The 72089-nt window shown below is 40.5% G+C and overlaps 2 protein-coding genes across 11 annotated transcripts in view; both read left to right on the top strand.

The window, feature by feature from the left end:
- The window catches only part of LOC310938598 (calcium/calmodulin-dependent protein kinase type II subunit beta), a gene marked incomplete at both ends in the record, with an annotated part of 75001 nt that extends 67329 nt beyond the window's left edge, over positions 1–7672 (top strand). For all 10 annotated transcript variants that reach the window (XM_083903130.1, XM_083903123.1, XM_083903125.1 and 7 more), the window contains 3 exons: positions 4940–5015; positions 7236–7330; positions 7437–7672. In XM_083903130.1, the coding sequence (XP_083759256.1) occupies positions 4940–5015; positions 7236–7330; positions 7437–7672 (407 nt within the window). The remainder of the gene's footprint in view (positions 1–4939; positions 5016–7235; positions 7331–7436) is intronic.
- Positions 7673–21640: 13968 nt separating this feature from the next.
- On the top strand, positions 21641–56634 carry LOC310938094 (2-oxoglutarate dehydrogenase complex component E1-like; the record flags this gene model as incomplete). Its single annotated transcript, XM_083902521.1, has 22 exons — positions 21641–21874; positions 27377–27565; positions 28612–28705; positions 40830–40945; positions 41200–41354; positions 43457–43603; positions 43694–43784; positions 46668–46847; positions 46933–47061; positions 47734–47913; positions 48924–49076; positions 50238–50340; positions 50439–50567; positions 51201–51351; positions 51447–51574; positions 53428–53606; positions 53736–53807; positions 54634–54759; positions 54870–54942; positions 55018–55181; positions 56256–56410; positions 56514–56634. The coding sequence occupies 22 exons, from the start codon at positions 21641–21643 to the stop codon at positions 56632–56634; spliced, it is 3069 nt and encodes a 1022-aa protein (XP_083758647.1).
- Between the last annotated feature and the right edge of the window lie 15455 nt (positions 56635–72089).

Below are 72089 nucleotides of genomic sequence, written 5' to 3' on the forward strand. Positions count from 1 at the left end.
TTAGCAGAAATCACGGTGCCCAGAAAGGTGAAGGTGTGTGTCCTCTCTATGCAGTCTCCGAGTATATAGATGGGAGATGGGTCTGGCCTGTGTTTTCTCAAGTCCAGGATGATTTCTTTTGTCTTCGTGGTGTTCAGAGACCTGTTGTTAGCTGAGCACCACTCAGACAGTTTCAGAACCTCGTTCCTCTCGGCAGACTCATCTTCCCCCGTGATTACTCCCACTACGGTTGTGTTGTCCACAAATGTGATGATGGTGTTACTGGAGTGGGAGGGTCTGCAGTCAGTGATGTAGAGGGTGTCATTCACATAGAAGTGGAAAGAGTTGAATTTTATGAAAATATGGCAGCGGGGGAGGAGATAGATTAGGAATAGGAGGGGCCCGAGGACACAGCCCTGGGGAACACCACATGTAACCGGGGAGGACTGGGATATGTAGTGCTTGATATGAACACAGTGGAGGTGGTTGGAAAGATAGGAGGTGAACCAGGTGAGACAGGTGCCAGAGAAACCAAGTGAGGAGGATGGGATGGTAGATGGTGTCAAATGCTACAGTGAGATCTAGGAGGATGAGGATGGTGAGGAGTCCAGAGTCAGCTGCCAGAAGTAGTTTGTTTGTGATTTTGACGGGGGCAGTTTCTGTGCTCTGGGAGGGTCTGAAGCCGGATTGGAATTGATCATAGACAATATTGTTGGTGAGATGAAGGTGGACCGGCGCTGCAACTGTTTTTTTCTAAGATTTTGGAGATGAAAGGGAGGTTGGAGATGGGGTAGATGTTATTCAGGTTGGTGGGGTCTGAACCAGGTTTCTTCAATACTTGAGTTATTGCAGCAGCAGAGGGAGGATGGGACAAGACCAGAGGGGAGGGAGGAGTGAATGATGTTGATGATAAGAGGAACCAGGGAATGCAGACAATTTTTAACAAGAGGGGTCGGAAGGGGATCAAGGTGGCAGGTGGATGGTTTTGATATGCAGATTAGGTTTGAGATGTCGGTAGCAGTGGAAGAGGTGAAGCAGGACAGGAGGAGGAGTGGGGGGAACCCAGGAGTAGGGTAGGATGGAGTGGTGTTGGTTGGTTGGAGGAGACAGTTGTTGGTGAATGTCTTGGATTTTGGAATTGAAAAATGACATGAGAGTGTCACAGTGGGCAGTGGAGAGCAGATGAGGGGCGAGAGTATCAGGGGGTCGTAGGATGTTGTTGAGGGTGGAGAAGAGGGCTCTGGTGTTTCTTTTGTTGGAGGTGATTATGTTGGCGTAGTAAGTTGATTTGGCTGTAGAGAGAGCATCTTTGTAGCGTAGGATGTGGTGATACATGTCCTTGTGAATCGTGAGTCCAGTTCTGGTGTCCAGGCGGCGACCGGGTTTTGATTGTTTGTAATTCGGGAGTGAACCTGTGGCAGAGTGGGTGAATGAGACAGTTTGTTTGTTTATTTATTTATTTGGATCTCTTTTAGCCCAATTGTGCTATTCTTCCAAGAGTCCATAGCATAAAACATTACATAATACAATACAAACACAATACAGTATAAATGAAACACAATACAATATAAAACAGACACAAACCTAAAAAAACATACATAATATTACATAAAAACTATACACTCAATCACAATCATGCAATTACAATAAAATAGTTCAAATACTTCTTAGAAAATACTCCTAATGTTTTGTTTAAAATGTTTTTCTGGTAAACTCCTAGTGAGATCAGGAAAACAATTCCATAGCTTTACAGTCTGAAAACAAAACATCCTTTTACGAGCTACAAGCCTAGTCCTGGGTGAAACATAATCACTTGTGCTAGCTGCTCTTGTGCTTACTAAATGTCTGTCTTTTACCTACTGGAATCTGCTCATCAACAGTTTTGGCTTCTTTTTAACATGCAAGTTATAAAATAATTTAAGAACATTTCTAGCTATTATATCCCTGATATATGATCACTCTAGTTTTTTGTACCGCTCTTCAATAGGAGTATCATTTGGACATCTAAGAATAATTCTTGCAGCCTTATTTTGTGCAGCCTGGAGTCTACTTATTTCTCCCACTCCAGCATTACACCAAACGGCAGCACAACAATTCACCTGACTGACAATTAAAGCGTGGGTCACTAATATTTTTTGTGGGTACATATTTGGCTATTCTACCAACCACCAGGTTGCCAGTTACGCCAGAAAACGAAACCTAAAAGACCTCGATATTTTGAATTTGAATGTAGTAACCGTTTTTGGCCACATTCTTACATATGGCAACTTTAATGCTTTAAAAATTGCTTTCCAAATGGCGCAGTGGAAAAGGCCCACACAAGCCCACATCTGACAGGGAAGATAGCCAATACTGCAGGGTGGCACCTGGGGTGGTGAAACAGTATTGCGCAACAAATTGGAGATGGGGACCCCCCCCGATTATTAATGGATATTTCGCACACTGGCTGTGACCGTGTGATGCACTGAGACCTGCGGTCACTTCACCACTGATTCCCGGGGAGGCTGTTTGTCTTATCGTCACTATCGGTTCATAAAGTTACTGTTAAATGTGATGAACACGCAAATTAGAGCTTAAGATAAAATGAGTGAAAAGAATCGGGAATTATAAAACTACACGTTGTTATTGTTCCTAATAATAATTAGATAATTATATAAGGTAAATCAGACAAAAAACAACATGATTCCTGTAACACATATAAAGTAATAGCCACGGTCAATTAAATAAACCATTTTTATTGATCATTTTAATCTTTAATTACATCATACTTTTCAGGTTACTGTATTCACTTTTGCCATTGATTTACAAATCCATGGTTTAAACCCGAAGCTAACATTGGCGTTGGTCAAATACGTTGGCCGCCAGCGCACGTCATTAGGGTTGTGATCCAACCTGTAATTGGTCAGAAAATATTAATACAAATGATTAATTATTTTTAATAAGTAATTTTGTTATTAATTTTCTTTAAAACCCTTGCACGGGGCACCATTATGTTGTGGTTCAACAATAGTGGCAATAATTTGATTGATAAAAATAGAAAGTAATAAACATTAATTAATTCGTTTAATAATTAATTAACTTTAGATCGGGGCACCACCCTGAAATCAGGGAAAAGACAATCAATCTATGCCTTTCAAAATCTGTCTAAATAATCACTGTTATTGACTATATCAAAGATATCCCAATTATACAGTAATGAAAATGATGGCGCCAAAACACATTAACATCAGGCTGCTGATCTTAGACCCAACACGCGACAGCATGGCTGTAGGAGCGCGAGACCTTTCATTTGTGAATGAAAGAGAGAGAGTTAGTGAATGAGCGAGAGAGAAAGCGGGAGTACACGATTGATCTTGCGTGCAGACACAGAGGGTGGTTTCGAGTCCAGCGTGTTCTGTGACCGAAAAACAGGATAGCGTGTAAGTTGATGGCAGTCTAAACCACACAGACTTGACAAAGGCGGAGCCAGGCCAAGTCTGTGAGTCGTGACGTTTAAACAGCCATTGTCTCACCACGTGATCTGCCTGCTCGTTCACAGCAGGGGAGGATACCTGCAGAGCGCGACGCTGCAGAGCGGGCGTCAGGTATGGAGAGATGCGGGCGGCTTCTTCAAAAGGCGCATAGTTCGTGCTGCATGGGAGTGTCGCATGTCGGAGGGCACGGCCGGAGCCGCGTGGCCCGAGGGCCAGGGGCCCAGAGCAGGAACCAGTGCAGTAAGGAGAAGAGCAACCAGGAGAAGAGGAAAAAAGGGAAAGAGCGAAGAAAGAGTGTCTCTTGGTTTTATATGGCTGACCAGTCGGGGGTCATAAAACAGAGACGGCCAATGAGACTTAAAGGAGCCTGCTACCCCCTGGGGGGCTCTCCGGTCATAAACACCAAGGAGTTTGGGGGTTACCGATTGTGAAACTCAAATTCAGGCTTCAAATCATGAATATAGGCCTTAGTCAGAGAACAATAGATTACAGCCACATGCTTTTAGGGCCCAACATTAGCGTACTCCCATCATGCCTTAGCGTACTCCCATCAAAATGTAAAAATGTACCAAGACATCATCTCCAAATACAAAGTATGCAACTTCCCTTTTATATCCTGGTTCTGGTGAATCCAGTGACTAAGGGGCAAACTATTTTGAAGATGTCTGGCGATTATAGATGTAAATATTCTACATTCAGTACACTCATTGGCCTCAAATTATCACATTCCTGTCTATTTTTGCCATCCTTTGAGATGAGTTACAGAGACTATTTAAAAAAAAAAAAGTAAACATCAGCAATAGACATGAATGCACACAATAATGATCTTGCCACACAATGAACAAGGAATGACCTTTGATTGAACATAAAAAAAGGTGTATACTGAAAAAGGCTGAGATCAACAGGTGATGATTGAAATAATTTTCCCTCTTTTTCTTTCTTTTTGTATTCTGTTATTCTTTATTTGACCAAAAGCTTATGAGGTCAATTAAAAGGAGAATTCAAATGGAGTGAGATGAGGTAGAGAGGGAGGGAGAGTGAGAGAGAGAGAGAATCAGAGCAAGCTAAGCCTTCCTTCTCTCAGTGTCAGGAGGAAACGAGGGAAAGAGGGCACGCTAAATCTGATAGAGAGCTGGGACAAGAATAGCGTGATGAGCTTGGGCAGACTTGCTAACAGAAGCCATGGTGGACAGAGGTGGAGAGAGTGACTGCACAAAGTGGCATTTTTTGTACATGAGGGATCTGTAGGTGAGGATCGGTTGTGCTACTGTGAGTAAAAGGGGAAACAAGACAACCTGTGTCATGGACATGTGAGGGAGATTTCACTCAGAGAGACTGGAATGACGGAGAGGTGACCAACGATGAGCAACAAGCTGTCCGGTGCGTTTGAATGTTGACCCTTGACCTTTGAGCAGGGAGAGCGTCCGTGCTTTGTTATTTCACATTCTACTAATGCTGAGTCCTTTTTTTTTTTTTTATCTCCACAGCTCGCAAACAGGAGATCATCAAGATCACAGAGCAGCTAATCGAAGCAGTCAACAGCGGGGACTTCGAGGCCTATGCGTGAGTTTTGATTCCAACCACTTCCATAATGTCACTATTTCATGTTTTGTAAACCGGAAAGTATTGAGCTGCAGGGGCTGTGTGATCCCAAAGCTTTCTGTCAGCCATACAGCAGCCTTCATCTGATCGACGGGCTGATGTGCTTTGTCTTTGTATTAAAAGATTAAAGAGTAATTACAGTCATTGTTTTATCTCTTGCTCTCTATCTATCTATACTCTGCACACAATTAAGATTAATGCTTGGCAGATGGAGGAGAGGGGGCTAGAAATGTTAATGGACATGTTAAATTTTAGTTATAATAATATATTATAATATAATAATTTTAGTTACAAAGTCAAAATGATTAATTTAAAGGTCCCCTATTGTGCAAAATCAACTGTTTTAATCTTTTAGTAGCACCGTAGCTCCTCCTTGTCCCGGTGAAATACGAGAGTGCAGGCGAGGGAGGAAGAGTGGCTGCACAGCGGAGCACAGTGTTTTACACAAACTTCCAGCCTCAGAGGATTTTTGTGTCCAGTGCATATATTTTATTTATGAAAAAAATGTTCACAAGCTTCACAAGCCCTTTGTTGTTGATCGTGTATGTAAATTCCTATGCTAGAAAAACACCTTGAACGCACCAGTTACGTGCCTGCAGTTAGCGAGTGACATGTGTGGATCAATAATATGAAGAGCACGCGTTTGAAAGCACTGCAGAAAGATGTAGATGTTGTCCTACATTTCTTCTCAACCAAAGGCTTCCTTTCTGTCGTGTTTCCACGTTCTCTCCTCATTATTGATCCACACACGTCACTTGCAGCCGCATTAACACTGGTGCATTTTTCTAGCATAGGAATTTACATACACGCCGTGCGGCGCAGTAATCGTTTTTCTTCGATTTTAATGTTTTTATGATCGCGAGAAGCCAAAATCGTGGTCACTCTATGCATTCAATGAAACACAGTAACAACGGGTAAACGGACATTACTATGGGGTATATGGAGCGGGGGTTGGGACGACGCTGCATGACAATAGGTGATAAGTAGTGACAGTATGGCTGTGGATAGTAAGTTAGATCGACACTCCCCTGGAAGCAGTGGGTGTGTGTTTACCTGGGTCTCATTCACATGACCAGATACAAAACCGAGCGTTCTGAAAAAGGCTGTTTTGGCAGGGTTATTGAACTGCTATTGTGCTTCATCCTTATGATATTTTGACTAAAGCAGGACACAGACCTGTTCATTAGGGCACCAGGACCTAGTTTAACTTGGGTTAATAGGGTATAATATGGGACCTTTAAAGTCCATCCATCTTCTACCGCATTATCATCCACAGGAGGGTCACAGGGTGTGCTGCTAACATAGGGCGATAGGCGGGGTACTGGACAGTAAAACCCATACACACACGGGGAGAACATGCAAACTCCATGTACCAACCACGGCTTGAACCCAGGTCTTCTTGCTACAAAGTCAAGAGTGCTAACCACGATACCAACCGTGTGGCCCAGTTAAAGGGACACTGTGTAGTATATATGGGTTTATATGACCCAAAATCCACTTTGTTATACATATTATGTGCTCCTGCATTGTCTAGTCGCTGCATAATAGTTTTTGTTTCACTTTTGTAGTGTTTCAAAAAGTCATGTAAAATAACATGGTCACGGGCCGCTGTTGATTGCCACTGTTAGCAGCGAGAAGCCATGTTTCTACTGGAGCCTGTAAGGACAAACCCAAGAGAACAAATCAAGCGTCACTTTACTTGTAGCAAAGTCCCTCCTCCACTCTCTCCACTTCGTCTGCTACGGCCGCGGTAGCTCGCCCTCTCCCTCGCCGGCTTCTGACAGCTCTACCGCGGCCACGAAGAGCTCTCCCTCGTCCTCGCCCTCTCCACCTCCCTTACGTTGTCTGAATAAATACGAGAACCTCATCTGCTGACACGGAGAAAGACGACGAGGACGACATTTGAGCGGCTGAGGATACCGTAGCTCTCAGGAAAGGGAGGGGGTGAGCAGAGGAGCAGTTCGCTAGTGTTTGTTCATTGTCTGAATTGTTTGGTTTCTCTTCTCTCTATAATATTATAACGTTTTTTTTCAGTGCCTTGAGATAATGTATGTTGTGATTTGGTGTGATTCAAATGAATTGAAGTGATTTATATAAAGTCAGACCATTTACCATGTAACTAAAAACATTCACGTCATTTGAGGAAAGTCTAGTCTGAGCTCACCCTCCTTGTTTCCACAGGAAGATCTGTGACCCTGGTCTGACCTCGTTTGAACCGGAGGGGCTGGGAAACCTGGTTGAGGGAATGGACTTCCACAGATTTTACTTTGACAATCGTAAGACGACCACATTACAATCTGTCTTCAACCCACTTGAGTTGGTGGTGAATTTCAAAGCTGAATCAAGTTCTGAATCTGAAACTCTCCTGTTTTCCTCCGTCAGTCCTCTCCAAGAACAGCAAACCCATCCATACCACCATCCTCAACCCTCACGTGCACATGATCGGAGACGACGCGGCCTGCATTGCGTACATTCGCCTGACGCAATTTGTGGACGGGCAGGGCCGGCCTCGCTCCAGCCAATCAGAAGAGACCAGGGTGTGGCACCGCAGGGAGAGCCGGTGGCAAAATGTCCATTTTCACTGCTCAGGTGCTCCTGCTGCCCCGCTGCAGGGATGAGGTACAAAAACATAACAGTAACATAGTTACACAATATATAATAATCCTACAGCCACAGGAGGTTGTGAGGGCTGGGTTGTATTCACCGTGTTCCGCTTCCTATTCCCCTATGTACATTCACATCCACAGTTGTGTTTATGTTAAAACCACCTCTGTGACCTCTGTGGAAAGTATGACCTGGAACTAAAAATGGAAGATAAATAGGACAAATCCCAGTAATCAAAGAAAATGCATGATTGGTCAAGACTGATGAAAATTGAAATAATTTCTAAGTAAAATTAAATTATTACATTTTACAGTACATGCAGAGGATTTAGCTTTAAAGTCCACGTTCTCCCAATTTATGAAATTTATAATTTATGTTGCTTATAGTGTTACACGGTCAGGCGGGGTCACACCCTGGACAGGTCGACAGGATGAGATGAGATATTATTTCTGATTTTACACTTTTGCTCATTATAAACGTTTGGGATTTCTTGAGGATTTGAGAGCATTGTGTGATGTCAAGCCCAGTTGTGCCTCTGCGTCGTCTCCGACTGCACGAAATATTGTCAAAAAGTGACGAAAGTGTCCGTCACTCCGTCAAGGGACAACGGAGACAGCAAGAGCTGCGATGGTTCCTCAGGACAGGCTGAGATAGGCTGCTCTGTGCCGGCTCACAGTGCGCACCGAGCGTCCACAGAGGCGGAGCTGATCACTGCCAACAACGTTGCTGCCAAACTATAAATACGTCATATCTTAGTACACACAGCACATTAAATGGCAAATTTTTCGCCTCAAATGATCTTAAAACTGCGTTCCGTGACACAGAAAAGTGAGAAACGGCCACTGTTTCAACAACAACAGTCTTTCTCTCTCAGACGCCATTGCTCACTGTAGCCAAGAGCACAACAACCTTGCGCAGCGAGCCCTACTGATCGGGCGAAAAAATTGCAGTGTGTATCCGTCACCACGAAGCAGAAGTATGAAGGCTCGAGGGGTCTCCGTGGTTACGCAGTCGGATAACGCATTACGCAGTCGGAGAAGTATAATGTGGCCTCTAAGTTACCAACATTCAAACCCATTATGAAATATTCTGATCTGTCAAAAACTGTAGGGCAGAGAAGGACCAACCTGCAGTAAGCATAACTTCCTTGGTGGAAGTTATAATGGTGACAAAATGTTGCAAACTTGAGTCACAGATAATAAAGTGTATCATAGCATTTATGGACAAATCCACAGCTCCAGCTTAAAAGGTTGCGCTAAAGACATCAGGGTGGATAACATAGGGCCAATTCCAATTCCTATCTTAACCCTCAAGCTCAACCCAAGTGTTGAGGGTTATTTTGTCACTTAGAAATGGGACTCCCCTTAAATGCAGATACGTCTTCAGACTGTAGGGGGCAGAATAACGCTAAAGCTGTGTCCAGTCTGTCAACTCCAAAAAAGAAGAAGAAGAACACATTTACGTCACGATTATTTATTACGATCCGTTTGTCAGTCAAGTTATTAGGTTGTCAGTTAGTTATAAGATGATACAAATACCACAACCACAGACATATTCAGCTGACAGTTACCACGAACTGCGGTATGATCGAAGGGCCCCATTAAAATATGGTGTTAATTTTTTCATTTAGCCTTTATTTATCTAGATAAAAGACCCATTGCGATCAAGACCTCTTTCACAAGGGTGACCCGGCCAAGAAAGGCAGCAGCACATGTCATAGATAATAAAAACAGGGAGATAACAGTTACAAAACAAACGTTGAAATATACAAGTGCAAGGAAATAAAGTGCAGGAGTTATGGCTGCAGTAACCATTAAGAACACAGGCACTATTCAATGTTATCAGTCTTTCAAGATGGATCATTTTAGTTCAGTTTGGAGGGTATTCCATGCAGAGGGGGCAGAGAAACTGAAAGCTTGAAGAACATGGGCAGCAGACAAGTACAAAATGTCACTGGAACATATGGCATAATGGCTTCATAATAATCCATCCTTCCCCATGTTTGTCACACAAAAAAAGGAATCTTTGTGAATTATATTAAAAGTTAAAAACATTAAAACATTTCTTCCCAGGTATGTGAGACTGAAGAGGAGGACGTTGAGAGAAGCGGATAAAGAACAAGTGGATAATCAAAGACAGTGAGACTCAGTGATGAGAGAGAGGCGGAGGTGGATGCGGAGGGTGAGTCGAAAGGACCGAGGAGTCCCATTTCCAGAATTGTTCCTCCTGCACTCCGCACATCCACCTCACTCTTCTCTCTCTCTGTCTCCCCCACGACCTCAACCATAGGGGGCACATCAGTCTGCTAACAACAAAGGGAAACTCTTTAGCCTGTGTCTTGTCTTGTGTCAGGCTGCAGTCTGACACTGCAATACAGGGGGGGGACACCTCCTCACCTTACACCCTCCGCTGAAGTTGTCGTCTCCAACATGAAGTTAATTACGCCCTCACTCTAGTATTATCATGGCTGCAGTCTGTCGTTGTGCTCTTTCAACTGTACAGTATATTCTATATTCTAAACCTTTTCCTCCTGCTGTGCATTTTTTTTAACGACGAGCATGATTCCTGTACTTGTTCCTTCTTCTTACCAGTGGCTGTTTTTCCCTGCACGACTAAGGCTGTCTGTGTGAATTGAACAATCAGTGCCACGTGTCTCACAGAGCGAGAGAGCAGTGGGTGTATTTAATTATCCCCTTCTTGTTCAACAGGCTTGTTTTTTTTTGTTTCTCTTTCCTCTGGAGTGTATTTGACCCCTGAAGCTCCACCACCCCCTCTTCCTCTGTGTGTTCACCACTGAGCCACTCTGTGAGACCGTGAAAACCATGCAAACCATGCAGCATGCTAACACATTACTGTGGTTCTTAACCCATCCTCTATGTACCGAACATCGCAAGTTAACTACTGAAATTATGACAATGGTCGATCTCCTAGTATCGACACTGTTTATGTACGTTTCCAGTTTCTTTGTGGTGACTTAGATTTATGCTATAGGTGGTATTTAATTGCATGATATTCCAAGTGAACACGCTGGTATAAGTTGTATAAGGTGTTTTTTTTTCTCCTCATGGACTGAACTGCTGGTGAGTTATACTCTGTTGCCTCTGTTTTCCAGGCTTTTTAATTGAATCAACTATTTTTTGTGTTCATATCATAGTGTAGTACATAAGGATGTAGGTGGAGATGGTGAATGACATCAGTGTGTCCAGTTTCTTTTGAACAAACCCAGTCTTAAAAAGAATACATTTCTGCAAACAAGTGAGTGCATGTTTTTGAAAATGACATTAATTTGTTTACCGTCTAATGTTGTTTATAATATAATAATGTTAATAATAATATTAATATTATTGCATATCAGACAAAATGTAACATGATGCCGTTTTAACTACCAGTAAGGGTGATGATAGCCATTTACTAGTTATGAATGTGGTTAATACTGCGTCCCATTCACTTCAGAAACCGGAAGTGATGTCACAACCAACTCACCGCGTTCCGTTTAAACAGTTGGAAAAAAAAAAGCTCTAATATTTTGTGTACACAAACAGCATAGTGACATGTCTACAGATGTACTACTGATTTATCTGTGAAACAAATATGACAAAAGTGCTATTAAATGTAAAAAAAAAAAAAAAAAGTAGCCATGTTTATATGGTGGCAGTCATTCTGAATTCCCATGTTGGTGCTGAGGTCGCTATAAGTTTCCAAGTTGGAAATCCAGGTTTAGGGAGCGTTCCTGACATAGGTACGCCGCCTGACCTTGGACATTTTGAGTTACCAACTACAAATAGAACGCGCTGTGAGAGTGAGAGAGTGGTTCTCAAAAGGCACTGAGTAGGAGATAATCAGAGTTTACATCACGCAGGATGATATCTACATAATATCATACATTACGTGCTGTGATAAAAAATCACTTGAAGCACAGCTTTCTTGCCGCTTCTACCAACTCCTGGGAAAATTGCCAGGCATGTACCACATTAAGGGGATTCACAATTCTTAAAAAAAAACAAAAAAAACAAAACAATGCATGGTGCGTACTTGGTTGGTTCTTACTGTTACAGTTGATAAATTGATTTTTTTCTTTTCTGGTAAATAAAACCAGGTAGAAAAAAAATTACAACACAGAAACAGATGACCTGGGTCGGGCATTCCAGTTGTAAATGGAAGTCAGAATTTCTCAGTTTTCCTCACATTGGCCTTCCAACTTGGAAAATTGGAGCAACCTCATCAACCCTGACGTCCGACCTCCGATGTACTCGGAACATAGCTTATTTTTTTCCAGTTGTAGTCGTATGTCACAGCTGACTTTGAAAGAATGGCTTCTCAACTCGGAAATTCAGTGCGTGAAAGAGATCAGGGTGTGTCAGGCAATCAACAATGGAGAGAAAACGGAAAAAAACACAGGAAGAGAAATGACTGAAAAAAAACATACAGGGAAGCAGCATCAACTAAACACAAAGGGAAACTACAGAATAAGACTCTGATGACTAAATAAATCAAAGCACTACAAATTAGTTGGGAATGAAGCTCCAGGGTCATATCTGACATTTCTTCCTGTTTTTCTTTTTGTATTGTTAACTGTCCTATGGTTCTTTGAAAGGCACATTATAAAGTCAAGTAATTATTATTGTTTTTATTATTATTATTATTATTATTATTATTATTATTATTATTATTATTATTATTATTATTATTATTATGTCACTGTTCACTTTGTCACACACCACCACCAATGATTTTGCCTCATGTTATGTCACATATATTATACATATATGTATGTGTAGAAACATATATTTAAAAAAAATAAAAATCTAAGGTTGAGATGAGCTGATACTTGGTATTGGTATCGGTCCAATACTGACCAAAATTCTAATTGATATCGGAACATTTTTATTTTTTAAAAAGTAAGATCTGATACAGTCCGTGAGTAAAGTTGTGAATGTCACGCAGATGGAGAATTATATTTTTGAAATGGTTGGTAAATGCCTTAACAGCTAAAAGACTAACACTGACCAATTCACATATCGGGAGGAATTCAAGTTTGACAGTTAATGTCACACTGATACATTTTTGATTTTCTGTACATGGTTTGCATTAAAAAGCAACGTTTTTCTGATACGCCTTCACATCAGGGAGTTTGATCCTCCGTTTAATTTGTTTTCATTTCTGCTTCACACTCTAAAGATGATATTACAGCAGGTGTTATACAAGTATGTTGGATGGAAAAATGCAAAATAAGGCTTTGGATTGATTTTCGTCAGAAATACTTCACCCAAACTTCAAAAACAATCCAATAACATGACTTATCTTTAATTTCTTCATACTTTTTCTTCACACTATAATGTGACTATAGTGAGGATTTTATTGTGACGGGGTATAGTTTTTGCTTGAAATTCATACCTGTGAGAGATAAAAGTGTAGGTGTTGGAAGAAAGTGTTTTTTGTCTGTAAAGTACTGGAAATAAAATGATATCCTTGCACGTTAAATGGAATGAAATATCTCCATCATTGTCCTCAGTGGTTTGACCAAGACTCCAAGACTGCAGTTCATCAATCATGCCACAAGAGGGCGCCAACATCCAACAACAAGGTTTAAAACATGTTTTTCTTCTGCTTTTGCCAATTTTCCTCTGAGTTTGTCCTCAAACTTCACAAAATTATATATTTAAAGAAAACTTTACATCACTCAGCAAGGCAATAATAATTCATAATATCATTTATTTGTATCTCATTAACTTTTCCTCTTCAGTAAATGTAATAAGTATCTGTTTTTAAAAGTATTAAAAGTATTGCCGAGTGCATCTATGTGCTTACTCAACATGTTATTAATATTATTTAACACAATTATTCAAAACTAGTTCTTACCTTTCACTGCCTGAAAATCATGTTCCCTCTCAGATTGTGACCTCCTCTCTGTTTAGGAATAGTATTTGTAGGTCGTGAGAGAGGGTAGTTTATGAAATCATATAATTTGAGTATTCTTGATTTGATAAATAATTGATTTGTCTGTTCCCTGTAATTGGCATAATGTAGAATTCTCAGAGCTCTTTTTTGGAGTATTAGCAGTGAGTGTGTGTTGCCTTTATAAGTGTGTCCCTGCGCAGTATTGTAGGTGTGGAGAGACTATGGACTAAAATATTAGTGTCCTCGGCAAATAATATTAATTTCAGAATATTGGATACTTTGCATATGTCATTTATATATAGTGTAAACAGTTGTGGACCCAGAACTGACCCCTGTGGGACCACACAACCTCTGTCCAAGCACATTGATGTGTTATCACCTATTTTAACGTATTGGGGTCTGTTGTGTAACCTCTAATACCATATCTCTAAGATATCATGGTTGATGGTGTCACATGCTTTTTTTTTCAAATCTATGAAAATTCCTATTGAATGTAGTTTTTGGTCAATAGCATCAGTGATGATTTCCACTGCCTCAGTTAAAGCTAGAGCAGTCGAGTGGTTTCTTCTGAATCCATATTGGCTATCGTATAGCAGATTGTGTTTATTGATGAAGTTGTCTAGCCCAGGGTTTATCAACCTTTTTTGAGCCAAGGTACATTTTTTTCATTGAAAAAAATCACAAGGATTTTATTGTGATGGGGTATAGTTTTTGCTTGAATTCATACCTGTGAGAGATAAAAGTGTAGGTGTTGGAAGAAAGTGTTTTTTGTCTGTAAAGTACTGGAAATAAAATGATATCCTTGCACGTTAAATGGAATGAAATATCTCCATCATTGTCCTCAGTGGTTTGACCAAGACTCCAAGACTGCAGTTCATCAATCATGCCACAAGAGGGCGCCAACATCCAACAACAAGGTTTAAAACATATTTTTCTTCTGCTTTTGCCAATTTTCCTCTGAGTTTGTCCTCAAACTTCACAAAATTATATATTTAAAAAAAACTTTACACCACCAAACAAAAATGTTTAAAAAATGATACTCTGTAGCCTATATTAACAATTTAGTCATTCTTATCAAAGTGTCTTGAATATTTATATCCATATTATTTGCAGATAATGAATTATTTCTTTTAAAAAAATGTTTTTAGACCAATTAGGTGAAATTGGATCATTTCCCACGGCACACCTGACGATCTCTCACGGCACACTAGTGTGCCACGGCACACTGGTTGGAGAAACACTGGTCTAGCCTATTGTTAAATAGTGTCTCTAGAATTTTTGACAATTGTGGTAGTATTCAGATTGGTCTGTAATTAGTAAATTTGTGCATGTCACATTTCTTGAACAATGGCACAACTTTTGCAACTTTCATTTTGGTGGGAAATATCCCCATTTGAAATGACAGGTTGCAGATATATTATGTTGAAGGTGAAATAATTCCATCTAGTACTTTTTAATTAGCTTCATGTCGAGGCCATTGACATCTGTGGATATGTTTGCAATGCATTTGTTAACCAGGTGTCTAATCTATATGTCCTTCACTGGTGTGAGAAACATTGTGCTGGGGTTTTTAATTGCTTGCAGTCATGGGAAAACATAGCAAAGAAGAATGATTATTATTATCAGTCAGTTACACAATGAAATACATTCTGGAACCATCAGTTCACACTTGTATTGTTTTCGTATTTGTTTATTAATTTCGAACATAAATTAAAAAAAACATATATAAATATACAGTATAAATGAAGTCAAAGCAGTTATCCTTCCTGTCCAGTCTAAAAATAAACTCACACTACCATTGGTCAGGTTAGTCTTAGTCCACTTTGGCAAAGGAGCCATGTCCAGTTCCAGGCTTAAAAAGAGTTGTAAATGCCGACTCTTCAACTCTTGTTTTCCCGTTTTCTTGACTTGTTGGGAATGCTGAGTCGACATTTGCCACTGTTTTCTTGATTATTAGTCCATAACGCTGAGCCAGCATTTCCAACGCTTGTTTTTTCCTGTTTTCCAAAATTTTCATTTCCAAATGTGGTGTCCACATCACGACCTGTGAAAATTGTGATCCCAGTGAGATTTGGGGCGATCTGATTCATTCTGCAGGAATAATAGTTAAAAACACATTTTCACATTGTGTGTTCCCACAAGCCATGCAGCCGGCTTCCATCCAGACAGACTCTGCCCTCACCTGTCTTTGATGATGATATCGCCAGGTCAACATGGCACCCACCAGTTAGTAGCCAAAAGTACGGTTTGCCAGCCGAAGTTTTAAAGGTTAATTCCATGCAAATTTGTTTTTGTCTAAATACTCCTCTACGTCACACTGATCACTTTCAACACAGTAAAGTAACAATTTAAAAAAAATTTTTTTTTTCCATGATCTCCAGGGCTCCTGTTTTATAAGTCAATTGATTAAAATGGTAAGCTTGTAAAAGAGTCTTACCACCCTTTTTAACTTCTTTTTAGAACCTTTTTCTGGAACTTTTCAAGAGAACAGAAGGCAGCTCAAAGACAGCTAAGGCTGGTCACAGACAGTTCAAAGGCGAAAGTATGAATGAATGTAACAATTTGGCAAGTGATCAGTAAATGACTGAGACTTCTTTTTTATTTGTCTATTTATTTATTTACTTATTTACTATACTGACTCTAATCACGATAATAATTCCTCTGATGTTCATTCCAAGCCTTGCAAATATGAACGTGTGTTCAGATGTAATCAGCATGTGAACCAAATAAACCCACGATGCAATCTGATCCAGAAACCCTGTTGTGTGGTTGAGTTTAAATTTTTGCTGTGATTTCATCGGCCTTTTGCTGTGATCTGCTCAGGCCTGCACCCTTTAACCCAGGAGAGCAGAGACAGTGGAGACGGCTTGGGGACCTTAGAGGGTCTGAGATACTGACTCATCAAAGAATGTGAGTTTTTTTTTTTTTACTGTCTTGAACAAAATACAGTTGTGAGGTACTTGTATGGATCCATATTATCCAAGAATCAAACTGAATAAAAAAAGCCAGGCAAAAAAACAAACAAACATCCGACACAAGAGAGAAAAGGGCCAGGCATAAAGAGTTTTCAAACTTGTGTTTCATATAATATGACGTCACTGCGATTTTGTGTAGCTGTGCTATGACAACCACACCGAGGTTGAGCTGATACTGAAAAATGACATGTCGATACCAAACCGAGTAGAGTAGTGATATGTAATGGAAGTGCAGAGTGCAATGTCGGGCACTTTACTTAAAAAAAGTAATTGGTTATTGTTACTGCATTGTAGTAACTATTGCGTTACTGTTCAAATATGTTAAAGGTCACATAGAGTGGTCCTGTTGCACATATAGTTATGGAGGTCTACTTACATACATTAACTTGTTTTCATGGTCAAAAACCTCCTAGTTGCTGGAAACGAGCCGATAGAAATACTCTTTTCTGACGGTGTTTCCCAGCCGCGAGACTTGAGACTCAAATCTCTCAACCTGGAAGTGACATAATCAGCACACCAGCTCTCAGAAGCGCAGCTCCCCCCTCTGGAACGGTGGATGCACTGCTCCTCATTATCAAAACGTTGTTTTAACAATGTTTAAAAATAGCTTCTTCATGACTCCCCGCTGCAGTCCCTTTTATGACTTTGACCCAGAGTCAGACCCAGAGTCAGAAGACACTGTCGCTCGTGAAACACCTCCACAACGGACGTTATTCTTCTTCTGCGGTTCAATGTATGCAACCGGATGTGCCCGGACTAGAGCCCGGAGCAGGACGATCTGCTGTTCAGGAGAACTGCTGTTTACGTAACTATAACGGGATTTTCAGAGATCTCGCTGAGCCCGAGATTACAATAAAACACAGCGTTCTCAGCAGTGGCTGAACTGTTTGTTTTTCGAAACTTCAGGGCTTCTTAAACAAGGTAATGACGCAGATACACACTAAAAAACAGCGTTAATTGGAACTTTCGGTCTAGTTCCGCTTTAAAGAATTTGGATTCCCTCACAATCAAACTTTAAATTCAATTGTATGTTCAATTATTTACAATAAAACTGAACATTAACTATGTTGAATGAATAAAATTGACACACAGAACACATTGTACACTTATCTACACTATTGTAGATGTGTGTTGTACTATACGCTATGTTGCTGTGAGTCAATGTAAGACAAGACACCTTGTCGGGACTATGTATGGCAAAAGCACCAATAGAATTTTTTTGGCTGATCTCTTTAAACACCAAAACCTGCTCATGATAAGGCAGAACCTTAAATTGTGGTTTAGGTTAAGGGTTAGACATTAACTGGTTAAGGTTAAGGTTACTGGTTAATGACACTCTGTTTATGCTGTCCAAATAAGTGTCAAAATCAGTAATATGAAACTGACATATTCATTGTTGAATTTGCTGGGGAAACGTAGGTGGAGATAGATAATGATATGATAACAAACACATTCATGGATTATCAAAAACTGCTGGCAGAGCACATAACAAATAAATACCAATTTGATCTAAATTAATATATTAATATTTTAATCCTAATTGTTGATATATTGTGGAATTGTCATGAATGTCATTACAGTCAGTACTCCTGCCCTCTCCATTTATTTCCGATGGGAGAACAACATTTGCAGACAGCGTTCATTTCAAAAAGTATAGACATCAGCAAAGATGTAAAACTTGAGCAAAGATGTCCCCAATGAGCCAAACGTGTTGCTGAATGAATGAATGAATTGTTGGAATAGGCTAAACATGTGTGTAAAAAAGTAGGTGGTCATAACAGAAGAGCAGAAAGCAGAAGACAATGTAATGCCTAAGAAAACAGGGAAAACTATGGAAGCAAATGTGTCCCATTATCCAAATTAAAATGCATGAACAGAAATGCTTTTTCATTTTCAAAATGTAGCTGCATTTTTGAGTGATAAATAAAATTAATAATCAATATTTCAAACTGCATTTTCATTGTCTTATTCAAGACCACTCATTGTGTGACTTAATTGAAATGATAAAGAAAATGACATTTAATAAAAATAAATAAAAATCATAATAAATAAATGTTTGGGTCAAAAATGCATTTTAATTTTAAAACTTGACATTTCAAATTGGATTTTGTTACCTTTTTGCTTGAGGATGTTCTGAAAATGAAATCTTTAAATGTCATTTTCTTTATCATTTTAATTAAAGGCGCCATATGTAAGAATGTGGACAAAAAAACGGTTACTGCATTCAAATTCAAAATATCGAGGTCTTTTAGGTTTTGTTTTCTGACGTAACTGGCAACCCGTGGTTGCTCGGCAGCTGAGACTCTACTGACTGCAATGATTGGTAGATGGCGGTAGGTGGCGCCACATGCCAAAACATGATTTCAAAACATAAACATGATTTGCAGTCTGCAAAATGTTTTTTTAATGCAAATATTTTGTCTGTACTGTTGTTGTTGGTGAGTTCAGTTTGTTATATGAACATTATTCCTGAGTCTCTGTGACATATTAGGAGGATTTTATGGCCAGTTGCTTTAGATTTATTACATAATGCACCTTTAAGTCACAGAATGAGTGGTCTTGAAGTTGAAATTGAAAATGCATTTTTTGGAATATTGATTATTAATTTTATTTATGAGTCAAAAATGCAGCTCCATTTTGGAAATGAAAAATCATTTCTGTTAATGCAATTTGGATGATTTGTTTCCATTGAAAACAATTGCTGACTCAGCACTAATACATAACTCTGTTAATGAATAGATTACTCAGCACTTTAAAAAATTAATTAAAACTTTAACTTTCTCTGGTTGTCTGTAGACGTCACTGCCGCATCAGCACAAAGAGTGATAAGTTGCCCGGTGAGCGCGCGACACAGCGACACCTCAGCTCCAGAGTGGAGGGCGCGCGCGTCGTGCCCGAGCGCGGGACGCAGCTGACGGGACGGGAGGTGAGGGTGTTGGGGAGGAAGGAAGGAGCCGCTCTTTCACACAGAAGCCGGTGACTGTGTGTGGAGGAGGGAGAAGCGCTGCTCTGACAAGTCTGTGGAGAAGGTAAGAGGACTGTGAAATGTTTGTAGCTGCTAATTGTCCCGCACGTGACGCTTTAATTTTTGTGTTTGTGTGTGTGTGTGTATGAGTGAGTGTGTGAGTCATTACTGAGGACAAACTGTAGATATGGTCATGGTTCTGGAGCCCCGGGGCCAAATTTCAGGTTTGGACCCTCACAACACAGCAGTGTTATCACCCATTTACCATTGATTTTACACTGAATGCCCTTCCTGAAGCAACCATCTCAATTTAAAGATGTAATATGTAACGTTTCTTCATTAAAGCTGTAGTATGTGACTTTTAAATGTAAACACTTTAGGGCTGTAACGATATGCGTATCGAAATCGAAATCGCGATAGTCAGAGCCACGAATCTGTGTCGCGAACAGAACAGAATCGCGAAACGCCCTTTCTAACTCCCGGTTATTTTTCCAGTCAGCCACATGATATGAGTTGTTAGTGCTACCAAACGTATTTTTATTAGGGGTGTCAAATTATCGCGTTCATTTTGGGTTAGGGTTAGGGTTCCAGCCCCAAAATAAGAGCAAAACAACAACTGACTTTCAAGAAATACAAGCGGAAATGTCTGTTTATCAAAACAAGTTATTTCCACTGGAACAAAACTGCTTCTAATGAAGAACTACACTTCCCAGCATGCTTTGGGGACAAATCCCAGTCTGATTGATCATTTACTTTGTATTTTTCAACAGGACCTCAGTGAGGTATTGTTTTTGGTGGCTCTGTGTGTCTGTCTCTGTCTGTTTGTTTGTGTTTCCACACTTGTCAATTTGACCAGCAGAGGCCAGAGGTGAAATGTGCAATCCCTGATTGCCTGGTTTTAAAAGATTCACTTAAATGAAAATATCTTGCGGAGATAAGCATCGGTGGACTGGCCTGATGCCAGTCCTTACCTTTTGCACTGCAAGGGCGTGTCTGTGTGCGTGTCTCACTACGAGCAAAAGTTTAAGAGAAAGAAGTGGGCACCCTAAAACTGGAAATACATCACTTGACCAGCACTCGCTGTAAACGAGTGTGAGAACTTTTTTAAACTACATTTGAATGCAGATTACACACAGTAGTCATGGACTGTACAATGTGTTGTGCATTTATTTCAGTTGTCCATGTTTTTATAAATTATTTTAGATGATTCCTATCTTCCGGTGGAGGATAAAGTGGTAGATAATGGATGGATGGGTGGATGATTCCTATCTTCTTCACGTGAAACCACTGCTGTTCACACATTTTTTAATTGTATTGGTGTTTGATTGACACAGAAACAGCATTTTGGGAGCCCAGGAAGAGAGGTTATTTTTTAAAACAGATCCCAGAGTGGGAAAATCTAAAAACTGAGTTTTTGGGGAGACAACCAATACACTACTTTGGGAAACAATGAGGCGGAAATGGCAACTTTGGCAAGTGACACCTTTTTTCTTTGTCGTTTTCAAAAAGTTCCCCCGTAATCACACCATTGTCCAATGTATCTCTGTCCAAAACTGTAATGTTTACTTATTCGAGGAAAGCTTTATTTACAAAAGTTTAGCAAATCTCCGTTTTTGGTGCAGCAACGCTACAGCACCACACTTTCCAGAAAGCCGATGTAAATGGAACACAGTAACAATGGCTCCATTGTCCATTCTATACCATTGTCCAAAATCTACAATACACCACTGAGCAATGCTGTTGCACTGGATAACACACACAGTGAACTTTATTTTCAGTCAATTCCACCTACACTGTCCTGCTGCCCCACAAACTAGAGGACCAAAGGTTGATTAATCCTGTATGGAAAATAATCTGATTAGTATGTGAACAGATAGACAATGTCTCAGGAAATTAGACATACGCATCATTATGTAAACATTTGTTGTTATACAATAAAATTAATATAGCCTTGAATATATTGAATAGTTCTGGTTTTATGTGTATTTAACAGGATTCAGTGAAGTGTTAGGAGAAGAAGAGGTTCAGGACATTTGGAGAAACCAACCAGCTTCACCATTTGAGTTGACTGGCTGTTTGAGAGACTCCTGAGGGATTTCTTCTGGGAAGAAGGTGAGGAGAGGCGCTGTGGCTAAACGGTAGCCATGTACCGCTTAAGGACTACAGTGGCAAGGCTTCGGCCTTTAACAGCTACACAGACAGCCCAGAATGTATCGCAACCCAGATCATCTGCGCTCCTTGGGAGTTTAAGGACGTTTCAACTTGTGCGGCATCAAAACACATCTGTGACTGCTGAGCCCTTTCTCAATGGCACCAGCTCAAACTATGTGGAGGAGATGTACTACGCGTGGCTGGAGAATCCCAAGAATGTGCATAAGGTAGTTGTCTATGTTTGTTGTTTGTCACCTGCTATAAGATGGGTTATCAGTGGTAACAGATACCTGTGCAAAACGTGGACGTGTAAAGGTTACACAAATAGACGTGTCCGGCCTGGCTTAAAGTTAGGACAGCATGATTCTTGAAAGAATGGGAATCAATTTTTGTTTGGAATTGAGATCACGATTCTCTGGATCTTTTCACAAATTGAAAACAAAAGATTAGAAACATTCAGGTAAAGTGCCAAATGGTGTGATTTCATTAGGACGTGAGCATGGCCCTGCGTAATGGGCTTATTGTTAATTTTTTAATTTGTTGTTATTACCTCCGCCAAGGAGGTTATGCTTTCGCTAGAGTTTTTTTGTTTGTCTGTTCATTACATAACTCCTGGTTGGATTTGGATGACATTCTCAGGAAATGTCCACAATGGGACTAGGAACAAGTGATTACATTTGGGCCGTGATTCCCAGACGTTATCACTGGTTACAACACTCGCTGTCGGACCCAGGCGCACCAGCACGCTGTATTTTGTAGGCACTGAGCTGCCTTGGCGGAGGTCTGCGCTCTCAGAGTGCTTTTCTAGTTGTTGTTATCATTATTGTAGTGGCTTAAGTGTAGTGGCTTAAGTTCTGTTTCCACTAGCTCAACTCATGATGCAATAACCAGCCGTGCACTGATTGGTCAGAGTGCCGTCACAGGAAGAGGCACAAGCATCAAAGTGAACAATGCCAAACTGTAGATCAGTTAAAAAGACAATCCTGAAAATGTAGGTTAACCTCCAACATTTATCAAGGAAATGTCTGAAATCGTAAACTGGTGTATTTAGTGGCAGCACTGCTGAAAGCCTGTGATCGCAAGCGGCGAGACGAATGCAAACCTTTTGCAAAGCTCAGGTTGGGTGGTTGTGTGATCCACTATCACCTGGGTTTTCATCAACATCCATTTTGTATTTATTTCTCCTTAGCACACCCTTCTTATGTAACATGGGGAATTGTTATAAAAGATGTTGATTTGCGCCTTAAAGGTTCTGTATTTTGACTTCAATTGTCTTTGCATTCCGATTCCTCACTCATTAGACTCATGAGTAGCTCTTCTTTGTAAACAGCATCTGGGGCCATGCAAACCTGTACTAGTGTGGAGTTATTCTAAAGCAGGGGTCACCAACGTGGTGCCCGCGGGCACCTGGTAGCCCCCAGGCAGCCAATACGGTGCCCGCGGGCTCACTTCACTTCACCTCACTTGCATGTATCCGTATGATCGCTCAGTAAAATATCTTTGATATTGTTTATAAAAACTGGTAATCGTTAGGAGTAAGCACTGGAATGAATGTGTATGCAGTTTAATGCATAATATTAATCATTTAAATGGTATTTTTAGTGTGTATCTGCGTCATTACCTTGTTTATGAAAACCTGAAGTTTTGAAACAAACAGTTCAGCCACTGCTGAGAACGCTGTGTTTTATTGTAATCTCGGGCTCAGCGAGATCTCGGAAAAAACCCCGGTCCGGTTACGTAAACAGCATTTCTCCTGAACAGCAGATCGTACTGGTCGCGTCCGGTTGCGTACATTGAACCGCAGAAGAAGAATAACGTCCGCTGTGGAGGTGTTTCACGAGCGACAGTGTCTTCTGACTCCGGGTCAAAGTCATAAAAGGGACTGCGGCGGGGAGTCGTGAAGAAGCTATTTTTAAACATTGTTAAAGCAATGTTTTGATAATGAGTAGCAGTGCATCCACTGTTCCAGAGGGGGGAGCTGTGCTTCTGAGAGCGGGTGTGCTGAATATGTCACTTCCAGTTGGGAAGGTTCTACACTGACTGGCCAATCACAACATACTGTCTTCTGGGTGTGAGATTTATGTCTAAAATATCACGGCTCAGCACAGCATCAGAAAAGAAGGATTTCTATTGGCTCGTTTACAGCAACTAGGAGGTTTTTGACCATAAAAACAAGTTAAAGTATGTAAGTAGATCTCCATAACTCACATATATGTGCAACAGGACCACTCTATGTGAGCTTTAATTTACTGCAGTAATTCTGTTCTCAACCAGTAGAAAATGCTGTGAACACCTGATTATGCATGAAAAAAAATACCGTGAATATACCGTGAAACCGTTAGAATTTAGAAAAATACTGTGATATATATTTTTGGTTATACCGCCCAGCACTACTTCCACCCATCTATCCATCTTCAACCGCTTTATCTCCAGATGAGTGTGGCGGGGGTGCTGTGACTCTCAGCTGACAAAGGGTGATAGGCGCAGTCACACCCTGGACAGTTCGCCACTCCATTCACTCACACACTCACCATAACCTTCTAGGACACTGATTCTGTTACAGAAGAGGATGAGAAGAAGCCGTACTGGTATTTACACCGTGACAAGCTTTGTCTTAAAAGCCTCTGACAGTAATAAGCCAATTTACTCTAAATCTAATCTAAGGGCTGTACATTCATGGGCCCCAGAGCATGAATCCTAGTGTTACTATTACAGTAAAACAAATATGAGGTTTACTTCATCTCGACAGACTGTTACTCTGCTCAAAGGTGGCAACTATTATTTTGATTGTTAATTTATTTACTGATTGGTTTTCAATTAAAACAAAGCTGTACAGCTTGACATAAGAGAATCACTTTTCAAATCAATTGTCAAATATAGAACATGGGAGAAAGTGTGTGCTAAGGAGAAATCAATGCAAAATGAATAGTGATGAAAATCCAGGTGGTAGTGACAAGAATCAAACTACCACCTGACCTGAGCTTGAGCTGAAAAAGGTTCACATTTGTCTCGCTGCTCGCAATCGCAGGCTTTCAGCAGTGCTGTCGCTAAATGCACCAGACTCCTCTGTTAAAGCGGACCTAGAGTGGTCCTGTTGCGCATATATGTTCATTATGGAGGTCTACTTACATACATTAACTTGTTTTTATGGTCATAAACCTCCTAGTTGCTGTAAACGAGCCGATTGAAATCCTCTTTTTGGACGCTGTTCCTGAGTCGTGAGATTTCAGAGTGAACTCTCACCCCCAGAAGACAGAGGCCGTTTCTCAATACCCAAGTATGCCAGTATGTACTTGCTTACTTGGAAAGTAAATACTTGAGAAGTACGACTGAAGTACATACTTGCCAGGTACGGGAGTACACGAGCGCGATTCTTCAATTGGAACAGCAGCGTACTTCCTTGTTCTACTGTTTGAATGGCGGGTGGCGCGAAGCACTTAAGCCTCATTACCGCCACCTACAGTGTTGAATAAATGCGTATATATATATGTTGTTATTTTCACATTTTAAATATTTAACTTAATGTATTAATTCATTTTTATTAAAATATGCAGTACCACGGGTATGAGAACCGTACTGCCTGCTCGCGTTCTTGAGAAATGTAACAGAACTTGGACTGAGGCTGATGACGTTTTCACAAGTACGGGAGTACGCAAGTACGCACAAGTATGGATATTGAGAAACGGCCACTGTCTTGTGATTGGCCAGTACTATTCAGCACATCCGCTCTCAGAAGCAGAGCTCCCCCCTCTGAAACGGTGGATGCACTGCTACTCATTATCAAAACATTGTTTTAACAATGTTTAAAAATAGCTTCATCACGACTCCCCGCCGCAGTCCCTTTTATGACTTTGACCCGGAGTCAGACCCAGAGTCAGAAGACACTGTCGCTCGTGAAACACCTCCACAACGGACATTATTCTTCTTCTGCGGTTCAATGTACGCAACCGGATGTGCCCGGACTAGTGCCCGTACCAGGACGATCCGCTGCTCCGGAGAACCGCTGTTTACGTAACCGGACCGGGTTTTTTCCGAGATCTCGATGAGCCCGAGATTACAATAAAACACAGCGTTCTCCGCAGTGGCTGAAATGTTTGTTTAGAACCCACCAGGACTTATTAAACAAGGTAATGACGCAGATACACACTAAAAACAGCGTTAATCGGAATTTCCGGTCTAGGTCCACTTTAAATGATGAGATTTTAGACTTTTCCTTTCTAAAGGTCAGGATTTTTCAAATTTCAGGACTGATCTACAGTTTGGCCTTGTCGGCAGCAGTACAGACACTTTGATCCAAGGGACATGTACACTGACTTCAGGCTGCACTGACTAATGTAGAATGTAGAAAAAATTTAACTCTTATAGCCAGTAAATGTTTATAATTAATTGTATTTTATATTGCTGTGCCAGCCTTTGTTACCTTTTGTTTTGTGTATATATTTATTTATACTTCGCAAGCGCAGTAAGCTAATACAGTGAATACAGTAAGCTTTTTTGTACATGTTCTTACCACAATTCCGTTTACCAATAGCATTGAAAAATAAAACTTCCCATTGTTATGGATATTCACTTTTTTTTACCTTTATTACTATGACTACAGTCGAGCATTGAAGTGGCAAAGAAAAATAAAAGTATACAAAATGAATGTAATGTAATATAAATGTACACAAAGTCAGCAGCTAACGTACAGTAACGTTGCCATGAAATTAATAATAAAAAACAACAACCTGTATAACAGCCAAACTCAAGGGAGTAAAACAACTGAAGACATAACAAGAACATCAGAATATCCACCACCTAAACCTAAAGGCTCTAATTCTTTACCAAAAGCACACCAACTGCAGTGAAATTCGTTTCATGTTGGATATTCTACAGATATTCATGCTCCACCTCATCGCTCAGTTTTACCAGGCGTTTGCTGCACAATCGGCGGCAGGGTCATATTTTACAGTACTCACGAGACTAAAAACAATACTGTGCTTTCACTCAGAGCCGTGAGGCAGCTACTTTCTGCCAGTGTTTACCAAGTAAAATGTTCTTACCTAAACCAAAACAAAGCACCATATCAACCAGGCGGAATTCTGATGGTCAGCTCTGATGCAACACCGGCTAGTAAAGTTAGCATGTACTTTAGTGTTAGCTCGTTGTGTTTCTCGACACTATTCCACTATTCCGCAAGTCTTTCTCAGCTGTCAGTCATAATATTTTATCCAGTATCTATATACGTCTTAAAATTGGTGTATAATATAGTCCCTAATTCCTAAATGTTACAAAGTAAAACCGATGCATGCTAAACATAAGAATGTTTTCATGCATGTTGGCATCAGAAATGAGACCCGAATCAATGAATTGATTAATTAGCGACAGCAATTTTCATGACTGATTTATTTTCTTGTGTTTTTTACTACATTTCCAGCTTCTCTGATGTGATGATTTGCTTTGTATTTACAAAGAAAACTGGTGAATATCTCTGGTTCACGACTACAAGACTAAGATATTTGATGATGACATCTTGACTTTCTTTTTAACTCATTTAAATCAATGATGAAAGTAATAATTAGTTGCAGCTGCAGCCTTTTTTCCGACTGTTTGCTTGTGTTGACCCAGGATTACTTTGCCAGGAGCTTCTAAGCAAATGCTGAAACACTCATTGTATGATACTGTATTCTATGATACAGTACCGTTTGTTAAAACATGATGAGTGATTTGTCCTCTCTTTCTCCATGTAGTCCTGGGATGTATTTTTCCACAACGCTAACGCTGGCGTTCCTCCCGGTGGAGCCTACCAGAGCCCTCCCCCCCTCAGTGGACCTTCTCAGGGACTGACCAATGTCCAGCATCAGGTGGGGGCTGGAGAAAATCTGGAGAAACTGGTGAAGGATCATCTAGCAGTACAGTCACTAATACGAGCATATCAGGTAAATCACAAACACTCATGTTATTCATGTTGGCGTCTTATTATAGGACTGGGTATCTGCGCCATTACCTCATTTATGAAGCCCTAAAGCTTAGAAACAAACAGTTCAGCCACTGCCGAGAACGCTGGGTTTTATTGTATTCTTCGGTTCTGCAAGCGCTCTGAAAAAGCCTTTGTTACGTAAGGATCACTTCTCCTGAACAGCAGATCCTCCTGCTCCGGGTACTAGAAAAGAAAGTCCATTGTGGAGGTGTTTCGCAAGTGAAACACCTCCACAATGGACTTTCTTCTTCTTCTGCGGAGTCAGAAGACACTGACTCCGGGTCACTCCGTAAAAGGGACTGCGGCTGGGAGTCATGACAAAGCTATTTTTTAAACATTGTTAAAACAATGTTTTGATAACGATTAGCAGCACAACGGTGGATGTGCTGCTAATCGTTATCAAAACAGAGAGGGAGCTACGCTTCTGAGAGCTGGTGTGCTGATTACGTCACTTCCAGGTATTGGCCAATCACAAGACAGTTGGGAAGGCTCTACACTGGCTGGCCAATCACAACGCAGTCTGTCTTCTGGGTGTGCGATTTCAGTCTGAAACAGCAAAGCTGACGAGAGCTTCAGCAAGGAGAGATTTCTATCGGCTCATTTACAGCAACTAGGAGGTTTTTGACCATAAAAACAAGTTATTGTATGTTAGTAGACCTCCATAGCTAACATATATGTGCGATAGGACCACTCTATGGGAGCTTTAACATCAAAACTTGGAAGTTGGAACTGGGAGTGACATCACCCCCAAGTTCACCTTGTTAAGTTCATGTCCCTGCAGTAAAATATAATTACAAATCCCTTGAATGACCTGCTGAATGGACTTTGGATGGTTCCTCTGCTTATACCTCTGACCCACATCGGTGTCATTGTGAACATTGTGCTTACATTATGTGGACACATGTTAGGAAGCCTTACAGGAAGCTGTCAGGGGTTTGGACGAACACAATAATCTGCTGACCGGAGTCTGAACTGTGTCTTTTCCCTGGCTTTATGTTTGTATAGGTCCGAGGGCATCACATAGCCAAGTTGGACCCACTGGAAATCAGCTGTGTGGACTTTGACGATGCCCCGTGTACCATTGGTCTGCAGAACGTTGGTGAGACATATACACCTGCGCACATGTTCACAAATGTTGTCCTCTCTTTTACAATCCTCTCCCCAGTTCCTTTGTATCAAACACACTCACAACAATACCTAGATTTCTATTAAAAGGTATCGCAAATTTGAAGCAAATATTTGATTAAAAATAAAGTACATATACTCTATAGCCCCTTTTCCACCTATGGTCCCAGCTTGACTCACCTCGGCATGGCACGGTTTAGGTTGCTTTTCCATTACAAATAGTACCTCCTCAACGTTGGCGGAGTCTTCACTCCACGGCTGCACGAAACTGCCGTGACGTCGTTTTACACGCGACCAGCGGCAGTTCGAGCTTGAATGACACCCTGGGCGAGACTCCCCTCGAGCGTCCCCCCCCAAAAAAAAACAGGGGTTACGCAACCCTGTTGTGTGATGTTTAATGTTATGTCCACAAGGACATCTAAATAGGCCTGGCCGATATATCGATTTTATCGATTAATTCAAGTTTTTTGTTCCGGACGATTTAAAAAATAAAAACATTGATTATTTTCTCCTATTATTACGGCGCACCTTTTGCCCTCGAGAGCTTCCGTGCGGAACCCCCCCCCCTACTTGTTTCCCCTCCAAACATGCACACGGATGCACACATAACATGGCTACCGCAAAAACAAGTACGAGAATTTTGTTCCCAAGAAAGGACAAGTATCTTTAGTGATTTGGAACTGGTTTGGGTTTGCGGCGACAGACGTGGAAAAAGTGACTGCACGCTGCAAAGTTTGTTTGAAGCCCATTTCAACAAAAGGCAGTAGCACAAGTAGGGACAGCACTGCTGATTGCGAGCGGCAAGTTTCAGATTTAAATCGAATATCGTTTTTTTTTTGTAAATGAATCAGGGATTTTTAATTTCCAGGCCATATCACCCAGCCCTACATCTAAAATATATATATTTAATACAAAAAATGTAACAAGATCTGTGGGGGGAAAAACATAAAGAAATAAAATATTTTTCAATTGCACAAATCAGTCATCAGAACGATAGAAAAACACACTTAACAGGAACCAGTTATACTATACATATGCCAGAAATACACACAATGAAAAAAGCATCAATAACAATATAATACAAATACAATAGAGAATAAAGATTATTTACAGAACACAAAAGAAAGAACACAAATCCTTTTTACTCAAATAAAAATTTAAGCAAATAACTAAGCGTAGGAAAAGAAACTAACCAGGATTCCCTCAGTAGTGGCGAGGGAAGAGCCAAATCCCCGTCATGTGTATTTTTTTTTTTCAAAAATTGTGCAAATTGAAAATGCTCATAAAAAACAGGCTTGCCTTGTTTTCTCCTTCCTTGCTATTGTTACACCCCTCTTTATTTTCTTAGTCCATGTGACACATCAATTCACATCTCCTTATCGAGAGTGATCTTCCTGCCATCCGCACCTTTTTCGTTTAGCCTTTGGACTGTAATTGGATGCTCATAAAAGCAATTTAAAAACATTCCATTGCTTAGCTTGGATAGTTGTAATCAACATTCATCACTATCTCTTGACATTTGACACCATCAACATTTTCAGACATTTTACGGACCAAACAAGCACTCCATTAATCAAGAAAATAAACCACAGATTACTCGATTAAATTATTACTCGATAAAATAATTGTTAGTTGCAGTCCAACCTTTAGTGTATTGGACTATAGCAGTCAGATAAAGTCATTATTTTAAAGTAGGGGTGCACCGATGCATCGGCCGACCATCGGCATTGGCCAATGTTCCACTCGTTAACTGCCATCGGCAAAAAAAGATGACATTCACCGATGTTTATGTTGATTTAAATGTCGCATGAACGCTCTGCTCGGCGGTGTTTACGTAACTATAACGGGATTTTCAGAGATCTCGCTGAGCCCGAGATTACAATAAAACACAGCGTTCTCAGCAGTGGCTGAACTGTTTGTTTTGAAACTTTCAGGGCTTCATAAACAAGGTAATGAAGCAGACACACACTAAAAAACAGCGTTAATTGGAACTTCCGGTCTAGTTCCGCTTTAAGCACATCAGCTGTTTTTTAACGCCAACCGACTTCTCTAACTCTCTAATGCCACTTCAATTAATGACTCGCTCATGCACTTGTGTGCTTGTGCCGTATGTTGAAATGCTTTTTTTAATATTATGTTTTTTAGGGCTGTGCGGTATGACCAAAAATATATATCAAGGTATTTTTTTTTCATGCATAATCAGGTGTTCACAGCATTTTCTACTCATTCTAACAGAATTACTGCAGTAGATTAACTTAGGATGGTCTATTTTACTGTCATGAATACTGTAGAATAACTCCACACTAGTAAAGTTTCATATGGCCCCAGAAAATGATGTTGTTTACAAAGAAGAGCTCATGATTCTAATAAAGTGAGGAATCAGAATGCAAAGACAATTACAGTCAAAATACAGAACTTTGACGGTGCAAATCAACATTGTTTATAAAAATTCCCAGTGTTACCTGCTGTGGAGGGTGCTGACCATAACTTCATACATTCTTGATATTCTAAGACAGGGGTCACCAACCTTTTTGAGACAGAGAGCTACCTTAAGGGTAAAAAATAATATGGAGGGCTACCATATAATATTTATTTGTTTGTTTATCATTTAAATGATTAATATTATTCATTCAACTGCATACACATTCATTCCAGTGCTTACTCCTACCAGATTACCAGTTTTTATAAACAATATCAAAGATATTTTACTGAGCGATCATACGGATACATGCAAGTGAGGTGAAGTGAAGTGAGCCCACGGGCACCGTATTGGCTGCCCGCGGGCACCACGTTGGTGACCCCTGTTCTAAGACATGCTTACTAGGGCTGTCAAAATTGCTCAAAAATGATATTCGAATATTCCCTCTAAAAAAACACAGATATTCAAATATATTCTCATAGTATTTGCATCGCGCATCTGGGGTGCGTTTCATCCGCTGCATCTGGGGGCTTTCAATCAGCCAGACTGTCAGGTGATGACAGCATGACGTCAATAACAGGACAAACTAATACAACGAGACATAACTACCTGTAGATGTAGTTTATTTAAGTTTAAACATATTTCACAACATATTACCTACACAAAAACTAGCCTACGCTGTCGGGGGCCGACAGCAAGGGGTATATCCGCGAACTTGTCCAATCCTCAACTTTCCAATATACCCAAAGTATACGCACACTCGCACCTGCCACTAACTGTTTTAATTAATTATTAATAAATTCAACAAAATAACTGTTAAATATTATGATATAATGCTGACTACACTTTATACAAATTCAAAGTATCCATATAAACTCGATATTGAACACAGAATACCTGAACTCATACATTTCTCTCTAGTTTTTAATAAAACTAGTTAACCTATTATACCTTGTTAAATATTATGAATATTAAAATGCTAACCACACCTGCCATATCTTCAAAGTGTCCAAATTTCATGAAAAAGCATACACTATGTTTATTAAATTTCATGAAAAAGCATACAATATGTTCAAACTTTCCATTCAATGCATTGATAAAGAAATGGAGGCTTAACTATTTTTTATATGATAATTAATAAATGTATATTATAATGTAATAAATATTATGAATAAGTGCTAAATAAACCCATGATATCCTCAATGTGTCCAAATGAGCTCAATAATAAAGAAAACATGCATTAACTATTTTTTCTGTGTTCACTAATAAGTTAACCAGTTAACTTATTATGTAACTATTACCAATCATAGCCAAAGTAATAATGATTGTACTTGTAGATAGTTGTTACATGAATCATTGTACAAAATTTGAAGGCAATATCTCCATCAGTCTGGAAGATAAAGCCGAAAATGTGTTTTTAGCATAATAAATTAATTAATTTGCTAATTAATAATAAAGCTACAAAGATAGGGATAATTCTCAGGTGGTATGTGATGCCCATGCAAAATTTGAAGCCAATACCTGCAATACTTTGGAAGATACAGGCGAAAATATGGTTTTTATATCATTCATTAATTAATTAATTAATTAATTAACGAATAAATAATAATGGTAGACAGCTCAAAATCAATAGGGATCATCTACAGGGGGTATGTGACCCATAAAAAAAATAAGAAAATTTAATCTCAAACGCCTTTGGAAAAAAACGAAAGTAAGTTTGGGCGCCAGACAGGACTATTAAAAAGTCGAACCTGTCAATTTTTATAATTTTTAAATATTCATTTTTTAGGAGAGGTTACCCGGTTAGCTTGTCTCTAAGCTACAAAAGATGCCAACATCAAATAAATATACAACCAATCATCATACTTTCATGGAAATTATATTAGAAATAATAACTGAATGAGACCTTAAAAGTCAATACAAAATTAGAAGATAGAATTCAACATTCAATCAATAATTGAATTGGACCATCCACAAACTCAAACATAATTCAAAATCAACAATCCGAGAAAACAGAAAAATTGTAAAAAAAATGCTTCTCATTAATAAAGTATTTTCAGTTCAGTTCAGTCGGAGGAGGACAAGGGGAAAACAGGGACATGACATGAACCGGTATACCGCCCAGCCCTAATGTTTTTATTCTGTAATAATCAGCACATCAGTGCTCAGAAACATCTGAGCACTGATGTGCTGATTGCTGATGTGTGGACTGCTGTTCTTATCAGTGTCTTTATAGCGAGTTACGGTTTCTGAGAAGATAAGAATGTGCTTTATAATTCACACAGCACTTTCTGTAAACTTCAGGTGGAACATTTGGAAATAATTGATGTTTTAATTTTACAGGTTAATTTGTCAATTAGTTGTATAGGTTCTTCTTAAGTGACTTAGATGGACTGGTGTGGGGGCTCAGCTTTTTATTTTCATTATTGTGTTAACCAACGCACAGACTCATCACCATAGCACAAGGAGTCAAAACAAATGGTAAAATATGTGCAAGTTTGCTGGTTTGTCTGTGCTGCACGCTTGCAGCAAAGCAAGGTTTCATTGTGCTTAAAGAAAAGGCTGGGCCTCAGAGTTTAAAAGCAGCCGATGGTTATGAGATGGAATAGGGCCAGGTTTTTTATTATTATTTATTTTTTTCAGAATTTGATTTTTGAAATCATCTGTTGGGCTAATGGTGATGCTGACGGGCCAGTTTTGGCCCACGGGCTGCCAGTTGCTGACCACTGGAATAGGGTGATTCTAGTGTTAATCCATTGTCCAGTGTTATTGTTCAGTTTCATTGCTTTGTCTCGCTGCTGCTGCTGCTGTTGGTGGTGGTGGTGGTGCCCACAGAGATCAGCCTGAAAGAGCATGTGAAAAGCTCTGTGTGATGTGCCTGACCAACAGTGTGTGTGTGTGTCTGTCTAACGGCATGTCACCCAATGCCTCCAGATTTCTCATATTGTAAAAAAATATGTCTTTTAATAGTGTTCTGTGGTTGTATGGGCCTTTCTGCATGAAGTTTGCATGTTCTCCCCATGTGGGCGTGGGTCCAGGTTCTCCAGTTTCCTCCTACAGTCCAAAAACCTGAAGATGTATATACACTACGGTTCAAAGTTTTGGGGTCAACTATACAATTTTTTGGTGTTTTCCATTAAAAGTCACACTTTTATTCATCGAAAGAGTTGCAAAATGAATAGAAAATATAGTGAAGACATTGACAAGATTAGAAATAATGACTTTAATTAAAAAAGAACCATTTTGCCCTTCAAACCTTGCTTTCCTCAAAGAACCAGTAAAACTGTTTTCAGCTGTGCTAACTTAATTGTGCAAGGGTTTTCAAGGGTTTTCTAACACTGGAGAGATGGTTTCTGGAAATGGGCCTGGAAAAGTGATTTTCCTCCAAAAATAAGGGCATTTCTAAGTGACCCCAAACTTTTGAACGGGAGTGTAAATATTACATATTGTATTATAATAATAATAATAATGCATTATATTTGAAGGCGCCTTTCAAGACACTCAAGGTCGCCGTACAACAACAAAATAATATGAACAAAAAATAACAACAGTGGGTAGAGAGTAAGAGAGTTAGAGGGAGTAGGCCTGTTTAAAAATGTGGGTTTTCAGATGGGATTTGAAGATGGGGAACGAGACAATGTTCCTGATGCCGGGGGGGGAGGGAGTTCCAGAGGCGGGGGGCAGAGCGGCTGAAGGCTCTGGCCTCCATGGTGGTCAGACGGGCAAGAGGCACAGTGAGGCGGATAGATGAGCCACATCTTAGTGTCAGGGAAGGGGTGTTGATGTGAAGGAGGTCAGAGAATTATGGGGGAGAGAGGTAATGGATGGCCTTGAAGGTGTGAAGCAGAATTTTGAAATCGATACAGAATTCAACCAGAAGCCAGTGAAACTGTGTTGCAGAACAGGTGTGATGTGATTGATAGATGGGATCCTGGTAATGATGCGGGCGGCAGAGTTCTGAACCAATTGGAGTTTATAGATGGACTTGTGGGGAAGACCAATAAGAAGGGAGTTACAATAGTCAAGGTGGGATGTGACCAGGGAGTGGACCAGAATAGCAGTGGAGTTGGGAGTAAGGGATGGGCGGAGACGGTTGATGTTGCGTAGATGGTAATAGGCTGAGCCAGTGGTGTTATTGATGTGGGTTTGGAATGAGAGAGTGCCGTCAAGGACGACACCCAGACTCTTAACCTGTAGGGAGGGGCAAACAGAGGAGTTATCGATGGGGATGGTGAAACTTGGAGTGTTGGTGATAGTGGATTTGGAAGCTACGAGGAGAACCTCGGTTTTGTCACTGTTGAGTTTCAGGAAATTGGAAGAGAACCAGGTTTTGATTTCTTGTAGACGGTTACAGAGGGAGGAGGGCGGGAAGGTGGAGGTGGGTTTGGAAGAACGGTAGAGGTAACAGTGGAAGTGGATACTGAGTTTGCGGAAGATCTGACCAAGGGGGAGGCGATAGATGATGAACAGGATGGGCCCAAGTACAGAGCCTTGGGGAACACCAGAGGAGAGGGGAGATGGTTGGGATGTGAAGGTTTTCAACTGGATGGACTGGGTGTGGCCAGTTCAGTGATTTATCATGTACTATGTGGCCCTGTGATGGACTGGCGACCTGTCCGGGTGTGCACAGGAGGAGCTGCTTATCTACTGCTTCCTCATTTGGTAAGTTTAAATTACATGAGTAAACCTCACTGAAAAAATTCACACACCAAAGTCACAAAACAACACATTTAAAATGCTGGAGGCAGCAGTGGGTAAAACAACTCCTGTGTGCCATGATGTAAAATTGATGATTTGGTGAGGGCAGAGGTAGTGGCATACAAAGGAACATAGCTTAATTGTTCTGCAGAAAGAGGCTGACTTATGCTGAAATAGTGGATAAAGTCTGCCTTTCACTGAAACTGGTGTCAGGGCATGGTCACAGCATAGGACAGCACTGTACCTAATAACTACTCCTAACCTATAACGTGTTTGTGTTGCCTGGACTTCTTGTAAGTGCATGCGTGTGTTCGTGGCTCTTAACCTTTGCTCAGCAGCCCATGGGGTCAATCAGTTCTCACTCAGGCTTATCTGTTCCCGCTGTTTCATCAAAACCTCACTGTGATTAGATTGCCGATAGACACCACAGGATCATCAGATCAGCGTCTTCTCTTTGAACCGTCTGGCGAAAACAATATGTTTGTTTTTATGTGTGGGGCGGTTCATAAAAGGAGCCAAGGAACGTTTAAAGAACAGCAGCGTTTAGCTGTGCTAACACACAGTGTTCACTCACACAGTGTTATCTGCGTTTGATGCAGCTGAGACATTGTATTCCATATTGTTTGTTTGCTTTCAGCCAATTCTCTTTATCTTTTCACTCACACTGCTTTACTTTAGAACCCCTGCTGTCAACAAAGTCCAGTCACTGTTTGTTAGTGAGACAGATGCCCGAATGTCGATCGATCCATCGGTTGGTCCCTAAAATATCAGAAAAGTGTTTTTTACAGTGTGATGATGATTTTTTTCAAATGCCTTGTTTTATTGGCATATACAGTGGTGCCAAAGTTTGGGCACCCCTGTAAAATTTCATGATTTGTCAGTTAAAATAAAGTTTATATGATTTACAGAAAGTGTTCAAGAAGTATTTAAACAAAATTAGGAATGTGCGCCACAAAAGAAACGTTTGTGCATCCTCCTTTTGCAGAAATAAAAGCCTCTAAACGCTTCCTATAGCTTCCAATTGGAATCTGGATTCTGGCTGAAGGTATTTTGGACCATTCTTCTTAACAAAACATCTCCAGTTCAGTCAGGTTTGATGGTTTCCGAGCATGGACTAAAAGTAGTGCTAAAAGTATTGAAATCAATAAAATGACAAGGATCCCTATATTTATGCACATGCCTAATTGTGTTTAAATAACTCTTACTCACTTTCTGTAAATCAAATAAACTTTATTTCTTTATTTACTTCTCAAATATCACTGTGCTTGTCTTCTATATGATATATTTAACTGAAATTTCTCATTCAAACAACCAATGATTTATAAAGGACAATCATGAAAATGTACAGGGGTGCCCAAACGTTTGCATACCACTGTATATATTCATATTATCACAAAGCCTAAACCCTAATTACCCCGTTATATTTACATCCATCTAAGACAGGGGTGTCGATCTCGAATTCACAATGTAAAACTTGGACAAAGTCGTGGGCCAACATTGATATCTACATTAGATCATGCGATCTCTGTTGCCACAATAAAACTAGCCTTTACAGCAGCTTCACTTTGTGATGTGGCTTTTTCTGAACATAGTCTGTTGTGAAACCAAACGTCTTTTCATCTCTTGTACTTTCTGGAATCTTTGAGTAATGTCCAGGCCCTTGTACTTGTCGTGATGTTTTGTGTCATAGTGGCATCTAATGTTGTACTCCTTGGTTATAGCCACATTGGCTCCACACACAAGACAAACAGGTCTGTCTTTTACATGATTATGTAAATAGATATTCAGCCTCCCACCTGTCCAGAAAGTTCCAGTATTATGCCTTTCTTTTCCTCATTTTTGGGAGGGGTGGCACAGTGCCAGTAGTAGCATAGGGACGCTATGACTGCTGTCAACAGAGCTATAGTTTCAGCAGTGTGCGCTGTATACTGGCGGCCCAGCCCAAGTAATCATTTGGTATTGCTTCGCTGGCCAAATATAATGACTGTGGGCCAAAATTAACACCCTTGGTCTAAGACAACAATTAGCCTTCATAAAATAACAATTAGAAGCAACTTCTTTGATTGGGAAATATTTTATTTTAACACATTTCTAACATTGAAAACTCTCAAAAAGCTGGAAACTGATCGAAAATACCTTTCCCTGGTATATGGTGAGGGTCACATCAGCATTTAAGCATCTTAGTGCTTATTATAATCATATTCTGATTAACCTTTGTGCAATTTATATGAAAAAACATAGGCCTGCAACTTTGGGGAAAATCTCTCAAGCTGCGCTCAACGTAAACGTCAGATCATCAACTTCTATCTTCAGATCCCCAAAAGAAATAGCGGGGATTCATGACAGGTGCGGACAGCTGCTGGAGATCAAGTGAAGTGTTCTAGACATATTATCTGTCATTGTCCAATCAGAATCGTCAGATTAAAGTCATGTTTTATGGTCCTGCCTCTTTTGGGGCGATTTGATTGATGTGGAGAATCGCCCAAAAATTCTCCCTTTGACTCTCATGTTAAAAAAGTTTTTTTTCCGAAAAAACATAGCCTCCAATGCATTTTTAATGAGGATTTGTGTGCATGCACAAACGAGCTTGCGTCTTAACTGATAAGTACACATAGTTTGACCAGTGCCACAGAGTTCGAGCTTTCATACGTTGTTTTGTTTGTTTCGCTCAGGGTTTAAGTGCAGGTTAAACTCCACGTTAATCAGACAATCGGACAGTTTTGTGTATGAAAGTATTCTAAAATGCATTTAGCAACACATCTAAATAATGATTTTGACTGATAATTTGACTGCACTATCTTGTCATATGTTTGTTGTATGTATCTGGTAAAGGTTGTGAAAGCTCTTGATCCTTGGTCAGTTAAATACTTGACTTAATATGCTAATAGGTTGCTGGACACATCTTGTGTCCTGTTTAGCTATTTCACATCATACAACATTAGATTTGTGTAAATAATTGTTGTTTATCAAGTTGCCATCTAGTGGACACGATAAGGAATGTTAATCACCTAACAACAAATTGATACTGAGTTTCTTTATGCACCTATTGAATGGGTCACTTTAATCATTATCAGAAACCCCCCCCCCCCCCCGCCGAAAATTTTCTTCAGGAGCCGCCACTGAAAAGAAGCACACACTGTCTTTCAGTGCTCTCGCAGCTCAATGAGTTTCTGAACCAAAGTCTTTTGAAGCGCGGTTTTCGGTTTCGGTTCAGAACCGTTACACCCCTTGCGTATATAATTTACAACCTGCTATCTCTGAAAGCTCAAAGTTCTGTGTCGTCCACGTTTTCCTCTTGAACCTGTCAATAGACACGGCGAGTCGAGTAGATAAACATCTTATAACCGCATACTTTCGATCATATCATTCGAGTGATCAAAATATAAATGGTTTGTATCGTATATTTCTAGTCTTGAGGACCACTCATAGCTGTTTTACACTATAGTTTTGCCATTCACACAGCGCACCTATGCCTTTTATACCACATGCTGCAGACACACAGCCTCAGGAGCAACGTGGGGTTAAGTGTTTTACCCAAGGACACGTCAGCTTGTAGACTAGCGGAGCTAGGAATCAAACCCACAACCTTTGAGTCGAAAGACAATTCACTCTACTACTGAGCTACTGTCGCCCCAAATCAAATCTGTATTTCTGTAAGGCTGCGTGATCCTTCCATCCATCCATTATCTACCGCTTTATCCTCCACCAGAGGGTCATGGGGGGTGCTGTGCCTATCTCAGCTGACATAGGGCGACAGGAGGGGTACACCCTGGACAGTTCGCCAGTCCATCACAGGGCCACATATAGAGACAAACAACCATTCACTCTCACTCTCACACCTACGGTCACTTTAGAGTGACCAATTCACCTAATCCCCATATTGCATGTTTTTGGACTGTGGATGCAAACTCCTTGAAGACCCTTGTTCCAACGTTGTTCCAAATGGGGCTCAAACCCAGGAACCCGGGTCTTCTTGCTGCAAACCAACTGTGGGCCTTAGGCTGCGTGAAATGGCTTATAAATAATATCTGTATATGTGTAGTCTATTGTGGTAGTCTTTACTATATCCCGATATTCAAGATATCTGGGGATTTAAAGCCGTACACAGGTTGTTTTCTTTTGAGATGTTTGACAATACGCTGTAAATACTGTAAATAAACTCTAAAATAAATGATCTGCCGTTTATGATCTGTATTACATGCTTAACAGATATTTATGGAGGATATTAACGTGTGTTAGAAACAATGACATTGCCTGTAAATGGTAAATGGTTTGTATTTATAGAGTGCTTTTCTAAATTCGTTTTCCACGGATGAATCTTTTCTTTATGTAACACAGTGATGTAAATAGACACCCAGCTGCTGTGTGAACATGAACATACATCAGCAATGTTTTAAGTGCTCCAAAATAAAGTTACAGTATCATTTGTTGTCAGAAAATGGGACTTGAAAAAAACCATAAATAACCACACGCACACACACACACACAAATAATTAGTTTTAGAGACATTTGTGTATTCATATGTGGGTGGAATGGGGCGCGGTGTGTGTTACTCACTCACCTCCGCTCAGTTTTACATAGATTGGATGTATAAAGAAAAGGTGGGCAGGACTTTGTGTACGTACTTGTGAGTATGACATCTTTATGAAAGCTGCATTCTCTTTTATACATGAGGTACAAAAGTAGTCCACCAGCAATAATATATGGCCAAAATGATCATTCAAAATGATCATCAATCATTTGAACTGAGTCAAAGAGATTATGTTGCTAGGACTTATTGACACGGTTTGGTTTGATTTTGTTGAGGAGTCACAGTATACTGTCAACTGTTGACTAAATCCTTCACTTTCTCGCTTTCTTTTTACGTTGTTATAATGAAGTTAGTCAGTCTCAGCGTCTCATCCTTTTCTCCTCTCTCTCCCTCTTCTCCATGTCCCCCCCCCCATCCCACATTGACCTGGTTTTCATCCCCTCAATACAGGTTTTTATGGACTGGCTGAGTCAGACCTGGACAAAGTGTTCCGCCTTCCCACCACCACCTTCATCGGTGGAAGTGAAAGCACTTTGCCGCTCAGAGAGATTATTCACCGCCTTGAGGTAAAATAGTTCACATTCCTAAAATAGCTATTGTTATTACTATTGTAATAATAATTATAATAATAATAATAATAAAACAATAAAACATTGATGCACCAATAAAAAATGTTTTAAAATGTTACGATCAATTCACATCCACAATCCGCAAAAAAAATGTTTTGGAATTATTGAATCAAATAAATCAGCCTCTGCATCATAAAACTATTTCTTTGATCTTTAACAAGCAACAACTAACTTCTTCTCTTTGTTGTCAGATGGCCTACTGTCAGCACATCGGAGTGGAGTTCATGTTCATTAATGACTTGGATCAGTGTCAGTGGATCAGGCAGAGGTTTGAGACTCCAGGAGTCATGCACTTCAGTCTGGAGGAGAAGAGGACTCTGTTGGCCCGGATGATCCAATCTACCAGGTCTGTCTTTGCTCCTTCACATTCCTCAAGACACCTCCATAATTAACTGGAAAAGCACACACAGTTACTGGAGGGCAGAGATGGTTTTATTTTGGGGAATAGATAATCACAGTATGAAGCATCAGCACCACATTGTGCTCACAGCAGTGCTTAAAGTGGGCACTTAATTCATCTTAATTTTACTATTTTGAGTACCAGTACATTAGTGTAGTGGCACTCTCACGAGACGTCAATACTCTGTTCAGGTTATCTGTCCAATCAAGGGCTCCAGACTGTGATTTCCCAGTTCTTTTAAAGCTTACCTTTCTTGCATTTTTCCACTTTTCCACTTTTCCTTCTCCTAATAAGTGTATGGCACTCTAAAACGTAAGATAAAGCCACCAAGATTTGAAACTCATCATTATTTAATTCTCATACTATTATGATAAAAGTATGACCAATTAAAATATTCGGACCGAATAAAATAATTGGCCGAGCTTCCCGTCTGTCTTGTGTTGCGCGCCTCGCCGATCGCTTTTGTGATCAGCGAGTGTGGGGTGGCTTGGCCTCTGCGCGCATCTCTGACAGAGAAGTGTTACCAACTTGGCGACTTTGTTGCTAAATCTGCCGACTTTTTGTGGTGTTTGGAGACTCTCACGTGCAGTTACTGTGCTCAAAAAGCAGCGTGTGTTGCCAGGATCACCTCCCAAAGCACGGTAACCTTGCGCATGCACATAGCTGATTTGAGTTAGATTGTTCAAACTCGGAGTAGTTTCACCTGAAGTTAAGCGCGTGCACCACGTCTAAAAAGACAGCATCAATGGAGCCCCGTTTCGACGAGTCACCATAGCAACGGGGAAGCGGAGGGCGACGTTCTTCACCCCCAAAAAAAAAAAAAAGCAGCGCAACACAGTTTCTGCTGTGATGTGAGGGCATGACTTTAGTTGGTAATGTTGTAAATGTAAGGACGGATGATGTTGTGTTTGTAAATGATGAACTGTGACGTGAAACTGTACCGCTCAAAAAGAAATTCTGGTCTGGAAATGCAGGAACATCTATGTGCGGTCTGATAATCATCTCCCGACGAATATTTAATTCTCTGCGCAGTAATGCTGCACCTTCATCCACGGGATCACTGTCAAAAGGACATGCCATGGTAGTGAAAATAGTCGCCACCTAATCTTAGAATACTTTCTTACACGAAACAGGCCGATTTTGTCTGATTAGTGTGAAGTTTAAGGGACCGTACCTATGTTCCCCGGGTCCTATGTTCCCTGCTTTGTATGTGACTGGGGAACATAGGACCCTTTCTCTAACCCTAATCCTAACCCTACCCTTTTTCAAAAAAAGGGTCCTATGTTCCCCTGTCACATACAAAGTGGACCTTTTTTGGCAGAAACGGGGAACATAGGACCCGGGGAATATAGGTACGACCCCGAAGTTTAACCTGCACTTAAACACTGAACGATACAAACATCAACAATGTTATCAACAACCCTAACCCTAACCCACGTTAGTGCATGCACATAAATCCTCATTAAAAATGCATTGGAGGGTATGTTTTTCGAAAAAAAACAAAAACTTTTAACATGAGAGGATGGGATCATTTTTGGGCGATTCTCCACGTCAAGCAAATCGCCCCAAAAGAATCTTATGATTCTGATTGGACATTGACAGATAATATGTCTAGAACACTGATTTAAAAACTACTTTTGCTAGACACTGTCGCTCGTGAAACACCTCCACAACAGACGTTCTTCTGCGGTACAGTGTGCGCAACCCAATGTGCCCGGAGCAGGAGGATCTGCTGTTCAGGAGAAATGCTGTTTACTTAACCAGAACAGGTTTTTTCCAGACATCTTGCTGAGCCCGAGATTACAATCCAATCTGAACTGTTTGTTTTGAAACGTCAGGGCTTCATAAACAAGGTAATGGCACAGGTACACACCAAAAAAAACAGTGTTAATTGGAACTTCTGGTCTAGGTCCGCTTTAAATGTGGTGAATATCACTTACATATTTCGTTATCCTTTTTTTTTCACGGTAAAATGTCATAATTTAGTGTTGAATGATTTAGTAATACCAGACAGACACACGCCTCATGTGGATAACACTGATTCACAGGTTTGAGGATTTTCTCCAGAGGAAGTTTTCTTCAGAGAAGCGTTTCGGTCTGGAAGGCTGCGAATCGCTCATACCAGCGCTCAAGACCATCATCGACAAGTCCTGTCAGAGCGGAGTGGAGAGTGTGATCATGGGAATGCCTCACAGGTGAATGCTTATCCTTAAATGATTTTATACATACACCTAAAATGAAAAAACCATTCATCTTAATCCACTCTGCCCACTGTGTCTCCTCAGAGGTCGTCTCAATGTGCTGGCCAATGTCATCCGCAAAGACCTCGAACAAATCTTCTGCCAGTTTGAGTCAAAGCTGGAGGCTGCGGATGAGGTTTGGACTTTACCCACAGACACTAATAATAATATTTCATGACACATTTGTACATATTAGGGCTGTCAAAAGACAAAAAGATTAATCACAGATGATCAATAGTTTTGGTTTTTAAACGGGGTTGGACCCAGAAATGCAGAGGAGACAAGATCAGATAATAAATATTATTTATATATGCGGACCTAGAGTGGTCCTGTTGCACATAATAGTTATAGAGGTCTACTTACATACATTAACTTGTTTTTATGGTCAAAAACCTCCTAGTTGCTGTTACTATAGCCGATTTCCCAGACGCGAGACTTGAGACTCAACTCTCTCACCCAGAAGACAGAGTTTTGTGATTGGCCAGTATATTCAGCACACCCGCTCTCAGAAGCGCAGCTCCCCCTCTGGAACGGTGGATGCACTGCTACTCATTATCAAAACATTGTTTTAACAATGTTTAAAAATAGCTTCTTCACGACTCCCCGCCGCAGTCCCTTTTATGACTTTCACCCAGAGTCAGAAGCCACTGTCGCTCATGAAACACCTCCACAACGGACGTTATTCTTCTTCCGCGGTTCAATGTACGCAACCGGATGTGCCCGGACTAGTGCCCGGAGCAGGAGGATCTGCTGTCAGATTCTGGGTCAAACTGGAAAGGTTGAACAACTGCGGGTCTACGAGCCATTGCGATACATCCACTGTAAACATAAGGGCCCATAGTACCATAGTAGCCAGTCAAGGCCACACCCCCAGCCTCCAGCTTGACCTGCCACTTACCTCTTCATTTGTATATTTAAGGCTACAGGCAAAAACTACTTTTTTTATGAAATTTAGGGATTTTATCTGTCTGGCCCATTGATTAAGTTCCATAGCTTTGATGATGTTTGCTGCATTGTTGGTTGTGATGCATGTCTGGTCCTCTTCGTTCAGACCCCAGTTTGACAGACACTCTCTCAATCCCAGAACAATGTTCTCTCCGGTGTGGTTACGAAATGCACAGTCAAGCTGAGATACAGCTCTGCCATTCTGCTTAACCACATAGTAGTTGTGGCATAATACTCCACATTTTCCAGCTTAATTACCACTTTTTCTTTACACTCTGCGTACGGCTGTGGGATCATGGCAACCTGGTTGAAGTAGGTATGGGAGGGAATCACATATCTTCTGTCCAGCGTACGGAGGAGATTTTTAAATCCATCGTTGGTGACCATGTTAACAGACACCATGTCATTGCCAATGTAGTGTGTTATGGCAGTGATTATCTCCCGGTGTCTTCGGCTGCTTTTATCATATGGAGTTACACTGGCAAAAGATGATATAATTGTAGTCTGTATGTTACTATGGCCCTGTCTATCATTACCGCTAGATTATATTTCACCGGACTTTTTTGTCATGCAAATTCCTGTGGTGATTTTTCAAGTACCGGTACAAATTGGTTGTGTTTCTGGCTGGATGTTGAACTTCAGCACAAAAGGTTTTGTACAGTACCTGTTTCTGGTGCACATCTGCAGCCTCAAACCCAAAATACTCCTAGATGACCGACATGCTGTTTTTCTTGGGGATTAAATCCCCGAACTCCACTTCTGGTACAGCTGAAGCCATTTCAGAAATTAAGGAGCAGGTTATACTGATTGGTTGACGTAACCTGTCCATGAGCAGCATGCCACTTCTGATTGGTGACCTTGCCAGGACGGTAGGGAGACAGCATATGCGTAAAATAGTTGACAGATCCTGGGTCAGTCAGGAGCAGATCAGAAAACGATAAATCGTTCAGCCCTACTTTCCTCAAGTTCCCAATGTGCTTCATAGAACGGCTTCAAAAAGCCCAGTGCTTCCTCAGCATCCACAAAACGCATTACCTGACTGCTCATTTACAGCACAAGCTGGACCACAAGCCCGAGACTTGTGTATTATAGAAATTAAAGGCGCTGTATGTAACAATGTGGCCAAAAATGGTTACTACACTCGAATTCAAAATACTGCGGCGAGTCGTATCTGCCTCCCCCTCCTCCAGCAACGAGCAAGGAGCACCTATGGCGTTTTATCATAAATAAGTGGCTCTAAGACACATAATTCTGTTCTCTCAGTACAGATCAGGATGTATTATAATTTATGGTAACGGTAGTTGTTGACTAGGGATGGACATATCAGATGGAATAACATTATGCATGATATTTGACAGAACTGTCCTTCATTTTTTCCTTTTCAAAATATAAACATAATTTGTAATATTTTTTTTTTAATGCTAATATTTTGGCTGTAATGTTTTTGTTGATGAGTTCAGTATGTGATATGAACATTATTCCTGAGTCTCTGTGACATATTAGGAGGATTTTACGGCCAGTTGCTTTAGATTTATTACATAATGCACCTTTAAGCTCTACTCTAGAGTGCAACTTTGGTCGCATGATGGTGAAGTGTGTTTCATTAATACTCAGTGCGTTTACATGTAGACTAAAATCGAGCTTGTCTTAGTTGGACTAATGGGTGTTTTCCATGAATGAATGAATTAAGTCATCCTGATGTTTGTTCATCTGCGCTGCGTGAAAAACATTTTAAATATGATGATAATCTATTGATTGAAAATGATTGACCCACTGCCTAACCACGTGTGTGTAATGAGCAATGAAGTTGATGGATTCGGCCAATTGCCGATTCCCAGTGTATTTGTTCAATTGCCCATCACATTTTCCTTCCTTGGAATTCATTTGTGGGCCGGATTGGAAGCTTTGGGGGGCTGGATTCAGACCTACTCAGATTCGGCAAGTTGCCCGATCGCCCGTCTTAGTCAGACTATGGCCTTAGCTGGATTAAACTGTGCATGTAAACGTACTGAACGAATGAACTAATCATTTTTAATCTAAGTGTCGTCATACTCTCTTTATTCTCCACTCTCAGGGATCGGGTGATGTGAAATATCACCTGGGGATGTATCACAAGACGATTAACCACTCTAGCAAGAGAGACATCACGATGTCCCTCATGGCGAACCCGTCTCACCTGGAGGCGGTGGATCCTGTGGTACAGGGGAAGACCAAAGCTGAGCAGTTCTACTGTGGAGACACTGAGGGCAAGAAGGTACTTTTTTGTACTTAACCATTATCATTTATCACACGGTGAAAGCAGCCGTGGTTGCTTTGTAACCTGATGGATGTTTTGGCAGGTGATGTCCATCCTGCTTCATGGAGATGCTGCATTTGCAGGACAGGGTATCGTGTACGAGACTTTCCACCTGTCTGACCTGCCCTCCTACACCACCCATGGCACCATACACGTGGTGGTCAACAACCAGGTACTCAGGCCTCTTCCACACTAAAATGAGCTGGTATAGAGCTCTGGTAGCCGACGTGACAGTTAAGTAGTTATTCCTGTAAAAATAGATTTTTTTTAATAATACATTTTGTTTTCGTATTTATGTTAAAAAATAAAGTACATGTTTCATGTTATCTCTAAGTTAGTAGTTATTGTTTATTATGTGCTATCTTTGGTTTTATTAGTGTAACTAGTTTGCCAGAATATGGTTATTGTTTTGTTGCTGGGCAACATTCAAATTGACCCAATTGTTGAATTAAATGTTGGCTTTGCTAAACAAAATTTGGTCAGACTAAAAAAGCAAATAATTAATCTCTTGCAGCTTCTTACTGTCATGTAACAAATAGTGCAGTGCTTAAAGTATTCCTGGACAGATGTCAGGAACAACAGTTAATGCATTTAAGAACTTTTGGATGTGGTTCGTCATGTTTGATTCGACTGAGTTCACCAACCAAAGATATCAGAGAAATGCCGCTCTCGCTGTCAACCTAACATTCCTTAGTAGCCAATCAGACGTACAGCAGGGCGGATCGTAGCAATGCTGCTGTTGTTTATATACTATGTACGTTGCCGGCGGCGGGGGGAAAACTACAACAGATATTATTGAAAAGCCTTATCGCCCAGCCTTACCTTGTCCTTTTTGTCCATACAGATTGGCTTCACCACAGACCCAAGGATGGCTCGGTCATCCCCGTACCCTACGGACGTAGCTCGGGTCGTGAATGCTCCCATCTTTCATGTCAATGCCGATGACCCGGAGGCCGTGATGTACGTGTGCAGAGTAGCAGCCGAGTGGAGGAACACTTTCCATAAGGATGTTGTGGTAGATCTGGTCAGTAATATAAAGAGTTGTAAGGTTAAAAACACATGCATTTCATGCTTTTTCTGACATTTTATCCCTTTAAAGTTTTTTGGGGAATTTATTATATAGTCTATGGCTGCTGCCATTGTCTAATTTGGCCCAACATTTTTTTACATAATTCCCAAGAGGAAATATTCACTTTAATGTGAATAGTTTCTGGTTTGTTTGCTCCATATAACAAAGAAATGAGCAAATGATCAACACTGACATTTTATAGACCAAACGACTACTAACATGCAGCCCTAGTTCCCGCTATAACATAAGAGACCGTAACTTGATTGTTTTGCTCCTTTTTCTGCTTTTGAAGCAGTGCTGCTTCAATTTAGACAAAAAAGTTGATGAAAAATAATTGCAAATAACAACTAACTTTTAGCAGTTGGCTGTTTAGTTGTTTTCGGTTGATATCAGAAGTTTTAATTGCTAACGTTACCTTAAAAAGTCCAAGTTTCCCCTTAGCGACATCTGATTGGACGCTAAGAAACAGGCTTATATTTTAGCATCAGTTGTTATCAGCCATGAACAAAAGCTCCATTAAAATACTTACAGTACTTCTATTTTCACCTTCATGTGCTTTTCCACCATTGTTTCTCATTAATAATACTCCTTACAACTAAGCAAATTACAGAAGAGAGACTTCTTGTTTACATCGTCATGTGCATGACCAGTGCACCTGGATCATTCCATAATACTGTATATGCGTTTTAGTATTCACCTTCACTGGTGTACAGTGAATTAATTCAGTTTGGGCTTTTAAGTCTGCCACAATCTGACTATTTTAAAACCTAAATTTGTGTTCACTGCTTTTTTTGGAAATTGGAAATTATGATTCTAATACTTTGGTTATATGGTTTTGGATATAGCAAACTGCTGCCTTCATGAAGGAAGTTGACCCTATGTTGTTGTCGCTGTCATGCATTTACATGTGTGTCATGTGTGAGATCAGGAAATCACTACCTGAAACTCTGCATCTTCATATTTAGGTGTGTTACAGACGAAACGGCCATAATGAGATGGACGAGCCCATGTTCACTCAGCCACTGATGTACAAGCAGGTCAAGAAGCAGAAGGGAGTCCTGCAGAAGTTTGCTGAAAAACTCATCGCTGATGGAGTCGTCACAACACAAGCATACGAGGTAAGGCAGCAATGAGAATTAGAAATTGGTATTTTTGCACTAAAACCTTTGCACACACAACTATTATTGAGAGTGAATTTAACCCATCGTTTTTTTAGGCACACAAACCTGACATAGGAGCAATGGGCAGCCCTTGACCTGTGCTGGGAATTTAAACAGTGACCCTCCAGTTACAAGCCTAATTCCATTCCTTTTTGCAGTGCTTTTACTTTGTCACACACATTAAAGTGTTGTGACGCACAGTGTGTGGCAGATACAGATATAGATTGAGAAGGGTTCCTCACAGGGTTACCTCAAGTTGCAAATATAGACCAAGCATTTCACTTTCACACCTTCACATTAATAGAAAATAAATAACTATTAAAATAAAATACTTGTATCAGTGAGGTTACATGTCATTATTTTTTTGCGGTTGAGTTTAATGATTATTATTTCTTTCACACCTTTGTTGTTGCCCTTCACTTGCATCATTTATCTCAGTGTGGCCCACCCCTGGACTCAGTGAATCTGTGTAAACGCTATTTTATTTAAAAGGATCTTAGAGTGAGAAAATCTCAAAAAAGCCCACTTTTTTTTTTTTGTGGACAACCAATACGCCGCTTTGGGGAAAATGATGATTTCATAATCCCACCTCTCTTGCACTTGCATTGACTGTTGTTTTTGAGTTTCTTGGCTTTCTGCATTTTGTCTCTATTTCTGTGATTGTAAACATTATAATGTATACTTTTTCAAATAACACTTAAACCACATAAACCAAAAAAAAGGTTTGTACACAGTATGTGCATGCCCAGCGTCTTCTCCAGGTTTTAGTGTTTTCCTGTAGCAGTGCCACACACAGGCCCGGCATATGTAATGCAGCTTTCAGAGTCGTTTTGTGGGTTAGCGTGTGGATGAAGACATTTCCCGAAACAATGCCGTGTTTACAGAAAACATTAGAGAAAGATAGTTTACGCTTTGTTCCATTTCCATGTGGATAGGACCTGATATAATTCAATTAAAACAACCGTGCAAACACATTGGCATTTTGGAGAATCAGGTGCCATAAAACACTATAGATGATCACAGCAGGAACAAGGGCTTGGAAAATACGTCACATGTTTTTTCAAAATGATTTGAAATTGCTGTAAACCCCACACTAACATAATATCTATCTGTTTTCAGGAGGAAGTGACAAGGTACGACAAAATCTGCGAGGAGGCTTACGCTCGCTCCAAAGATGAGAAGATCCTTCACATCAAACACTGGCTCGACTCACCATGGCCTGGTACGTGTTCATATCTTTCGAATTTTTATGAGCAATAGTAGTGTTGCTTCTGCTTCAGCTGTGGCTAATTGTACAATTCTAATATTTGTGTTGTTAAGGCTTTTTCACTCTGGAGGGGCAACCTAAAACTATGAGCTGCCCTTCAACCGGCATAAGTGAAGAGGAACTCAGCCACATCGGAAACATTGCTGCCTCAGTTCCAGTGGAAGATTTCACCATACATGGAGGCATGTGCTGCTCTATCCTGTTTTAAAGAATACACACACTGATGTAGACTTAGTACAAGATAAAACGTAGGATAAAAAATAGGCCAGATTGATCAATATGACTGATGAATAATTTGAACCATTTTTAGGTAAAAAATTATTGGCACTGGCCAAAAAACTTAATAAAACCACGCTAAAGCTACTTTTTTCATCCATAAAAGTAAAATATAATGTGATACAATAGAATATGATAAGAACTTTATTGTGCCCATAGGGAAATTTTGTTTTGTGGCGGTGCTGTATGAAAATCAAAGCTACATACAGTATATCACAGTTTATAATGGAATACATACATTGCAAAAACAAACTTCTTCCACTTTATCCCCCATGTAAGGGTCGTGGGGGGAACTGGTGTCAATCTCAGCTTGACATAGGGCGAAAGGCGGGGCACACCCAGCTACACACCAATCAGTGGGAATGTTACATCTGTATTTACCACCAATATTTCATTAGTATTCAGTCAAAAAGTTTGGAATAATGTCAGAGAGGAAGTCAAAAATGATCTTGTGGTGCATATGGCGCACAGTGTTCAGTGTGTCCTCTTCTCCTAACATGACGCTCAGCTGCTTCTACATCTGTGTCTTCATTCCGTAGGTTTGACTCGTATCCTGAAGGGCCGCGCTAACATGTTGAGTCAGCGAGTGTGTGACTGGGCTCTCAGCGAGTACATGGCCTTTGGCTCTCTGCTCAAAGACAAGATCCACATACGTCTTAGCGGACAGGATGTGGAGAGGGGCACTTTCAGGTACAACCGATGTCCACACACATGGACCCAATGGAGTCCAGGTCTAACGCATTCATTTATCTGTACCAATTGTTTTTTATGATTTACCTCCACAGCCACCGGCACCATGTTCTTCACGACCAGAACGTTGATAAGAGGATCTGCATCCCTATGAACTACATCTCACCTGACCAAGCTCCTTACACTGTCTGCAACAGTTCTCTGTCTGAATATGGAGTACTGGGTAGGGAGCATGCTCACACAAACTGGACAAAAAAATCCAGTGGCTCAAAAATTCTTCTTTTCTACCTTGAATGGTCATCCAAATCATCTGCCTCCATCTTCTCCTCTTCCTTGTGTCTTCTTCTGGACTGTCCTCATGTTCTCCTTCATAATACCATGACCCTTCTCTGTGGTCTTCCTCTTTTCCTCCTTCCTTTTGTATGTTGTTTACCTGTGTGTGAATGACAGTGTGACAGGTGACATGGTGAAGATGTAAGAAGAGAGTGGATAAGTTTTAATATCTGGGGTCAACCATCCAAAGTAATAGGTGAAAAGGAGTGTGCAGGCGGGGTGGAGTAGGTGTAGGAGGCCCTGGAGCTGAATATGGCAGAGCTGAAGATGCTGAGATTTTCATTGGGAGTGACCAGGATGGACCGAATTAGAAAAGAAGCATATTTGAGGGCCAGCTCAGGTTGAACAGGAGATAAAGTTAAAAAGTTAAGGTTGAGATGGTTTGATCACCTGCAGAGGACAGACAGTGATTGTATTGGACAAAGGATGTTAAAGATGGAGCTACTGGGCAGGAGGACAAGAGGAAAAACGTAATGGATGTTGTGAAGGAGGACATGAGGACAGTTGGTGTAACAGAGAGGTGTGAAGAGGTCACAAGCATTGCATTGCACGTCACATATTGCGAACCCTGGTGTAACCAGTTTGAGGGTCATCAGTTCAAAGGTCACCAGGCAAAGACTCGGTTATTCAGCAGATCTAATCCCCAAATGTAGTAGATCGGAGGATTGTGAGGTCATCATTATTTAGGGTGTCGACCAACTCCGTGACATCCTGAGGGCCAGCACAGCCAACAGCTAAACAGGTGACTCAGTATGTAAATTACAGAGTTGGCCCTGTGTGAAACCTTAAAACACCTGTGGATTTAATTAGTTTACTGAGAGAAATCTGGTTAAACAGGTATTCCAGGAATGGTTCTACCTGCTTAGCAAGGACCAGCTTACTCTAAATCATTGGTTCTCAAAGTGCGACCCGGGGGCCAATGGCAGCCCGCAGAAACATTTCTGGCGGCCCGCAATGAATTACAGTTGATAGTTTTAATCCAGGAGGTACTAAGCTTAATAAATTACTGGATACAGACCAATAAGTGTAAACAAAAATACTGGGTATTTACCTGGTTTCTATATGGTGAATTTTAGTGTATTATTGGGTTATAAGCTGGTAATAAGCAGGTAGCTACAGCCCCCAATTACTAGCTATTTACCCAGTAAATATATGGTAACAGAAATGTGTTACTTGGTATTAAGCTGTAATTAGAAGGTAAGAACAATGGCCAAAATACTGGGTAATTACCCAGTAAATTATAAAGCGTTATTATATTAATGCTTAAATTACATTATATTAACGCTTATATTACTTAACGCTAAACTGTAGAACTGCAATCTGGTCATTAAAATTATTACAAATGGGATTTCTTTCTGGGGTTTTTTTTCGGGTTTTTTTCCTTTGGCGGCCCTCGGTCCAATGTTGGGTTCCTAAATTGGCCCTCAGGTATCAAAACTTTAAGAACCCCTGCTCTAAATCCTCACATCAGTAACCAGCATGGCTGACTCATTTTGGCTGAAGTGTGAGGGAAGCAGCTGTTTCCCGACATCCTGAATGCAGTTGTGGCCCGTCAATAGAGGGCACTAGGGAGCCGCCCTATGGTTCACAGTCATCCATGTCATAGTCTTCTGCAGTAGTCGCCTGCAGGTGATTGGATTTGCTCAGCACACTGCATGCTTGTTGGATCACTAAGTTGTATTGAAGTTTGATATCTAGCTCTGTTTATCACTAAACCTATTTTTTCTCCTCTGTGTGGTGCAGGTTTTGAACTGGGCTTCGCCATGGCAAGTCCCAACGCACTCGTCCTGTGGGAGGCCCAGTTTGGAGACTTTAATAACACGGCTCAATGTATCATTGACCAGTTCATCAGCTCGGGTCAGGCCAAGTGGGTCAGGCACAACGGCATAGTGCTGCTGCTCCCTCACGGCATGGAGGGAATGGTAGGGACCAGCTAAACGTGATCTGCAGCATTCTGCCTCTCTCCCTCTCGTCTTGTCTCTCAGTTTCATCATGCAAACAAAAATCTGTCTTTTCTCAATCGTAATTCTTTGTCTCCGTCCTCCTCTCAGGGTCCAGAGCACTCGTCCGCTCGTCCTGAGAGGTTCCTACAGATGTGCAATGATGATCCTGATGTTTTCCCTGTGAGTTTGTCTCTTGAGGATGGAAGTTGTTCACATGTGAACATATGCTGCAGTCTGGGCATATACAGTATTCTATATTGGGATGGGTATGAGTATTCGATTGATTATAAAAAAATACTATTTTTTTGTTATTGTTTGTAATATATCAGGAATATTGGAATTATGGCACTGATAAAAAGAAAAATCTTTCTACTCCAATGATGACCTCATTGTGGTACATCTATCATCACAAGGTTGCAGCAGCAAGTATTTAGTTAGTGGTAGTGTGTTTGCAGAAGTGATGAAACTGAAGGTTTCTTGAATGCATCTTGAAGCTGCTCATTTAAGCTCAACATGCTATAGATTCCACAAAAGTGATGGAATTTACCCGGGGTCTTTAAATGCATCTCGCTAGCTGCTTCTGTTAGCGCAACACACTGTGAACCCTGGATGACTTTCACTAGCTCTCATGTGCTGAAGGTTTGAATATTCTATGAATAATGTCATCAAATTTTCAAATAGTATTTTTACGGCCTCATTTCAGGAAACCATTCTTCATCCACATCATCAGGGGAGAGAGCCCTACTGTGTACACACAAGCGCTCCCTCAGTCAGGTCTGGTAGTTTTGCTTGACAGAGCCTGCCTACAGATACAGCATACAAATATGCGCACAGCATACAAATAATGTTACTTACTTCCTTGTTAATTATTTCTGTTCACGTCATTGACCAAACAGAGGCAGAGCAATAACATCATCAACCAAAAGTGATGCACTGCAGCTTTAACACACAATGCAAGGATTACACCTCACGTAGTCCAAGTGACGGAATATTTGCTGTCTTTCAGAAACTGACAGATGACGTGGTGGTTCGTCAGCTCTATGACTGTAACTGGATTGTCGTCAACTGCTCCACACCTGCAAATTACTTCCATGTTCTGCGCAGACAGATCCTGCTGCCCTTCAGGAAACCTGTTAGTGACGCGCACATCACAAGTGATCCGTGACACCACCACCACACATGCTCATCTCATTCATGTCCCTCAACTTTCTCAGTTCCATCTGTTTATCTCTGTACCTCAAGCTCATAGTGTTCACTCCCAAGTCGTTGCTGCGCCACCCAGAGGCCAGGTCCAGTTTCGATGACATGCTGCCAGGTGAGTGCTGACCAAAATAAATGGTTTTAAATGCAAGATGCACAAATAATGCAGTTTTATTCAAAATACCTGCAGGCACCTCCTTCAAACGTGTCATCCCTGATAGAAGACCTGTTGCTTCCAGCCCAGATAAAGTCAAGAGAGTCATCTTCTGCTCCGGAAAGATCTACTATGAGCTGATTCGGGAGCGAAAGAACAGAAGCATGGACGATACTGTTGCCGTTGTCCGCATCGAACAGGTGAGAGTCACTGCAAGCAGAGCCTCAAATTTTAGATGTCAAAATATATTATATTTCCTGGCTGTTGTATATTGATAATTGTCATATTTATTATATTGAATACATTTTCAGTAACTATTATAAATGAAATGTTATGTATATTAATCAAAAAATACATTTGGAAAAAGTCTCTTCTTTAATTCTAAGCCAAATTGTTTGTGTTATAGCAGAATTTCGCCATATTTTTAGTCAATCTCATTTCGCAAGTAAATATTTTTGAGTGTATTTACAGTCTATTGTCACTGTCTCTGTTGTCTCTGCATTTTTATCGGGATACAGCCTAAAAATATCCAGATATTATTCGTAAGACATGTCACCCAGCCTTACAGAAATATTGATTTGATTCATATCATGATATATATTGAATTATATTGTGATAAAAATGTTTTTCCATATCGCCCAACCCCCAGGAATAACACATTTTTGTTCAAATCCCAGTTCGAGCAGGACCATTGTGTGGAGTTGAACCCTCACCCATGTTCTCTCAGACTTTCATGAGAAAAACAGAAGAATCGATGGTTGAGAAAATAGTTATGGATTTCTTTTTTGAAAACATAACTAAACTGAGTTAGTTAACTTATATAGACATTGAAATTAAATGTTCACCCACAAATGAAACCCACATTTAATTGGATCAATGATCCAAAAAAGTTGTTTATTTTTGTATTTTCTTGCCACTTAATATCAGTGCTGCTGCTGCTGTTAGCGCAGTCGTCTTGTGGGTAACTTCACTGCAACACATTTGGCGAGGGAGTCACATTTGAGGGTAAAAATAATTGTTTTAAAAAAAAGAAAACTGAATTCAGAGAAATTCAAACAAGGAAAAAATCTGTATTTAAAAAAAAAAAATTTGGGAAAAAGATACAGATTTCATATGGCTCTACAAATTCCAACACCGGCAACAAAGGAACTAAAAAAAAGAGAGTAAAACAATATAAAATGTGTAAAGTTTCTGACGTGAACATTGCCTCGGGTCATCTGTTAACGTACAGTATAATCAGGACATTTGGACTTAATTTCTCTTTTCCCATTCAGCTCTCTCCTTTCCCCTTCGACCTGGTGAAAGCTGAGACTGAGCACTTTCTTAAAGCCGATCTCGTCTGGTGTCAGGAAGAGCACAAGAACCAGGGCTATTACGACTACGTCAAGCCCCGCATCTACACCACCGTCAACTCCACACGGCACTTGTGGTAAGCGCCAAAGTTGCGCTGACACCTAGCATAAACATAGATGTCCGTTGTTATGGTACCCGACGATAAAGAATCTTTAATCTTAAATCTTGTTTTGCTGCAGGTACGCTGGCCGTGACCCTGCAGCAGCTCCAGCCACCGGGAACAAACACACTCACGTCACAGAGATGCAGCGTTTGCTGGACACAGCGTTTGACCTGAAGGCTTTCTCGGGAGAAGTCTAGCAACCAAAACTCACAGCAGACCAGTCCTTCTTCTGCCCTTGAGACTGTTCACATGCGCACAAATGTGGACTTTTCACTTTAAACTGTTACTGTGAAGACTAAATTTGCTTAAATTTTTAACATCAGGAAAAAAACAATGAATGTATTACTAAAAAAAAAAGAGATTTTTTACCTTAAATGTGTTATTTATTTATTTTATTTTAACCACTGATGACACACATTTGAGAAATGGAGGCAGTACTGCAACATTACACACAAGATGCTAAATGCCTCAAAGGACCATGGGGGACAGCTGGGGCCAGCAAACAGCACTAAGAAAACAAAGATTCAGAGCAAAGATCACAAACATATTTACATTCAAGAAGCTGAAGAATCAGAAGAACTTCACTGCGTGTTTTTGCAACATCAGTCGTCAGCCACATCGGCTTCAACAGCTGCCGGCCCGAGTCTGATCCACCAGCATCATCAGTGTCTTCTCTCTCCTTTTTGTTTTTGTCCTGGTACAGGAGAATCTCAGCATCGACTGTGCATAGCTGTGGACAAATGCAAAATAGATGGAAATTCATTTAGCAATCAATTAGTCTGACTATTTAGTATATTTAACTTCGGTCCCTCGAAGCAAGGGAACGATTTTAAGTTGCTAATAAAAGATTGCGGGGATAAAATCAAGCGTTGTCTGAAATTATTAAAAACTTGTGCCCCTGCAAAATCTGTTTCAAAATAATGCAAATTACAGACAGACACACACAGACGATCCTCAGCCACTGCATACCTGTGTTTGTTGGCGTGTTGTTGTAAAAATCTGCTGACTCATTGTAATGCAGGCACACATTCAGGGAGTCTTTATTGTTGAGGTCAGACTTAATAATCACCCGCACATCTTGCACTCGCTTAACTTTTTCCCCCGCGGATGCTGCTTATCCTCTCAGGCAGCCCACAGTGCTGTGTGAGTGAGAGGGGGAGTGGCTACAGTAGGTTTCAATAGCCAATGTGTGCTTCTTTTACCAATATATATTGAACAATATCTCTTGCATTAATTATCCAAACAACGTCAAACTGCAGTGCACTTACTCGTGCCTGTAGCAAGAAAACCTGTCGCGTTTGAAATCAGTCGGACCATCGGTTCAAGAGATATTCGAGTAACGCACAAACAGACGTTCCTGGAATTTATAGATGGATAAAATCCCCCATAAACATTTATGATAACAGCTATGCAAATGGAACAACACAAATTTCTCCAACTTGCCATTGACTCCATACAAGGCCGTTTTTAGGCTATTTTTGTGTTGTTTTGTTGTTTTTTGTCGATGACCGACTTTCTGGCTGCAAGTTCTAAAGGAGGATTAGAGTCTTCAGTTGACCTAACTCCAGCTGAAGAGAACTCAAGCACACAGCCACCTGGAAATCAAACAGGTGACCTTCTAGGCTGCCATTTGGTGTCGAATGTTGCAATGGATGCCTCCTGGATTTAATAATCTGTCACATCTTTTTTTTTTTTTCATTTTTCTTTACTTGTCTAATACAAAATGAATGAGTATGAATGGATCTGCAGATGAATTATTAAACAATGATATTGTGTCTTTGAGCATCTGTCTGTCTTTTAGTCACATGACTGTTGACGGTTTGATTGACAGGCTTCAGACTTAGCATTGGCAGTTGTGTGCAGTGCCCACTTTGAAGTTGTTTGGATAAAAAATACAAGAGAACAGCTATGGGTAAAGTCCATGTGTAAGTACAATGTAGAGACCAAGTCTATGTCTCCTCTTATCTTATCTTCAGGTGTGACCTCTGATGTCCTCGCTGTTTTCTGTCGATAATCATGTTGATGTACTGTTTCAGTAGTCCTCTTGGTGACTAAAACCCTGGTCCTAATCAGGCAACACCTCATTTCTGAGGAAGTGGTTTAGTTTAGGGCCTAAGATTTGAATTTGAATAAGATTCAGGATAACAATGTCTAAATCACTGATTCTCAAAGTGCGCAATGAATTACAGTTATAGTTGATAGTTTTAATCCAGGAGCTACTAAGCTTGTTAAATGTTTATTGGACATAACTGGATACAGACCAATAAGTGTAAACTGTAGAACTGCAATCTGGTCATTAAAATTATTACTAGGGCTGTCAAAATTAACGCGTTAACGCAGGATGAGAATTTGTGGAATTAACGCGTTAAGTTTTTTAACGCACTTTCATCGCGATACGGGTAGACGTGCAGTTTATGAACAGGCAAGGCGGCGGGCAACTGCTTGGGGCCCCGAGCCGATAGGGGGGCTCCCGACACTCGGAGCCTAAATTCATCAGTGAGCAGCTGCATCCCCGTCTCCATTAAACAACAAGGGTTGATTTGCAATGACATCTCAGTAGGAAACCTCCCTAAAGAGGCCCCACGTCTCCTCACGTTAACCTGTGTGAAGCTGAAGGAAAATGAAGAGGAGTTATCAATCAGGAAGTTAGAAGAGGAAGAAAAAAAGAGGATGAAGAAAAAAGAAAGAAAGACACACAGTTGTAAGTGGCGCTACTGGTGCAGATAATGATATAATCATAACATTAACAGTCACTGTATAACTAACGGGGACACAGACAGCAGCTAACATTAGCGTCAGAATGCTAGTTGACGCTAACGCTAACGCTAACTAGAAGAAGCAGTGCTTCAAAGTGCTGATGAGGAATTTCCTGCTGTGGGTTTAGTAAGAAAACTATTTAACTTCTATACTTTATATTTTGTTTATAATGTGAGTTATTTACAATGCAATGTATAGGTTTTTTTAAAGTTATTTACAGCATTTTATTTTTTCTATTTATTTATATTGTCTTATAATGTGGGTTCTTCACAATGTAATGTTTATTTTTTACTATGTTTGTATAGGTTTTTACAAGTTATTTACAGTATTTTATTGTTCTTTACATTTATATTTTCACATACTTTATTTATCTCTCAGTTCCTACAACAATATAAAGAGTGAAATGCACCAGAGCAGGATTTACTTTGCACTGTGATTGTGTAACTGATGCTGTCAGATGTGACCCAGCCTCACATTTCACTTATCAGAAAGAGCAGGAATGTCACTGATCGTGCCAGACACGGAGTGATCCTTTCCAGTATTCAAACTTCGCATTGCCCTGGCACTTGCATGTACATGTGTGTCATGTGTGCATGGCTTGGTGTAAATAACACAACACAATTTAGAATCTTACATTTGTACCAATAACAGTCAAGTACAGGTGACTCCAAAGTGCTGGGCCCCAAAATGAGGACAAATTCTGCTGAGGGCTCTGTGAAAGCTTGGCTGGGCCCTGAGAATAATAATAATAATAATAACAATAAAAAAACGTAAATAGCAGGGAAAAATTAAATGTTAAAGTATACAATTTTGTCTTTGGTTATTGATGTGTCATTATGTCAGAGCTGTGGGGGGGCTGTTTGTGTTAATAACTCTGAAAAACTGACAAATATATCGTTTGAACCTAAAAATACAATAAAAGAAAGATAAAAATAACAAAAAAATTAAATAACTTTTCACTGAAATTGGACGTTAGGTGTGAATGTGAGAGAACGGTTGTTTGTCTCTGTGTCCCTGACCAGGGTGTGAGCCCCGCCATTGAACAGCAACTTAATATAAAATGGATCAAAGTAAACACAAGATGGCAGCAACGAGCTACTCACGGATCGTTTCCTCCTGGTTTGCCTCAAAATCTCCATCAGCATTTTGTGTTTTACAACTAATACAACTGCTATAATAATAATAATAATTATTATTATTATTATAATAATCATAATCATAATCATCATAATAGTGAATGTAATTGGAATTGCCTGAAATTACTACACTTTCTGCTCAAATCCAGTCAGTTTGGACATCTTTGCTGATCTGTGGGTAAAGGTGTAGAAGAGCTACTCCAGCTACTGCAATTTATAACCCATGTAAACTAAAGCTAACTTTTTTCTGGCTGGAAACTGAAGTTTGTAAACCACTCATAGTGAAAATCAGCAGTTTGAAATCCTGACACACAGGAGTGTTTGATCGACTTCTTCACTCCATCACTGAGTGCAAATGTGTTCCTTGTGACTTTAGATTTCACACAGTGACATAAACTTTGGTAAGTTTGAACTGTCCCTTTAAAGGTACAATATGTAGTATTTATGGGTTTATATAACCATAATACCAATCAGTATTGGCGATACCGATACCGATACTTACAGCGCTCCTTTCACGCTGCTCCGTCCTTTTGTTTGGATTATTAATTAGTTCATTATTAGTTAATAGTAATCCATCCAGGACAGTTTATAAGTAAAATACTTGTTGTTATATACAAATGTTATAAACAAATTATTTTCTTTCAAGTAGAATACAAAAATCTCCTCCTCTCTCTGTCTCTGAAGCTCAGCATTTTCCTTGGCATGGTTTTTCATGTGATTGTTAAATAAATTAGTTGTATTGCCACTGTATTTTACAGGCGTTTTACAAACTGTACACTTTGCCGTTGTTTCATTTGTGACTTCAAAATAAAGCCACACAGCGCTCCTCTTTCTCGTGTCCGCCATTCCTCCGCTCTCCGTCTCTCATCATGTGTGTGAGTAGTTGCCACTGGCCAGCAGCACTTCTTGCTTTTTTTCACCTGGGTCACGTGATGATAAAGCACAAGAGGACGGCGGAGGAGCAGAGTGTGCCTGCCTGGTCTGTGCGGCACTCAAAGTAGTGACAGTTACACAGAAAACAGACAGACAGGTCACCTCCACAGCAGCGTGGACAGGACAGGAACTGAAGTATCGATACCATTACGCTGGTATTGCTCAATATCAATATTTTTGGATAGATCCGCCCACCGCTAAGGGATACATGATATTATTGGCACGAGACCGGTATCGGACGATATTGACTTTATTATCAAACATCTGCAAACACGGCAAGATCCTCAGATATGACTCATGACTAAAACAGCAGGCTGAATAAGTTGCTAATTATGCAAAATATGATATAATAAAGAAATATATATATTTCACTACAGAAGAGACTAGATGACCTCTGCAGGGTGCAAGGGAAAAATTTGGTCATTTGGTCATTACCAATTTGACTTGAAGTCCACACTAACCAACTTGTTTCAGCAGATTTTTTTTTTATCACGACTGGGGATCACATGTTCATTGACTGTGCCCGATGAGGGATCACAGACTGAACACAACATGAAACCAACTGAACACATCAAACTGGTGAGAGTGACCATGTCTACGAGAGGGACAGTTTAAAGGGATAAACAAATCATGATTGATATTACTACTACTTCCTGTCGTCTCCTGACACTATTTCCTGTGTCCATGTACATGTTTTCATTGGCTGTTGGTACACTAAACCCCACATTGCTCTGTGAATCGGTATGAAAGATGAGTGACAGAAAATACGCTTAACATAGATGCACTGTATGAAAGTGTGAGTGACCCCTAATGTGAATGGGTGTATGGGTGTGAATGGGTGTGAATGGGTGAATGTGATGTAAATTAGCTTTGAGTGGTCATCAGGACTAGAAATGCGCTATATAAATACAGACCATTACCATTAGCCATGCTGACTGTCACCAACACAATGATGGACTAAATGAATGCAGTACAAGTTGTGGTTGGATATAAAATGCCGACCTGAAGGACGATATTCATTAATCATTGATATAGAATGAAATAAAAAGATGATATTTACAACGTAGTTACTCAGTATAAGTTAGTGGGTGAAGTGTCATGTATCCATCAGGGAACAGTGGTTTACGTACTGAAGCAATGAAAGGGTGGAGGAGCCTCACTCCTCCTGTGGCTTTCACTCTCTCACTCTCTCTCTCGCTATGTGTGTGTCTGTGTGTTATTGTGGGTCAGCCATTTCCCCAGGAATGTTTTGCCTCTTGCCAAAGAGAAGTCACGCCAAAGGAATGCACACACAACAGCACAGAAACAAAAGGATGACTTAAAAAGGCCTGAAAGTGAGGAGGTGGCGCCCTGATGTAAATCTGTCTCTCCTTACTGTCTACTCTCCTGCATGTACCCATGACACGCACGCACACGCGCACGCATACACGCACACACACCCCCACACGCACACACACACACACACACACAGACACACATTCTTGTACTTGCTGCATACTGAGGACTGGGTTGCTGACAAAGTGAGGACCAGAATTTCCACTTTATAAATCAAAGCAATTACAAATATCTACTTCATGAATGACATCTATAAAGAACTACTGGATGCAGTACCATAATATGTCTGCAGGTGGAGCCCCAGAGCAAAAATGTGTGTGAAACAAAACACACGGGCTGGAAAACGGGTTTTTATACCAAATTGAGGACCTTAAAAACTGAGTATAGCATGTTTACAACCTAAGGAAGTAATTTGAATGAAAACATTGAGGACTGGCCAAAATGTCCTCACTTTGTAAACATGACCTCACTTTGTTGGTTAAAAACCCTCACTGACACACACACACACACACACACACTATGCCAACCAAGACTCACTTTAATACTCTCTGAAGAGAGATATCTAGAAATTAAAACTACAGCAATGTGTGCAGTAGGATGGTGCCATCTAGGTTATCGCTGTGTAAATGGTCCGTATTTATATAGCAATTTTCTAGTATTGATGACCACTGAGAGCTGCTTTGGACTGCAGTTTAGCCATTCACCCATTCACATTAGGGGTCACTCGATACACTTTCAGCACATCTCTGTTCAGCGCATTCACACACAGCGACGGTGGCTCAGTGGTAGAGCAAGTCGTCTTTCCCGGCTACGCAAGTCGACATAGTGATGCTGATGAAGACACTTGATGAACACACGTCGCTCCTGACGGCTGCGCCAGCAGTATACATGTATACATGCCGTCGTAGCTCAACTCCCAGTCACATTATCTGGGTATTGTTGTGCTGTAAAGATAATTATAATTATTGTACATTTACATGAACAATAACAATAATAATCATCTGTACATTTATATGAAATGTACAGATCATTATTATTATTGTATATGTACATGAACAATAATAATAATAATGACTTGTACATTTACATGAGAAATGTACAGATGATTATTATTATTGTTGCGCAGACCAACCACTGATATTAATTGTCTTTTATCGGCTTAATGCATGTTGGAAAATCAAGGATATATCTGCTTATTTTAGTGTACGCACTGCAGCTGTTACCTTGCCTCCATCAGGAAAAGCAGTGAAGTGAAGCTTTATTTTCACTCCTCCTTGTTCCTTCTTTGTCTCCTTTACCACCACCACCACCCCTCCTTTCTTTCTTTCTTTCTTCTGGAGGTCAGGTTGTTGCAGCACTGTTGGCTTTTCCAGTCTTGCAGTCAAAGCAGGGTCAGGCGTGCCCGTGACCCTCTCAGGTTTTTTGCGAGTATAATTGTGTATAGCAGAGGAGGAGGCAGGCAGTTCTACTCCCTCCAGTGACATTGTAAAATGACTGCAGTGGATTGGAAGTGTGCATGTGTGTGATTGTACTATGCGGCAGGTCGTGGGGGGAGGAAGCAGCAAAGGCAGCAGTGGAGTGTTGAGGTGGTGGTGGTGGAGAGAAGGAAGGGGAGCTTGATATGGATAGTGTAGAGAAAAATGAAGAAATGGGAAATCTCAGCACCTGTTTCCAGGGCAACAGAGGTCTGAAAAACACAAGCGACTCGGCTACTTCTTTTTCCACACTGCACTGCCCTCTGGCAAGATACTGCAGACACTTCTAATGACTCGTAAACACAGTGGCCCTGCTGCTCACACTCGCACTCGCTCCACATGTACGTACATGTCATGCATATGGCAGAAAAAAACAGTTCACATATTCAGTGTTCCTGTCTTATTTTATTTTTTGATGAAGTTAAAAATAATACAGGTTAAACACTTTATGTGGCTTTACAGTTTCCTTTAAAGCGCAAATGTTAAACATTCAGCCTTACAGGATGTAAGTGCATCACCATGTTAATATGCAGAATACAGGACTGACTCAAACCTTATAGGGCCCCACGTGAATTTGAATTAAATTGCATGACTTATTGTTGTGTTATATTCACCAAACCAGTGCCACTCTTTTTTCTTTCATTTTAACATGGGCAGTAAAATGACAAAAGTGGCCCCGTATTAATGTGCACGTTCATATTTAAAGTGAACCACTAAGCGTGGTGATACTGACTTAAATTGAAAAATAACAAAATACAACAGCAGACATTGCCAAGTAAACCAGTAACTTTTGTTTTTAAAACTTGGAATAAATATGCAAATGTGCACTAAATGTGCAATCTTCAACTACAAGATATAATTTAGATTATATCTTGATATAATTTAGATATAATTTTATAGGTAGGGAGATAGACAGTTTTTTCCACCTGATGATTTTTCTTTGAGATTTGTTCAAATTTTTCCAGCTCTAATTAATGTGCTACGTTTAAATGTGGATGTTTTCATGGTCACAGGATGATCCTGCAAGATGTCCTGCATACAATGTGAATGTTGAAATTATGAGTACTTATGAGAAGTTCTTCTTTTTCTAATAATTTCCAACAGGCTGTACATTGAGAGGTGTAATGCTGCCCTCCACAGGAAGCACAACATAGTTTCATGCATACATAATGTTACGTATGGCAAATTTCCATTATACAGTTCTAGCACACTTGACTCGCCTCAGTTCTTGTGCAAAGCAAATTGCAATTTTAAAATGTGACGTCAAACAGACTGCCGGCCACAAGCGAACAATATATTATATATATATATATATGTGTATATATATATATATATATAATAAATATATATATATATATGTATATGTGTGTGTTTTAATGTTTTACTTTTATAGGTTACTGTTGCACATATATGTTAGTTATGGAGGTCTACTTACATACATTTAAGCTGTTTTTATGGTCAAAAACCTCCTAGTTGCTGTAAACGAGCCGATAGAAATCCTCTTTTCTGACGGCGTTTCCCAGCTGCGAGACTTGAGACTCAAATCTCTCAATCCGGAAGTGACATATCAGCACACCCGCTCTCAGAAGCACAGCTCCCCCCTCTGGAACGTTGGATGCACTGCTACTCATTATCAAAACATTGTTTTAACAATGTTTAAAAATAGCTTTGTCACGACTCCCCGCCGCATTCCATTTTATGACTTTGACCCGGAGTCAGACCCGGAGTCAGAAGACACTGTCGCTCGTGAAACACCTCCACAACAGACGTTCTTCTTCTGCGGTTCAATGTACGCAACCGGATGTGCCCGGACTAGTGCCCGGAGCAGGACGATCGGCTGTTCCGGAGAACTGCTGTTTATGTAACTATAACGGAATTTTCAGAGATCTCGCTGAGTCTGAGATTACAATAAAACACGTCGTTCTCAGCAGTGGCTGAACTGTTTGTTTAGAAACTTCAGGGCTTCATAAACAAGGTAATGACGCAGATACACACTAAAAAACAGCCTTAATTGGTACTTCCGGTCTAGTTCCGCTTTAAAGTTATTCTGGTTAAATGTAGGGGCCCCTCGGGGTCCCTTTTGCCCGCGATCCCCAAACATCCTTGAAACACCCCTGTCTATTCCCTGCAGGTATGATATCTGCCTGCACGCACGTCCACACTTGATCACACATGTTGCACGTGTGTGTGTGTGCGCGCGCGCGCTACGGGTGCATGATTGAACCGTGATGCACGGATCATATACGCATTTATCGTTTTCAGGCGATGATGTCATGTCTGTCAGACACTCAGCCGCCGGGCTCACAGAAGGAGGAGCGCCTTTGTCAGGAGGAGACATCATGAATACATTACGGCGGCTCATTGTGCAATGACGGAGGCAGAGCCTGCCACTGAGGAGGTGCCAGGTTATTGCAACAATTAACCTGCTGCACATACGTACTTAATGTCATAGTAAGCCGCACTTAGTGATGCATTTAAGTCCCCAAACGTACGTAAGGGGTGCACTCACTGATAAAACGTGAGAACAACATGTCATGTTAAAATGACAGCCCGACTCGGCTCCAGAAACATCCATAAAGTCGTCTTCCCATTCGCCAAACTGCGACACTAGCCTGAGCTGATGTCAACTCGCTAGCTAACCGGACCGTCTACAATCACAACCGAGCGGCTTCTCGGCGTGTGGCAGCAGCTGTAGCACCAGGGAAAGGTAAGCTTAAGAAGCAGGTTTTTAGTTATCAAAATACGATGGCCAGCTCTCTTCGGTTAACTTCTTCCGTTAACGCGTAGACAAGCGGCTACTCGGTTAGTGTCATGTAACGCGAGCTAATATTGCACAAAGTTAACGGGAGCTAGTAGCTCTGTGCGGCTAACGGTGCCAGGAGCAAAGCAGCAACAGCAGTAACACACACACACACACACACACACACACACACACACACACACACACACACACACACACACACACACACACACACACACACACACACACACACAGCCCTGTTTCCAGTTACAGCTCCAGTGAGACAGTGATAGATAATACAAACTTAGCGCTGTCAGTGCTACGACAGCTACAGACCACAGCCTTTTTTTCTCTCGCTCATACTACTACTTTATTATTTTTTTCTTCCAAAACGGGAACTGCAGCCTTTATTACATTTCTGCGCTTATCAACCAGCTGAGTCAGGTAGGTAAAACAAAACAGCCGCTATTTGCATTTCTCTCGCTCACGCACGCACGCACGCAGGCACGCAGGCACACACACACACGTTAGTACAGCTATTTTTTAGGACATTTAGGACAATGCATTCACTTCTATTCATGTGCACAGTCCGAACCCAAATTGAATCCCGAGCCTCCTTTGCAGTAATTCTCAAATCATTTTTTAAAGGTCCAAAGGTCACGTGGTATTTTGTGTTCGATGCAGGAAGAGTAGCTGCTATCTTTGTGTCAGCTCATGGGGACCCAAACACAAACAATTAACAGTGTCTAACCTTAAGGTAACCACAATTCACATCTTACTCAATTCCTCAGCCATATTAGGACCAGGTTTTGGTCTCCATTAGGATTACTGGTTAGGACAAGGACAGTCTTTATGCCAGAAAAGGTCAGAAAGAGGCAACAAAAACATGGATATGCACACACTCATACCAGGAGATAGAGATAGATATAGAGAAAGAGAGGCTGGCAGTCCAATGTGCTCTTATGCTTTGTTCTGCCTCAAATGTGAGCAGTGTGTTCGAATTGCTCTGTTGTTGCAAGAGGAGGTGCAGGTACAGCTGAGCCCCCCCCTCTGTCCATTTGCATTGATCTTGTCTGATCAATAATCACATATTGTCAGGGGGGAAAAATCCACACATTTAGCACACTTGACACACTGCATTTGTATAACTGTGTTCTTTCTCCATGCATGCAATGGTGTTGTTGTTATTGGTGGGGTGGCCCGTTCCTGTCCCAGTGGACCCTGACTTCCTGAATATATCACAGGTACAGCAACAGCAGCATGTTGTCCTGGCTTGGAGCCAGACTCGGTCAGTCTGGGTCAGTGTTGACATGAGCAGACACAGAGGTTTGGGATATTGAGCGTGTTGATAAGTGCAGAGTGAAGTGAGGGGTTTATGTTGCTGCTGCTGCTGCTGCTGCTGCTGCTGCTGTTTGAAGCTGCCAGATGTTTTCAGTGGTTATGTGGAGTTTGTTTGGGCTGGAACATGTGTTATGTTCTGTGTACTTGGTTGAGGTCTGGGCAATATATGGATATTTTATCAAAATTGTGACTTGAGACAAGATGTGGTCTTAGATTTTGGATATCAGCACATTGTGATAAGGCATGTGTGATGTCTTTTCCTGGTTTTTAAGACGATACATTGATAATCATCATTCTTATTGTATTGAGCAAATATGTGAAATACACATAATATAAAAAATAATTAATGGAATTGATAAATTTATACAAATTCACTTCATTCATTTAAGCCTATATTTGTTATTTGTAATTTTGAACTTTTCTACACATAAATATATATCAGCTCAACATTAGAAACCCAAAGAAATGAACAGGTTTTATCTGAAATGAAAGGAAATAATCAAGATCATAATTAAGATAATTAAGATGTAATACAGGTCATAAACAGGATATATTTCATTTTATTTTAGAGTGTATTTACAGTGTATTGCCACTGTCCTTTGAGAAGCGTAGAGAACCAACCTGTGTGCACCTTTATATCTCCATCAATCTTCTACCACTTCCGTATATCTATTATATTGAGATGACATGTAAAAAGTATATTGAGATAAGATTTGTTTCCCATATTACCAAACTCGGTGTTGACCAATATTGTTTTTTCAGGGCTGATATTAATACTGATTATTACTAGTTATTGAGGCTGATTAATATTTGGACCATATGCATTTACAGTTAGAGTGAAAATCTACGTCAATGTTTTGAATTAGACAAACTCTGACACAAAACCTTGTTTTAATGGCTTTAACTGCCCTATGATGTGCTGCTTTTTGGATGCTTTTATATTGTCTTTAGGGGCCCCCTAATACCATATCTGAAGTCTCTTTCGCAAAATTCAGCCTTGGTGCAGAATTACAGCCACTACAAGCCAGTTGCTAAATGAGCTTTCCTAAAACGAGTAATTTCTGTCGCTGTAGCTTTAAAAATGCTAATGAGGATGTGAATGACAGGTCAAGCTGGAGGGTGTGGCCTTGACCAGCTTGCATCCACAGTACCATGTGCGCTAATGTTTACATGGATGTGGATGTATCGCAATGGCTCGTAGACCCGCAGTTGTTCAACCGTTCCAGTTTGACCCAGAATCTGATCTGGATGGAGAAGCACCTGAAGAAACTCACTGCCTATGCATACTGTTTTTGTCTGTGTTTTTAGTGTTTGTTGGTTTGGTGTGTTTGAGTGCTCATTGTTACTATTACACCGCAATAGACATGGAAAAAGTGACTGCACGCTGCAAAGTTTTTTTTAAAGCCCATTTCAACAAAAGGCAGTAGCACAAGTAGGGACAGCACCACAAGTAGGGACAGCACCACTGATTGCAAGCGGCAAGCTACCGCTGTTTGTGACTGAGTCTTTGCTCTGGAGTCTCTGACAATTACAAGGGAAATGTCTAAAATTTCAATATTTAATAGTAGTCTGATCCGTGACTGGCATCATGCTGTCGCTGTATTTCAGTCCAGAGACTGACACAGACACAGAGTGTGTGCTACGGTCATGGAGGACGTATTTTAAATATTTTAATTAACTGACACTGAAAGACTGTGTTTTTGTCTTTAGTAGTTTAAAAAAAATGATTTGATGATGATGAATCGAAAATCAAATTTTTTATAAATAAATCAGGGATTTTATTTTTAGGCCATATCGCCCAGCCCTAGTTCGTCATCTGCCTCGTCTTGACGGCGCCTTGTCTCACTCGTAGTACTGTTTGCTAACCATGATGTCTCAAGGAAAAACAAAGGGTCTCAGGGTCGTCATTTTCACATGGGTGAGGCGGTGAGCCAGATTACCTGGGCAGGCACAGCAGAGAAAGGGGAGGTAACCTTTCCCTGTATGAAGACACAAAGGGAATATTCCAGATTGGCCCATCAGAGCTCTCTTTTTCTTAAAGGTGGAGGATGATACCCAGCGCTTACTTCATACATATCACCATTTCTAGCCACTGGGGGTCATAGGCAGGCTAGTGGAACTCATCTTAATGTTGCAAAACCTCTGAAAGTGAAATTTTCATGCCATGGGACCTTTAATGTTTAACTTTTTACATGAATTTTAAATCATAGAAAAAATAATAAATAAACTGTCCTCCAATCCAAGTTTGAGTCAGTTTATAAACCTCTCACTCTCCCATATCAAAGTCCATGGAAAAAATTGGTGATTTTACATTAGCACACAGTGGTCTTTGATCATTGGTCCAATATCATCACTTAACTGCTGGTGATGATATTTGGCACATATGCATTTACAGTGAAAATCATCGACACAAAGCTTTATTTAAATGCCTTCAATGTTTACCAATACTTCAATATTTTACATGAAATTTAACTGAAATAATCAATACAATTATGCCTTAAAGGGACACTGTGTAGTATTTATGGGTTTATATTACCCAAAATCCACTTTTTTATACATATTATGTGCTCCTGCATTGTCTAGTCGCTGTATAATAGTTTGTGTTTCATCTTCGTAGTGTTTCAAAAAGTCATGTAAAATAACACGGTCGCGGGCCGCGGTTGCATAGCCACTGTTAGCAGCGAGACGCCATGTTTCTACCGGAGCCTGACCGGCTGCGGATACCGTAGCACTCAGGGAAAGGAGGGGGTGAGCAGAGGAGCAGTTCTTTGTTGTAAATTTCAGCCTCTCCTCTAGATGGCACTATAAACTACTTACTTCACCTTTAACTGCTAATGGGCAATGAATAATGGAAAAACATTTTCTGAATGTGCTCTGCGACATAAATGCATTTGAAACTGTGAAGAAAAATTTAACTAACTAACGATGTAACTGATTCTAATTAGCATTTAACATTTAGAGACTCGTGCTCTTCTTTGTTGTTAAATTTATTGATCAGCAACACTGTGTTATGCTGGTATGATTTGAAGCTCCTTATGTATCTGAAGCAGCTGTGTAACTAGCTATGTAATCAGTGTGTGTGGCCCACACACCCGGTGGTGAAAATACAAGTAAGATCAGGGTGTACCGTTCCAAACCACACTATGTTAAGCTGAGCCGCAGTGAACTGCTTTAGGGAAACACTTCACCAAATACTTGGTTGGGTTTGATTTTCAATTGTAAGCTCATGATTCATTTCGCAATCTTTTTTCTTGAGAAAACATTTTTACACTTTGGTTTTCTGTCAAACAAACAAATGATTTTTTTTTTTTTTGCCTCTGATTGTCTGCATCATGTCATTAGTGATATAATGACCCTCATTTGTTTGCAGTGTACCTCACTAAAGCATTATTGTCAAATTTAAAGGTGCATTATGTAATAAATCTAAAGCAACTGGCCATAAAATTCTCCTAATATGTCACAGAGGACCAGGAATAATGTTCATATATCATACTGAACTCACCAACAAAACTAGTACAACAAAAATATTTGCATTAAAAAAATATATTTTGCGCACCGCAAAGTTATGTTTATGTTTTGAAACTGTCGAGTTCTGTTTTGAACTGTTCCGTGCTCTCGGATTTGGGACTGTTTGCCTGGCACGGAGCACCGCTGCCGCGCTTCCCCCCCTCGCTGGACCAACACAATCCACACGCTGGTTTGTGTCATCTGAACTGCCGGTAAGAGCACACTCGCCCGGAGCGGGGAGAACATCGGCGTTGGTTGTACAGGACACCGTTTGTTGGTCGAGCAGTTTACAAACCCGAGAGCACGGATGTGGTAGTCGGGTGTGGTGAAGGTAGCGGGATCAGTCGGCTGGACAGAATCGACACGACTCGCTGCAGTGTTTTGATTTTGAGTGTAGTAACAGTTTTTGGCCGCATTGTTACAGATGG

The sequence above is a fragment of the Microchirus variegatus genome, assembly GCF_963457635.1.
Source record: "Microchirus variegatus genome assembly, chromosome: 16".
Classification (NCBI taxonomy): domain Eukaryota; kingdom Metazoa; phylum Chordata; class Actinopteri; order Pleuronectiformes; family Soleidae; genus Microchirus; species Microchirus variegatus.